Raw genomic sequence first — 72089 nt, 5'->3', positions numbered from 1 at the left:
GGAAGGGATTTGATAAGAGTGAAGAGAAAGTGGCTGCTGAAAGGGTGACATCAAAATGAGAGGACTGTAAGTGTCTCGATCAGAAAACTTAATGCCATTTAGTTGATGTTTCTGGCAAGAAAGGTTGGTGTTAATTCAAGAACCACAGGGAGGTATCTGGAATAGCAGTGAACCTCAGGAAAGGTCAGTATCATCTACCTATAATTTTCCAAACTTTATCCCCGACATCCACACAAGTGTACCCTAGTAGATTGTGCAAAATTGTTGCTTCTGATGATAGGAAGAAACAAGGTAATTCGAGAAAAGGGGAAAACAAAAAGAAAGTTTTGCACTATTACCTGGCTGGGTATGACATGATGAGTTTTAAATGGTCGCACAACAAGATCATTCCGCATTTCATAAGTTTCCCCTGATCATAAACTTAGAAATCATGGTATGGACTAAGAGCTATCAAGCACAGAACGAAAGAAACTATATCAGAAGGGAATGCATACCTATATCCAGAGCAACCAAATCAAGGTTGAGTTCTACATTACTCATGGCCCTGTGAATATCAAATAACTTCTCGACATCTTCTTTAATACAAGGTGGAACAAAAATAGTTGGAGGTTTCAAGCTGTAAAGACCGCGAGTAGCCACATACATTGGAAGTCCACCCTAATTCAGTAAAATTGCAAAAAGTCCTCTTAACATCAACCAAGTAAAAAGAGATAAGATATAATAAGAATATCAACATATAGAAGGTGAATATCAAATAACTTCTCCTCATCTTATTTAATACAATGTGGAAAAAAAACCATTGGAAGTTTCATAATGTAAAGACCACGAGCAGTCACATACATTGGAAGCCCACTCTAAATCAGTAGAAACTGCCAAAACTCTTAATTTAAATCAAAGTATAAACAGATAAAATTCAGTGTCTGTCAACAAACACTATTATCAAATATTACAAACCATCAACTGCTGTGCAGCACAATCCAAATCTACTAGTCCTCCTCCAACATGTCATTATTATACAAACTAAAATATTTGCTCAAGCATATTCAGCTAGAAGTAAAATAAAAATATATTCCCCTCCTCACTACCAGTTGGACTCCAAATTATTAAACATATTTAGTATTCAAAGTATTATCAAGTAGATATGAACATTATCACCCGAAGTTGTCAGTATACTCTGTCGCAAAATCAACGGAAACGCCCATTAAGATAAATATGCACCTGATTGCTAAATAGCAATCCAAGCACGTCATTTTCACAAAAATAAATAAATAAAAAAAGAAACAAGATAAAAATTTTCAAAAAGAAAATCCCAATCATAACTGAAATGAGATTTCAATCAAGCAAGGATCATTGCAGCAACTCAATTGAAACAAACCAAAAATGAAGAAGAAGAACAAGAAGAAGCAAAGAGCTTACAATGTGATCAAGATGGGCATGAGTGATAAACAAGAAGTTCTGATGAACAGCTCTAGAAGGGCACCTCCCAATGTCGAAAGCGGCCTTGAGTTGAGGAACAACAACACAAGTTTCATGACCACCAATTGAAATCCCTTCGACTGAATACCCTTCCAAATCCACACTCTTCTTGTGAACCTCAGCCCTGGCTTTTCTGTACTCTTCTTCTTCCTCAATTGCTCTCCCGATTGCAGACAAAATCCCAGAAGAAGAACCTCCTTTTACAGCAGCAGGTAACAAGGAAGAACACGAGTTCTTACAGCCATTCAACTTATTCTGTGTTGGTTTTTGGTGAGACTGAAGAAGGTTTATTTGGAGAGATGCTGGCGAAGATCGGGAGGGAGAAAGGATAGAGGGATTTAACGTTAAAGGTGGTTTTTGCAGGTAGCTTTGGCTGCTCATTTTGGAGTTTTAGCGGAAGGAAAAGAAAGGGTAAATGATGGGAAACATAAGGATGAATTTTACGGACATCAATCCGAAAGGGTCGGTTCAACAACGAGTTTATCGGTTGAACCGGGTTCAGAGGCATGTACGGATGGTAATTTCGTGCGATTATCTTATTGTTATACTTTCCATATTATATGGTGGACGCTTACATAACTTTATTGTATTTGTAAATTTTATTCGTGCATACCGTATCAATGCACAAAATACATCTGCCCCTATAAGCGTACATCCACATTTTATATGTAATATATTAATCGCACCTAATCGAATCTAAATGGGAAATTTGCCAAATTGATCCCTAACATTTTCACAAAAAACTTTTTTAGTCCCAAACATTTAAAATCAGCCAGAATAGTTCCTAACATATAAATTATGAGCCAGTTTGGTCCTAATACTCGTATTCGCTCATTTCTCCAACTAAAAATAGCACACCTCTCTCACATGGATATAATTTTAAGGGCAAAATCGGAAGACATTCGTTAATCCATGGTTTTAGACTCTGAAAGAAAGATAATATTCTCTTCAAAGTTCAAATTCTCAATGGCTGCTCTTCCATAACTCTACCCACTCCTCCTAGAGTCAATCTTGAGTCATTTTCCCTGCACCTACTCCATCAGATGCATTCCACCATCACAACTAACCCAAAGCTTGATGATCTCAAGAGAACTAGAAAACTTGAAGTTTGAAGAAGGTGAAATTTTGCATTTTGTAATCCTTCACGAAATCCCAAATTGTTGAATCCTTCAGAAGCTGCGATTGTCCATCCTAGCATTCTCCATACCGTTCTTTCCATCGTTGATGACATCCCATCCTACCGCAAGATTTTTATCAAAAGTCTATGGTTTTTTTACTTTCAAGAATGTTGAGTCTTTCTTACTTGCCCTAAAAAACCCCAGCAATAAAATTGATGGTTTGTCAGCAATAAAATTAGTGGAGAATGTGCCAACCAACTGAGATGAGTTCTGAGACTTTGTTGAATTATTTTGAGAGGTATGGTGAAATTGAAAAAGGGCTTGGGGGTTTGATATGGGGATAGGGAAATCAAGGAAAGTGCAAAAGCTGTTTTGACTGAGAAGGTGAAATTTGTTGATGGTTTCTGGCTAGTTTGCAAAATGGTGTCGAGGGAAAGGGAGAAAAGTAATAGGAATCCAAAGGGGGTTTTGCCTGTAAAATCATGGATTAACGAATGTTTTCCAATTTTGCTCTTGAAATTATACCCATGTGAGAGAGGTGTGCTGTTTTTAGTCGAAGAAATGAGCAAATACGAACATTAGGACCAAACTGGCTCATAATTTATATGTTAGGAACTATTCTGGCTGATTTTAAATATTAAGGACTAAAAAAGTTTTTTGTGAAAATGTTAGGGATCAATTTGGCAAATTTTCCAATCTAAATCAATCATACCTATCACGATTCCTTAAACCTGTGATATAATAAAATAATAGATTGAAAATAAATAAATATTATTATTATTATTAATATTAATCACCCTCTACTCTTTTATAATGGCACTCTCGTCATCTTTTTATATCATAGTCTAATAAATAAAAACTATACGATACAAATGATAATGATAGTTCATTTAAAAAAAAGTGAGTTGCGGTCAACATTTGTCATATTAATTAATAATTATATTGGTGGTTGAACCGGCCAATTTTCTGAATCACAATTGAATTGACAGATCATTGACAAGTTAATAGTTCATTAGTTTTTCAGTTAACTATTAATCCAATCTAGCTAGGGCCTAGGTGGCCGGTTTATCAGGTTAACCAATTGAATTTTCGTAATCTGTTTAGTACTTCAAGTGCCTTCTCTTTTGATCTATGAACTATCAATTCAAATGTAACCATAGGAATCCAAATTGTTACTTCTATCTCTACTCAACAACCACATTTCGTAATGTGCTATGCTTATTTTCACTTGTTCTTTGACCAAAAACTACGATGCAAAATGGTGACACTAACAAAAATGGACTGCTAAGCATTACAGAGTTTCTTGATTTGAACAAGGGCCTTGGAATTGGTGACCCCGAAACTTCTGTCAGGCGATTTTTGCAGCTTTGGATTTTCAGGGAGCAGAATTTGTGACCGTGAAAGAATTGTTTGAAGTTGTGGAAAATATGGGACAAGATTTGTCTCTTGAAGATTGCCTACTTATTATTGCCTCTGTTGATGGGGATGGGGATGGGGATAGAGTTACAAGTTTTGAGGACTTCAAACTTATTGTCAATTCCCCTCCTCTAGAATTCTGGTTTTCCATGTCTAGTGATGTTGGGAAAGGGATGGTTCAGGCACACAATATTAGAGTTAACTCGAGACAAATTACTCTTTCCCCAAATACTAGTTAAAATAAGAATAAATTAAAGGAAAAATTGTTCAAAACGTCCCTCACATTTTGTAAAATGACTTTTTTCGTCCCTCACTTTTAAAAGTATATTTTTATGTCCCTTACAAATTCACATTGGTCAAATTTGATCCTTACGTAGGTTTTCGACTATTTTTTTATCAGAATTCATCACATGCCTTGTAGGTGATCATTTTTTGGGGCAAAATTATCAAATTAAAATTTACATAATCCAATCTATAGTCCCTTACATTTCACAAAATAAATTGTTTCGTCCCTCACATTTCACAAAATAAATTTTTTAATCCCTCACATTTTACAAAATGAATTTATTTATACCTCATTGACCATGTGTATAAATAGTTTTTTTAAATACATGTATATATCTATTTAATTTTACCAGAACAGTACAACTAGCATATAATATATCTCTATTTGATTTTATCTAAATAGACTAATTGTAATTGTATACATGCTATTCAATAGATAGATACATGGGTTTAAATCTAACAATTTTGTTTTAAACCCATATATATATATATATATATATTTAATTTTACCATGTAAATCTATTCAATATTTGTAACATTTCTCTTTTGGTAATAATTTATTTATTGAGTTATGTAATAAAACCATCTAATTAATCGGTTCTAATTCAAATTCTATAGTCATACTAACAAATTGCAGTTTAAATCTAAAATTTTTACTCACCACCTTTAAGACCAACAATTAAATTTCTTGCCTTGTGATTGTCTTAAAATTTGAAAGTGTCAATCACTTACTTTTTTTGTTATACTTTTCCTTTTTTATTTTTTCTATCCAAATTTAATTCGATATAAATACTTGATAATGTTTAGAATTAAATATCTTCTTTATTTTCAATTTTTGAGTAAAAGAAAATGAACATGAGTGAAAAATTAATAATTTTTTTAAACCCTTGTATATATCTATTTAATTTCATCTAAACAGTACGTTTAGGTGAAATCAAATAGAGATGTATTACATGTTATTCGTATTATTTATGTGAAATTAAATAGATATATATATAAATTTAAAAACAAAAATTATTCATATGCATAATCAATGAGGGATGAAAAAATTTATTTTGTAAAATATAAAAGATGAAAAAATTCATTTTATGAAATGTAAAGGACGAAATAATTCATTTTGTGAAAAGTGAGGGACAAAAAAATTCATTTATGAAATGTGAGAGACTATGGATTGGATTATGTAAATTTTGATTTAACAATTTTGCCCTTCAAAAATAATTACGTGTAAGGCATGTGGTGGATTCCAACAAAAAATTAGTCGAAAATTTAGATAGGGACCAAATTTGACCAATGTGAATTTGTAAGGGATGTAAAAATACACTTTTAAAAGTGAAGGACAAAAAAAGTCATTTTGTCAAATGTGAGGGCCATTTTGAACGATTTTCCCTAAATTAAATTACCAAACAACGATGCCAACAGCAATAATAAAATGCAGAAAAATAAAAAATATAGGACACCAAGATTTTTAATGTGGAAAACCCGAATTGAAAAAAATTATGGGATCTAGTCCAGTCCAAAAATCTTCACTATTACAATAATGGAAATACACAGGTCTACTAAAAATATTTGGATGACAATAATATCATCAATATCAACCAAGTGAAATTGTTACAAAATCACTTCCAAAAATTACAACTTGGCAGGGCCCATTTTTTAAAATTAATGAATGTTAAAAAAAATGAGTTTTTGATTTTAGAAAGCAAATAAAGAAAAAGGGCCTAAAATGGGACTTAAAATATGTGATGGTTTAGGCCGAAATTAATAGTCTAAAAAAGGTTTTTAAGAAAAAATAGGAGTCGCCACTTAATATTGAATTTAGGTGTATCAAATCACCTAAAAATATTTTTTAAAATGAAAAATAAATAAAACCCCTTTTAAACGACTCCAGATCTTTGAAAATAAGAAAAAAGAGTTCGGGAGTTATGGTTGAAGAAAGAGAAGGAAAAGATTTGATCTAAGATACCCTTTCAACCTAACCAAATCTAGTTGCGAGATTTAGTCGAAAATTTTCCTAATCTAACCTATAAAATTTATCATATTAGGATGCTTTTATATGGATACGAATCTAGACCTAAGATGTCGTGAGGGTTGGAATGTCTTTTCAAAATTTAATTGGGACCAATTACATTAATTGTGAATTTTTTGAGGAGGTCACAAATATGTAAAAAGATGGGACTCGAAAAAGAAATTATAATATATATAAATAAATATACGTGACCCAGAAGAGAGGAATGCAACATACGGGTACGAGATGCTAAAATTCGCGACTCAAATTTTCCTTTTTATAGAGGAGAAAAGAGCGTGCTAAAGTTAAGAAATCATACTCGTTCATTTCCCATATTTGAAGGGTGACTCTCTTAACTCAATCAAGCAAATGAACTAACATATTTCTAATTTTCTAAATGGAATGCAAGTCTAAATGTCATGTTTTGTGTACATAGGGATAAGAAATACAATATATAGAGAAAAGATCATGCGAGATGAGAAAAAGATCCTAAAAACAAAAAATAAAAATATGTGTGAAATGCAATAAATATCATGCAAACATGTGATTCTAGCGCATAGGCGGTCTTAAGGGTCTAGTATTGGACTATCCCATGTTTATAAATTCTCACTAACATTAGACTAGTGAGAAAAAGACAAAAGGGTCACAGTTAGCGTTGGACTAGTATGGTAACATCATGCATTTATTATAAATAAATAAAGTATGCAAAACATGATTAAAGCAAGTAAACACATAAAGCACATAGAGTACATAACACATAAGTATGGTATCTAGATGTAAAATCCTAAAGAAAGCGAATTAACATATAAGCACGCAAATACACCAGTAAATAAATGCACATAAAGGAAGTAAACATAAATAACCATGAAACTCCTAAATTTTTACTTATTAAATGTATTTAAATGAGACATGATTAATAATTAAGGAGGATGGACAAATTATACTTAAGAAATCAAAACTCTCAGGGACCTAATTACAAAAATTAAGAAAGTTTTTGAGATCAAATTATAATTTTTAAAAAATTTAAGAGTCAAAATCAAAGAAAGATAAAGTTCAGAGACCAAATTGCAATTGAAATAGGGACTTACTTGAAAGAAATCAAAATTTTTTAGGGTCACAGTAAAAATACTCGAAAGCCCAGGAACTACAATAGAATTTTTGTTATCAAATTTCTTCAGCTAAAAGGCCACTTGGGCCATTTCTATTATTTTCTTGGGCCAAAGGCCATCTTGGTTCAACGAAAAGCCTTAAGGAAAATGACGGGTTAGCCTGCCCTTGTAGGCCAAGCAAAACCCAACCAAAAAGCTGGGATTTAACCAACCCAATGCCAAAACCTAGAAAAATAAAATAAAAACCCATCTAAAATAAATCTTAACCCAAAAATCTAACCCAACAAGACATTAAATCAACTAAAAAGAAATATTAAGCTTTATTCATGCCCTAAAATCCAGAAATCAAATGCTTAAAAATATACTTAAAACATTCAAAAAAGGAATAATGCTTAAAAGGGGGAAAATTGATTCGTTTTTCCACATTTTGAGCCACAGTACAATTAGGTGGAAACTTAGGGTCAAAATGCAAATTTTTGAAATTTCCATGCATCTGGTTCGAAGCATTGCTGCAACTTTTGGGTTCGTCATTCATCAAGACATCGTACCAAATGATTTTTCAGCATATCATGCTTCATTAACACCAAATCTAAACATTTGAACACGACATTATGAGACAAAATCTAGACTAACAACATGTAAAAGAAAGGGAAAACCATAGAAGGAAGAAGAAAAAAAAACCAACAACAAGTACAGCAACAAGGTTTTAACATTTTTTATGTAAAAAAAACCAACAACAAGTACAACAACAAGGTTTTAACATTTTTTATGTAAATCTAATGATATACGAACGGAACAAGATGAAAAAGATTACCTTTGGCACTCCAAAAGGAAGAACAACACGTTACACCGTAAAAGAAGCGAATCCGACATGTGAAAGTTGCAGATGGAAGCTCGGTTTTTTGCGACAAGATTTCTTCGAAGGGCTGGTGACTCAGCGACTTTGGGCCTACATTCGGTTAGAGTTGTTTTTCGTAAATGGTTTCTGAATAAAAGTTGCTCGAATACGTCCCAGGAAAGTGCAGAAACCAAGAAGTTGTTCTAAGGGCTCGAAATATGATCGGAAAATGATCAGGAAGCAGGCTGCTGGTTCAGCCTGATCGCCGTTTTCTTTCTTTCAGTTTCTTTCTCTGTTTTCTCTCCTTTCCCACTTTTTCTTTCACTGCCGCTTCTCTTATTTTTTTCACCCTAATTCTTACATTTTTTGTTCCATTTATATAAGACAAGGGTTGCTAAAACCCTCATCTCAATGATTCATATGAAAGTTGGATTTTTTTTTTTTGCAACTTTGAACCATTAGATGACTTTGATTCTAGAAGATTCTTAATAATTCCTGATGGATGAGGTGTCCCCTTGAACTGAGGAGCTTGAAAGGAAAGAAAAGGCAAGAAAAATGAGTGGAAATAAGATGAAATTTGCAGCTGCAATATTCCTGTACTATGGCTTCATCTTTTGTACGCACGCCCGCGTGAAGCAACCCTCTTTTTTTAATCTGATTTTGAATTTTCTTTTTCTGCCTTTCCTTTTATTTTCTTTCTAATGGCTTTCTGATTTTTTTGGAAAATAAATAAAAATTAAATAAGATAAAAATGAATTTTCTTTGAAAAACATAAAAATAAAGATAGGGATAAGTAAAAATAAAAATTTCAGTGTCTACACAACTGTCAAAGAAGTGGGTATGAAAAGGTGCTACCAAACGAAGAGAAAATCTAAAATTTGAACCAGTAAATGAATAGAGCTTGACAAGAGAATCGCGTGGGTAAAATTTAGTCTCAATCAGGTTTCGAATCACCCTCCAATCAAGACCTTAAAATTGTTTCTCTCTCTTATTTCTCTCCTAAAATTTCTCTCTCTTCATTTCTCACCAAAACAAAGAAAAACAACAGCTACTCTTTTTTTCCCTCGATTGATGAATTCCTCAAGTCACAAGACTTGGTTTCCCTACTTGATTTGGTCAAAAATTGACCAAACTCATTAACATGTGGACTTGTTATGATTGGTTCACCAAATGGGCTAGACCTATAAGCCCAACAATCTCTCCCTCCATCTCATTTGGGAGGCTCCACCAAATATATTTCTTTTCTGCAAAACGAGAATTTCTTCTTAGGCAACACCTTGGTTAGCATATCTGTACCACTGTTATTAGTGTGAATTTTTTCAAGTGTCAATAACTTGAAATCCAACACATCTTGAATCCAATAATACCTCACATCAATGTACTTGGATAGAGAGTGAAATGTAGAATTCTTACATAAATGGATGACACTCTGACTGTCAGAGTGAAGATTGTACTTCTTTTGCTTCATATCCAACTCCTGAAGGAATTTTCGCAGCCAAAAAGTTTCCTTACATGTTTTAGTGGTTGCGATATACTCTACCTCCATACTGGAAAGGACGATATACTTCTATAACTTACTTTGTCATGATATTGCTTCCCCTGTAAAAATCATCAAGTATTCAGATGTAAACTTCTTGTTATTGAGATCACCTGTCATATTGCATCGGTGTACTCATCTAACATAGTTTTACCATTACTGAAATACAAACACAATTTGAAAGTTTCCTTAAAATACCTGAGGATCCATTTGACAGCATTTCAATGCTCCTTATCATGATTAGAGAGATATCGACTGACTACCTCAACTGCATGAGCTATATTTGGCCTGGTACAAACCATAGTATACATCAAACTACCAACCGCTAATGCATAAGAAATTTTTCTCTTGTATTCTTTATCTTTCTCACTTGTAGAACACTGCTCAATGCTTAGATTGAAATGACTCGTAAGTGGAGCAGAGATTTCCTTAGTTTTACTCATGTTAAATCTGTCATACGCCTTCTCAATGTACTTTTTATGAAAAAACCAAAGTTTTCCATTTTACTTGTCCCAATAGATTTTCATCCTAAGAATCTGTCTAACCAGATTCAAAATTTTCATTGCAAAAGATTTGCTTAACGCATTTTTCAACATGTCAATTTTTATGGCATCACGGCCAACAATCAACATACAGTAAGAGAATAATAAAATCACAATTAGAAAAATTCTTTACACAGACATAATGATCAGATATAGTCCTATGGTACTCGTGGTCCGTCATGAAAGAGTCAAACTTCTTATAGTACTGTCTTGGCGCTTATTTCAATCCATACAAACTCTTTCTTAGATAGCATACAAGATTCTCTTTGCCATTTTCTTTGAATCCCTCCGATTGTCCATGCAAATTTTTTCTTCCAAGTCACCGTGTAGGAAGATTGTCTTTACATCAAGTTACTCAATCTCTAAATTTAAGTTGGTTGCAATACCAAGAATGATCCGAATTGATGACATTTTTACCATAAGAGAGAAAATTTCATCAAAGTTTACACCTTTCTTCTAATTAAATTCCTTCACAACCAATCTTGCCTCGTACTTTGACCATGAACTGTACTCTTGAGTTTTCAACCTATAAATTCATTTATTTTCGAGTGCTCTCTTGCCCTTAGACAGTTTTACTAAGTCATAGGTATGATTCTCATATAAAAACATCATCTCTTTTTACATAATTTGCAATCAATTTTCTTTCCTCTCATGCTGTAGAACCTCACTATAGGACTCCGATTCCCTTCCATCTGTCAGTAACACATATTCATTAGGATTATATCCACTAAAAAATTTTATTTCTTTGATAGATCTTTTAGACTCATCTTGTAGTAGTGGTGGTGGTGGAGTTGGCTGTGTCTCTTACATAAGTTCACTAGTAGCAGTGTCATTACCATTAATATCCTCTTTGTGCTATGTGTCAGCTCCTCCATGATCAAAATCAACTGGTACTGAAACTGGATCTGGATTTGGATTTGAACTAACAGGAATATCATCTGAGAATTTTGGGTTGTCACCTTAATTAATGTCCTCAATGGTTTGATCTTTAAGAAAGACAATATCTTTGCTCCTGATCACTTTTTTTTTTTCAATAGAATCATATAACCTATGACCAAAATCTTTATATCCATAGTCCAAGAAAATATACTTTTTTGATTTTACATCAAGTTTTGACCTCTCATCATTGAGAATATGAAAACTGCCTGATAACCAAAAACTCTCAAGTGTTTAAAAGAAACATTTTTTTCAGTCCATACTCTCTTTAGGATATCATTATCTAAAGGAATTGATGGAGAAAGATTAATTAAATCAACTGTAGTCCTTATTGTCTCACTCCAAAAGAATTTTGACAGTTTAGCATTGAAGAGCATACATCTGACCTACTTCGTGATGGATCTATTCATCCTCTATGCTATTCCATTTTCTTGAGGAGTTTTTGATACTGTCTTTTCTAGTCTGATCCCATAAGACTTGTAGTAGTTTTCAAATGGTCCCATGTATTCACCACCATTATCAACATGAACATACTTTAATTGCTTGTAGTCTCCCTCGCAACTTTGCTATGAAAATATTTAAATATGTCCAAAACCTGATCTTTGAATTTTAAAACAAAACATCAAACTTTTCTACTAAAGTCATTACTAAAAGTTATAAAATAAATAGTACTACAAAGAGACTTATCTTTCATATAGCAAATATCAGTGTGCACCAACTGTAACAAATTCAATTTCTTAGATAGAGAAAATTTTTTTAAAATACAGCTCTGTTTTGTTTCCCATAAATACAGTCAACACAAGGTTTAAGTATATTATCTTTGATTTCAAGTAGGAATTGCTTGCGAATAAGTGTTTGAATTCTTTTTTTACTTGTGTGCTCAAATCGCCTATGCCAAAGGTCAATAGAGAAATCACGAGTTGTTGCTTTCACTTCTCTCTTCCCCAACTTAATTTGCATCAAGTTGAGGATACTCTGCTTCTTTTCTCTGACAATAACGAGATTTTCTTTGCTAAATTTTCATTTGCCTCCACCTTGTGAGTTATGGCAATCCTCATCATCAAGTTTTTCTGTAGAAACAAGATTAAGGTGAATGTCAGGAACATGTCAAGCATTTCTTAAGATCAGTTGGCAACTGGTATCTGTGTCCAATATATGTCTTCTATACCAACAACTTTGCACGAAACCTCATTTCTCATTCTAACATAGTCAAAGTCTCCTTCAGTATAGGTTGAGAAGAAATGGTTGTGAGGAATAACATGATAGGATGCATCCGAATCAACTACCCAATCACTGTCATAACAGATAATATTCATATGACCATCATCACAGAATACAAACATATCATCATGAACTGTCCCAACCGTTGTAGTCTCTTCATCAACTTTTTCTTTCGCCTTGCGTTTGCTCTTTTGCTCAATTTGTTCCCGTTTTAAAATTTTGTACTCCTTCATATAATGTCCCTTCTTTTTACAATAAAAGCATACATTATTTTTTTACGACTCATACCGGCCTCTGGATTTATCATTTCTTTTGTAGGATCCTCTACTTTTACTTCTCCCCCTTTCTTCTTTCTTTTCTGTCACCAAAGCTTGGAATTCATTCACAATTCCTTGTTCTTTCCTCCTGAGTTCTTCATTCGATATAATTTTTTTTGCTATATCCATGGTCAACACATCATTTAAAGTTGAATTACTAATAGAAATCACCATTGTCTTACAGCTATCTAGCACTAAACTGAACAATAGTAAAGCCTGCACCTTATCATTCAATTTTAAGTTCAATGTAGCCGCTTGATTTATCAAGCCCTAAAAATTACTGAGATGTTCAGTCATATCTGCTCCATATTTGTATCTCATTTGAGTAATTTATTTCAGACAAGAGACTTTATTTAAATTGGTCTTTTTTTCGTATATATTTTCTAACTTTTTTCACAGTACATCAGCTCTAATTTCATTAGCAAAGTATTGAAAATAACTCTAACTAATCCACTTTCTAATATTACCAACAATTTTTCTATACATAATAGCCCATTTTTCATCACTCATATTACTTGGTCTACCTTTACCCTCTAGAACAGATTCAAACAAATCTCTACAATATAGGTAGTCTTTCATTCTAAACTTTCAAATCAAATAAGTTGCATTCAATTTTATCATACAACTGCTATCCGAATCATTCATTTTAACCAGTATAAATGAACAGCCCAACCTGACTGCTTTGATACCACTTTATTAGAAAAGAAATACCAGTGTAGGTACACAATATCAGAGTTAACTCAAGATAAATTACTTTTTTTTTTCAAATACTAGGTAAACTAAGAATAAATAACAACGATACCAACAGTAATAATAAAATGCAGAAAAATAAAAAGTGCAGGATACCAAAATTTTTAACAAGAAAAGCCCAAATTGAAAAAAATCACGGAACTTAGTCCAGTCCAAAAATCTTCACTATCATAATAATGAAAATACATAGGTCTACCCGAAATATTCGTATGACAACAATATCACCAATATTAACCAAGCAAAATTGTTACAAAATTACCCCCAAAAACTACAACTGTCAAAGAAGTGAGTACGCAAGAGTGTTACCAAACGGAAAGAAAATCCAAAATCTGAACTAATAGATGAGTAGAGTTTGATGAGAGAATCGTGTGAATAAAATTTCGTCTCAATCGGGGTTCAAATTACCCTCCAATTAAGTTCTTAAAGTTGTTTCTCTCTAGCTTCTCTCCCCAAATTTCTCTCTTTGTTTCTCACCAAAACAAAGAAAAATGATGGGTGCTCTTTTTTTTCCTCGGTTGATGAATTCCTCAAGTCACAAAACTTGGTTTTCCCACTTGATTTGATTAAAAATTGACCAAACTCAATAACATGTAGACTTGTTATGATTAGTCCACCAACTGGCCTGGACCCACATGCTCCACAAGTGAACAAATAAATAGCCATAAAGTAGCAGTACTAGTTTGTAACCATATCATATGCATAATTAAGGGTAAGTATTTGTTAAAATAATTTTACTTCAAACTTTTTTTTCTTTTGAAATATGCTTGGATGTGGTTTTTTTTTTTTAATTTAGGTCAACATTTGTAAGTAATAGAAAATGAAAACTTAGGTCAATTATACATGATCATTTCCCAACATCAATCTACCTAACTTCGAATCCTTCTAGCATATCTTTATTTTTGTAAATGTGCTTCCAAACTTCTAATCGTTCTCACAAATTCAAAAGTGCTTGCTCATTGCATGGATTAAAAGTTGCGAATCATAGTTAACATTTTTGGGTGGCATTTGTTTTTGTCATAGCTTGGACTCCTAGCAAAACTAATCATTCTTCGTCATTTTAGTCCAAAGGTATTGTCCACGATTAACAATAAAAGTAGTTTTGTAAAAAGTAAGGGCAAATGGCCAATGTAGTCCCTAAGCTTTTTTTCCCGTCAATTTCATACCTTACTATTATTTTTATCCAATTTGATCCCTAAACTTATATTGTGGTTCCAATCAAGGATCTCAATGGCAGCACCACCACATAAATTCGATTGGGCTCATAATCAAGCCACCAAGAAGGGTATTTTGGGAACCTCGGCATTTGGGCTTTAACAAAAATTAACCAATAGATAAAACTTTTAAGCAGTACCCAAAACGAAAACAAAAACTTTTCTTGGACAAAAACTAGAGCTTTAGTTGATGAGGTGCTAAACAAAATCGAAACAGATCATGATGAATAAGAAATCGGAGGGCACAAGAACTTGAAGGATAGAGGTTGTAGGTGATGAAATGCACAAAAGAAGCAATTATGAGGAAGGGGAGTCAAGCAAATCGAGTAGGTTGAAGCACTTAAATCTTGTTTCTTTTATTATGTTAATAGCTTAATCATGGTCAATAGGGGTTTGTCCTATTTCAAACAGTAGGTATTTTCCTAGAACAGTAAAATTGAGTCAAATGATGATGGAAAATTTTTTTTTTTCGTTTTTTGTGTAAAGGGGTTTATGTGGTCCCTAACTCTTAAATTTAATTTGTGATGTTGCTTTCATGTTGTGAAAAAGGTAGACAATGATATGCAGAACATGTGTTTATAAATTAACAAATTGTAGGTGTAAATTATTTTAATTTATTTGAAAATTAAATAGGTGATGACCCAGATGTGTTTAATCTATATATCTACTATGGTGGGGCATACTTTGAAGAACCAAGACAAAAATATTTTGGTGGTAGCATAGAGCTTTTTGGAGGGGTTTCGGCCACAAAAATAAACATAGCTACTGTGAGAGATTTTGGCCATTTACTTGGGTGTCATGTAGATGCCCAATACATGTATAGAATCCTTACTGAAGATGGAAGTTTGAGACTTAGACAAATAGATATTGAAGAGGATGTCATAGACATGGCTAGTATAGGCAAACAAATTGGGAAAGTTGAACTTTATGTTGTCCATGACTTTCATATTAGATCCATGGATCCTAGTTCAAACTACTCAACTGTTGAAAGTGAAGTTGAGAATGAAAATGAAAATTTGTTGAATGTGGACATCACATTTGATGACTTCCTTTGGGAATGAAGAACTTCCAGTTCATATGACTAAAGAAGAAATGAAAAGGGGTAAATTGAGAGGCCTTGAAATTGAAGAAGATGATGGTCTTGAGGCTGAAAATAAGGCAAAATGAGAGTCAACTGATAATGGTGAAAGCTTTCATGATAGTGGCTAAAATGATAGTAATGATGAGGATAACATCTCTAAAATGATAGTAATGATGAGGATAACATAATATTCAAGAATTGTACTACTACTATTGATAGGACAATTGATGGTGAGATTAGCATAGATGATTCTGGTTTTGAAGGGAAAACTGTTATACCAAATGTTGAAGAGAAGAAGGGAAATGTACAGGCACATAGGCAACAACAAACAAAAGTACAAGAAAGTTTTGCTGCTAACTTTGACTTTAATATTTATGATGGGGACCAAATTCCATGAACACAAAGGAGTTAAATAGTTGCCATGATTCATGAAGACACTTCAAGAAGTAAGACAAAATATATGAGGTTCAGGCCAAAAGTGGACATGAAGGAACCTAAATTTTTGTTGGTTTACTGTTTGACACAAGGATGTTGTTTCAGAGTATAGTTGAATTTTATTTTGTGAAGTGGGGCAAGGAGCATAGTTGGAAGAAGAATGACAAAGGAAGGATCATAGCAAAATGCAAGAATCAGAAATGCAAGTGGTTTGCTTATGCTGCAAAAGAACTAGATTATGATGCATTTGAGATTAGAACTACGGGACCAGAATATCAATGTGACAGAACTTTCTATCACAAACATGCAAACTCAGGATTCTTGGCCATACATTACATGGAGTTCTTGCACATGAATAGGAAAGTTACAGTTGGTGCATTTACAGACAAGGTGCACAAGGAGCTGAGTGTTAATATCACAAAAAATTAGGGGTACAAGACATTTGCAAAAGCCAAAATTTTGATTCAAGGAAACTATAAGTACAATACACAAGAATTTAGGACTATTGCGAGGAATTGTTGAATTCAAATCCAGGCTCTGCAGTGCATGTTGAGACAAAGGTTGATGAGAATAATGGAAAGGAAAAATTCCACTGGCTGTACATTTGTTTTGCAGCCTTGAAAAGAGGTTTTAATTAAGGCAATGACATTCACACGTAGAAAGTGGGAGCTAACTAGTTTACCATACTCATATGTTGTAGGCTGCATTGCACTGACTAGAGTTGAGCTAGAAAGTCTAATGCATCCATGTTATTTTAGAGATGCTTATCTAAAAGCTTATGAGCCAGTTATTGGTCCAATTAATGAACCTAATAATTGGAAAAGATCTAACAAGGTTCCTATGTGTGCACCCAAGAAGCTGAAGCTTCCTGGTAGGTCTAAAAATGCAAGGAACAGAAAGCCAGATGAGTCAAGGCCTAATTTCAAAAGGTGTATAGAACTGTCTAAGAAGGGTATCACGCAGATGACTTGCTCCAAGTGTCAACAAAAAGGTCACATGATAGGTTGCAATTTTATCATTTATTTTATTATCAATTTTCCCTATTACCTGACTCGATGTAGATTAATTGCTGGATTCTACTCACTTTTAGTATTTGGCATATATTTCAGGGACTATAACGAAAATACGATAACAATTGCCAATTTGACAGTTATCAGGAAAGAGTTCAAGTAGCAGGCATCCAGGGTTATTTTTGGAATATCAAGCCGCTACCCTTCTTGGTAATTTGGCCGATGACAGCATTAAAAAGAAAAGGGTTGGAGTCTTCTTCGGCTGGTGGGCGGACGCCGCACAATAGCAGTAGGAACTAGATATTAGATTAGCTTTTCTTTGGACTTTTCTTCTTCGTCCTTTAGTGGAGACTCTTGGTAGCTTTGCTTTTCAGCGGATGTTAGGAACAAATGGAAGAATGGAATGATTCCCTGTAGTTCTCCTCTTTTGACTTTTGCTTTTCATCCTTAGTAGTTTTCTTCTCGTATGTCTAGACAATTAGAAAGAGTTGGATTAATTGCTGTAGCTCGCTTTTCTCATCGATTGAAGCGACTTGAATTCTCCCAATTTCCGAGACAATGGCCGCTACCCTCTCTATAACTTTGTGTGGGTCTTTCTTATCCGGGATGAACTAAATCCCCTTTCTCTAGTCAAGGGACAACGGAGGCTTTGGTTCGCCTAACAATTGTGAGATCGATTTAATTTTATCTTTTCCTATTATTTATTGGTATTCACATATTTCGTGATTGCCGTACTTATGATTATTTAATTAATTGATTGTCTTGGATCCGGATAATTAGTTAACTTGATAATCTATTGTCAATTAGGGCATTAAATCCGTAATTGTTTAATCGCTTTGAAATAGTGACAACTGACATGATTAGATTCATGTCAGGGGAATACGCGGGCTAACCTAAAATAACCCTGGTAGTGTATTATTTGGTTAGAATAGGACTCCTCTAGTACGTAAGGCAATTGAGGAATTAAATCTTATGGGCGTACCTAGGATTATTTCTCAATTAGAGTAGTGGTTAACAGGCGTACCTTAATCACCGATACAGTAAGGAGGGGTTGACTGTCATCGCTTGTTTGGCAGTTATAACTTATTTATTAGTAAATAATTGAAATTGGCTTTGTATCGATGATCAATTAAGTGAACCATTGTTGAAGTTATCCCTTGGCTAGAACCTTAGTTACCATTCATTAGATTTTAGTGAATTGTTATTTAGTTTTTATTAGTTTCTTGAATTTTATTTGAATTCTTTTGATTGTCACCTTCTACACAAAAATACCCCCTGGTTACTGTGAATTTGAAAAGAAATAGTTACTCCCAATCCCTGTGGATTCGACCCTACTTACCACTATTTACAAAAATTAGTTTTAGTTGAACAGGATTTTATAATTGCACAGGCTGACAACCTGTCAATTTTTGGCGCCATTGTCGGGGACTGGCGTTATTATTTGTTTCTTTTTGAGTTCATTTTTGCTCTAATTTTCTAGTATTTTTTTAATGCATGCCTCGTTCTTCTCGTATAGGTAAATTAATTTTTGACCCTGAGGTAGAGAAGACTGCGCGTAGGACAAAAAGGAAACCAGACAGCTCAAAGAGGAGCAGTCCAGTGTTGCATCTTAAGGATTTGATCCAGAGGTTGAGTCAACGAATTTGCGTGTGGATAACTCAAGTGATTCAGATCAAGAGGAAGTCACCATGGCGAATGTACAGACACTAAGGGAGTTGGCTGCTTTCAATTTAAATCAGCAACCTCTATGCATTACTTTCCCAAGTTTAAATGATAATACTTCATTTAAATTAAAATCTGGTCTAATTCATCTTTTGCCATCATTCCCTGGTTTACCAGGTGAGGAGCCGTATAAACACCTGCAAGAGTTTGATGTAGTTTGCAACAGCATGAAACCCCCAAGTATTACAGAAGAACAGATAAAAATGAGAGCATTCCCCTTCTCCTTGAAAGACTCTGCAAAAGACTGGCTGTGCTATCTGCCACCGGTAGTATCACCACGTGGGACCAGTTGAAGAAAAATTTTTTGGACAAATATTTTCTAGCGTCTCGAGCTGCAAGTCTAAGGAAGGAGATCTGCGGTATCAAGCAACATCCAGGCGAGTCCCTCTATGAGTATTGAGAGAGATTCAAGAAACTGTGCATCAAGTGCCCCCAGCACCAAATAAATGAGTAACTGCTCATTCAATACTTCTATGAGGGCCTACTCTTTAGGGACATGAGTATAATCGATGCTGCAAGTGGAGGGGCGTTAGTGAACAAGACTCCTCGGGCAGCATGGGAGTTAATTGAAGGAATGGCTGAGAATTCACAACAGTTTGGTACGAGAGAGGATGTCCCAACACGTAGGGTGAATGAGGTAGAAACATCCTCCATCCAGCAGCAAATTTCTGAATTGACATCCTTCGTGCAACAATTAGCTGTAGGAAGTACCTCACAAGCCAAAGTGTGTGGGGTATGTGCTGCAGTGAGTCATTCTGCGGAGGTGTGTCCACTGGTTCAGGAAGAAACTGTAGAGCAGGTGAACATGGCTGGTCACGCGCCCGCGCCAAGAAAGGCCTATGACCCGTATTCGAACACATACAACCCGGGCTGGAGAGATCACCCTAACTTCAGCTATGGAGGAAATAGGCAACCCAATTTTGCACCAAATAGGCAGCAAGGGCATCAACAGCAGTATCAGCCGCGCCCCCACCACCACCCTCTTCAAACTTAAGTCCATTTTTGGAAGAAATGATGAAACAATTACTTGCTAATCAGCAAAAGACGGACTCTGACGTGCAGAGCATGAGGAATCAAATGGGACAAATACAAGCCCTACAGAGTCAGGTGAGTCAAATGGTGATAGCAATTAACCGTTTGGAGTCCCAAGTTCAAGGGAAGTTGCATCTCAATCTGAGTTGAATCCGAAAAATGTGAGTGCAATGACTTTGAGGAGTGGCAAGGAAATCCAAGGACCCGAGCCGGTGATTCCTAAGGACAATGATGAGGAAAAGATCGAAAATGAACTTGAGAAAGAGGACAGGAATGGCACAGATCCAAAGGTACTCCCGGACCCAGTCATTACAGTTAAGACTAACCTGCCGCCTTTTCCTAGCACGTTGGAAAAATCGAAGAAGCAGGATAAGGAGAAGGAGATCTTGGAGGTGTTTCGCAAGGTAGAGATTAATATCCCCCTCTTAGACGCAATCAAACAAGTGCCGAAATATGCCAAGTTTCTGAGAGACCTGTGTGTCAATCGAAGGCGGCTGATGGGAGATGAAAGAGTCGTTGTTGGGAAAAATGTGTCGCCGGTCCTACAGGGGAAACTTTCACCAAAGTGAGGAGATCCAGTTATGTTCACTATCCCTTGTAAGATAGGAAATACTTTGATTAGGAAGGCCATGTTGGATTTAGGGGTATCAATTAATGTCATGCCTAAGTCTATCTATGCTTCTCTGAACCTAGGTCCATTAAAAGAAACTGGAATAATCATTCAATTAGCTGACCGAACTAATGCATATCCTGATGGGTTGGTTGAAGATGTGTTGGTAAAAATTAATGATTTGATGTTTTCAGCTAACTTTTATGTACTTGATATGGATGATGATCACTCCCCCGATCCCTCTCCTTTGTTATTAGGTAGATCATTTTTTAGCACAGCACAAACAAAAATTAATGTTAATAAGGGTACCTTGTCCATAGAGTTTGATGGAAAAATTATGCATTTTAATATTTTTGATACTATGAAATACCCCTCAAACTTCAATTTTAGCTCTATTTTCTCTATGAGTGCTATTGACCCTATGGTGTAGAAAGTGTTTGAAACTGTTGGCAGAGATGAGTCGGAGGTTGCTTTAACCAAGCACCTTGAGTTGGAGACAATTCCTGAGGTGGAGTGGAGTGAAGATTTGAAATGCACAATAGGGGCACTACACTCGTTGCCAACTACAACGAAAAGGTATGAAGTTTCACCTATTTTCATTCTCAAATCTCACCAAAGGGTATTACCATCTGTGATGCAGGCACCTGTATTGGAGTTGAAACCCCTGCCGAAACACTTAAAATATGCGTATTTGGGCAACAACGAAACACTCCTTGTAATTATCTCAGCTGCACTATCATACACCCAAGAGGAGAAGTTAATCTGGATTCTAAGAGAGCATAAAGAGGTAATAGGTTCGACTATCGCAGACATTAAGGGGATAAACCCGTCCATTTGTATGTACCGGATTAGGCTGGAAGAGGATGCCAAACCTGTACGGCAGGCTCAAAGGAGGCTTAACCCCCTTATGATGGAAGTGGTAAAAAAAGAAATTTTGAAGTTGCTAGATGTGGGGATCATCTTTGCAATATCAGATAGCCCTTGGGTGAGCTCGGTCCAGGTAGTCCCAAAGAAGGCAGGAGTGACAGTGGATGCCAACCAAACGGGTGAGCTCGTGCCAATGCGTAAACCCACTGGATGGAGGCAGTGTATTGACTACCGTAGGCTGAACGCCGTCACAAAAAAGGACCATTTTTCTCTCCCTTTCATTGAACAAATGGTTAAACGGTTAGCTTGTCGGGCTTACTATTGCTTTTTGAATGGATTTTCAAGATATTTTCTGATAGCAATTGCACCAGAGGATCAAGAAAAGACGACCTTCACGTCCCCGTTTGAGACCTTTGCTTATAGACGAATGCCCTTCGGGTTGTGCAATGCACCTGCAACATTCCAGAGGTGTATGGTAAGCATTTCTTCTGAATATGTGAAAAAAATTATTGAAGTTTTCATGGACGATTTCAGTGTGTATGATGATAGTTTTGATACATGTCTAGATAACCTGAGATTGATCTTATTAAGATATATAGAGACTAATCTCGTGCTTAATTGAAAAAAATGTTATTTTATGGTTGAGCACGGGTTAGTTCTGGGTCATATTGTATCTTCTAAGGGCATCGAGATTGACAGGGCGAAAATAGATATTATATCTGCTTTACCTTACCCCGCGAGTGTGCGAGAGGTGCGCTTTTTTCTTGGACATGCAAGTTTTTATCGAAAGTTCATCAAGAATTTTTTGAAAATTGGAAACCCGTTATTCCAGCTTTTACAAAAAGATGTAACCTTCGAGTTCGATGACAAGTGTGAGAAAGCTTTTGACAAATTGAAAGAGCTATTGACCTCACCCCCGATCATCCAACTCCCAGACTGGAGTTTGTCATTCGAGATCATGTGCGATGCCAGTGATCATGCTGTAGGGGCTGTATTGGGGCAAAAAGTAGCGTTAAGGTACCTAATGACCAAGAAAGATGCAAAACCAAGGCTCATCAGATGGATATTGCTCTTACAAGAATTCGACCTGGAGATAAGGGATAAGAGAGGTTCAGAGAATCTAGTAGCCGACCATTTGAGTCGTATACCCATTGGAGAGGAGAATGAGCCATTGAAGGACGCATTCTCTGAAGAACATTTATTTTCTCTAGATTCTCAATTGCCTTGGTATACTGATTTAGTCAATTATCTAGTAACAGGTAATTTCCCTGCAGATTGGCCAAAATCGAAGAGGGATAAATTAAAGAACGATGTCAAGTATTTCATCTGGGATGACCCGTACTTGTGGAAGAAGTGCGCTGATCAGGTGATGAAGCGATGTGTAAGTGAGGCTGAATTCCAATCGATTTTAACTTTTTGTCATACTTTTGCCTGTGGAGGTCATTTTGGACCGAAAAGAACTGCTCATAAGGTATTGAAAAGTGGGTTTTATTGGCCTTCTTTGTTTAAAGATGCGTATATGTTTTGTAAGTCTTGTGATCGTTGTCAAAGGATAGGTAATATAGCCCGTAGAGATCATATTCCCCAAGTCCCGTTAATTTTTGTTAAAGTTTTTGATGTGTGGGGTATCGATTTCATGGGGCCTTTTGCTACCTCATTTGGTTTTGTGTATATTTTGTTGGCAGTCGATTACGTGTCTAAATGAGTGGAAGTTAAGGCCACCCGGACTAATGATTCGAAGGTGGTTGCATATTTTATCAGATCTAATATTTTTGTACGTTTTGGGATGCCAAGAGCCATTGTTGGTGACAGGAGAATGCATTTTTGCAATAAGACCGTAGCTGTGTTATTTCGCAAGTACGCTGTACTCCACAGGGTCTCAACGTCGTACCACCCTCAAACCAATGGTCAAGCGAAGGTATCGAATCGGGAAATTAAGTCCATTTTAGAGAAAATGGTGCGACCCGATAGGAAGGACTGGAGTCAAAGGTTGGAAGATGCTCTCTGGGTCTATCGGACGGCGTACAAGACTCCTATCGGCATGTCACCTTACAGGTTGGTATTTGGGAAGCCGTGTCACTTTCCAGTGGAGTTCGAGCACAAGGCTTTTTTGGCAATAAAACAGTGTAACATGAATCTAGAAGATGCCGGTGTTCAACGGAAGTTGAATTTACAAGAATTGGAGGAGATTCGGAACGAAGCGTACGAGAATGAATTAATTTACAAGGAAAGAAGCCGGACATTTTGTGAGAACCCTGAAAATATATATACAAATATCATTGCATATTTTATTTGCATTTCTTATTCTTTAACAAATTTTAGCACTATTTTTATTTATTTATTTATCTATTTGCTCTCAAATAAGTGCGTAACAATAATTTTAAGTGAAAAATAATACAATTTCGCTAAACTAATAAATCATTTGGTCTTGTTATGATAAAATTAATATTTTGAAGGTAAATTATTTCATTGATTTAACAATTAATTTCTCTGAATTCTGATAGCTAAACTTTAACCGTTAATGAGGATAAAGGTTATTTGGAACCCTAGTATTAAAATGCAATCGATAAAGTTTAGACAAAATCGATACAAGTATATTAAATACACCTAAGATATAAAAATTTCGATAACCAAACATTAGCGAAATTAGTGCATTATTAGGCATTTAAATTTCATTTGGGATAAAACGTTGGAGTTAGAATAGAATTTAGAACGTACGTGGATATTAGGTGTAATGTGAAAAGACTAAAACACCCTCCACTATCCCACAAAATTTCCATGAAACCATTCAACCTCTCTCGGACAACCTTATAGCACCACCACTCCATTCAGCCAATGCACTCTTTTCCATTTCAACACACAACCTCTCAAACACTCAACCTTCTCCCAACCGAGAGCCATTCCTCTCATCTCTCTTCACCTCCACCTCGCACCACCACACCCTTACCTCGTGATCATCAACGAGAGAGAGAGGGAGTGAGCTGCACCATATAACCGAGAGCAAGGAAAGAAACCGCGAGCTGCAATTCTTTTCCTGCTCTGTCCGTGAGCTAGGGAGAAGGAAGGAGAGCAGCACTGCGTGAGCTTCATTCCCTGTCGCACCTTCAACCAGCTCCAATCCACCTCCAACTGCACCATCCACCTCAACATTCCGCAGCTGCAGTAGTGACCAGAACCAAACCTGTGCGCGAAGCCGAAAGGGGGAAAAATTTCAGTTCCCTTGACGTGCGAGGGAGCCTTCGGTGAGGTAATTTTCTGGACTGAAAATGGTTGATCAGAGGTAGAATAAGCAAGCTATGGACTTGCATGTGAGGTTTATATGCTCGGATGATGAAATGAGGAAGAAAAGGAAAATCTGTTTGGAAGAAAAATGTTCGGCCGAGAGCTAAAAGGGATAATGCAGCTCTGAATTCGATTATTAGGGATAACCTGAGCATGCAATTGTGATTAACTAAGTATAAACAAGAAGATTAAGACTTGCATGTCGAGTTTATATGATCAATCGATGATATTAAAAGCCAAGAAAAAAATCTGTGTTGGCGGAAATGGAATTTGCTGTGGGATGATTCAGAAATGCAGCTTTAATCTTGTTTAATTGGAGTAATCTGAGCTTATAGCTGTGAATAGTTAGTTAATAACTATGTGTTTAAGCATTGCTTGCAGCTAATCACCTCGGCTAAAGTAGAAAAAAAAAGTAAAAACAGAATCTGCTACATGCATGCTCAACCGAGGCTAGCTGGAAATTTCTGGAAATTTTAGACGATTTTGTGTTGCTGATCGAGGTTAATTCCTGAACTAGATATGTTAATTAACTAGTTAAATGATTGCATGTTGGATTTGAGTACATAACACACTAATTTAACCAAGGAAGTTCGGATTTAGGACCACTTTAGTTGCTGGAAACAATTGTGAAAGCCGTGAGGCTTGAACTGGGAAATTTTAATTGGTTTCTGGAATTTTTCCTTGGAATGTAATGGTTTAGAAATGCATGAGAGATGTGTATTTTAAGCGGTGTAAGTTGTTTAGCGATGAAATATTCGATATATTGAAAGATTGAACCAAAAATGTTGGAATGTAATTGCTGGAAAATCTTGTAAATTGCCGAGGGAAATGAAACTGAAATTTGTGGTTGTTTCTGGATTTTTCTTGTTCTTGGAATATAATGGTTGGTTATGCTTGAAAAATGTTGTTTTAAGTCTTGTAAGATACTTAGTACTGAAACACTTGAGTTGTTGGCGATATTTCAATAAGAAATGATTGTTGGATGTTAAGGGTTAATGATTGATAAAACCCTTGGCTATTTGAGTAAATTCTACGAGCATTACGGTTTTGATAAAATTATTTGCTGGGATCCTTCTTGACTATCGAAACAAGAAAAGAAAATTTGAACTCTTAGAGTCATTTGGGACTCAAGCTGGATATAGTATTCCTCTTGTCTTGAATGGAGTTGTGATTGAAATTGAGTATTTGTTGTCAAGAGCTAATGATTGATGAAACTCTTGGCCATTTGAGTAATTTTTTGCAAAAGCGTAAATTTTGGTGAATTTGTTCAAGTGGTTGGCTGAAGTAGACCTGAAGGGTCCACGGACTATGTCTTGGGTTTGTGATTTAGAACTTGTTTTGATACCTTGGACTTCCTTTGTTGAATTTTGATTGAACTGGAATCTGGCGAGACCTAGGGCTAATGATTGATGAAGCCCTAGTGACATTTATATTTGAATTGTGTTTTGGTTATAATGGCAACTTAGGACACAATGTGCAAATGAATTGGGATCATGAAGTCTGTTTTAGTCTTTTGAATTCAAGTACCTTTAAAACCAGCCTTGTGGGTATATTTTGTTTTAATATCAAATTATATATATTGAATTTAGTACGCCAACGATAAAATTAGATATCGGGACTTTTAAAATCTTGCCGACTAGTCAATCCCTTTTCTTGGCTTAAACCGGTTTTATTACCTTTAGGGAATAATTGCATTAACTTTTAAACTCTAAACTTTTCATAAAAATTATCTTGACTAGTTGTCTAAGAGGAAATTTGTTAAAACCACTAGATTTAATAATTTCAAATAAAAGATATAGAAAACGTGTTCGGCAAGAAAACTTGTACAAATTGATTTGGCTCTAGTTTGCCCTATAGAAGAAAAGTATTATAAAGAAAGGCATATGAAACTTTCACTACTTTTACTAAGTTTTACCCTAAGTGGATTGTCGAATTATTTCGAGATAATAAACTAGTAATATACCAGATAACCTTTTATATTCAAATACCTAGAATTTGAACAGAAAACTTATAGTTTTAAAATTTGGTATTTTAGGGTTTAGCGAGGATGCGGATTTTGATTCCCAACTTGACCTTTGAGCTTCACTCCTAGGTGAGTGTCCTTGCTTGTTCTATGCCTATCTGGTTAAAGTGCTTTCTTGACTCGATATGTGGTAATTGCCAAAAATGATTTCTGATCCATCGAAGTGAGCAGTGTGTATTTTATCAAACTAGCCGTTCGAGTGGTGACTTGTGTGAAGTGTTTTCGTGAAATATCTTAAGTGTTGTGACGTCGTTGGGTGAATCTCTCGACTAATTATCCAAAGGGTATATTCGAATATTACTGCTTTCCTATTTCGTGATATCGTTGGGTGAATCCCTCGACTAATTATCCAAAGGGTACATTCGAATATTACTGCTTTCTTATTTCGTGACGTCGTTGGGTGAATCTCTCGACTAGTTTATCCAGGGGGTATACTCGAGTACTACCGCTCTCATTTATTTTGTCGTGCGGGCCCGGAACTGGGGTATGATCGGTGGCCGGAGTTAAGTAATTAAAGAGTTCTACATGGACCGTAAGTAGTGAGACTTGACGGAGGGTCAACTACGGTAAATTTTGATCAAGCGCGGAAAATGGCTCCTGAGAGCCCCCGTATCCTACTTTGTACTGTTATGCGCTTTCCTAGTTGTTTACTTCAGTTGAAATCAATACGTGTTAGTTGTTTTATTTAATTGCATGTTTTGGGGCACCACTGAGTTTTAGCTCACCCCACGTTTATTTGTTTTCCTTGACAGGTCTTGAAGTTTGAGAAATCTGAGCTACTTAGATTTTCTTATGAATGTATTTGAACCTTAATACTTCGTTTTGCAGTTTACAATGTATTTGAGTAAAACGATATAGTGCTGTTTTGGGGTTGCCACTTGAAGCTGGAAAAGTGTAAATCCTGATTATGATATTTGGCTTGTATGTGTATATATTCGTGTTGTATGAAATTATATGTTTTGGAAACTGTAAGGCTTTACCTCTTGAATGTAACGCATGAGGTGTTTAGGAGCCGTCGATTGGCTATCTTCAGATGCTGTTATCTTTGAAATTAATGTGGTATTAGCAATTGATTTATTTTGGAAGAATCGCTGTTGTAATAGTTAAGTTATTTTGGAATGGATTTAGGCTAAATTGCGTGCTTGAGTCCTGGCGAGAGTTGGGTAGACGGCCCGCCAACCCTCTGGTTCGCCTTAGGGGGAAGTGGGGTCGCCACACATTTCATGATCAACAAAATTTCTAGAAAAACCTTTGAAGTGGGTCAAAAGGTTCTCCTATACCAGTCCAGGCTCAAATTATTTTCCGGTAAACTACGTTCCCGTTGGATTGACCCTTTCATTGTGACTCACGTTTTTTCCTATGATGCAGTAGAAATTCAGAGTACTAAGACAGATAAGCAGCTTGTGGTGAATGGACATCGCCTCAAACACTATTATGAGGATCTTGTAGATGGAGAGGTGGAAGCGATACGTTTGGATGAGCCACAGTGTTCCAAATAGCACTTCTTAGCCATGTCTAGCCAAAGACATTAAAGAAAGGCGCTCATTGGGAGGCAACCCAATTGTTTCTTTTAATTGTTTGTTTGATTTTGTGTGATAGTTTAAATATGTTTTCCTTGAATTTGATTGATTTCGGGTTTCAATTTTTGTTTTGATGATTTGTAGGTGTCCTTCTGTCATGACGCGTCCGCGTCATGACGTATGGAGAGCTCATGGTCAGATTCGTCCGAAGGGGTTCTTGCCCTTATGACGTGCCCGCGTCAAATCCCATGAAGAACTCATGGTCAGATTCGTCAGAAGGGGTTCTTGCCCTCATGACGTGCCCACTTCACGTCGTATGGAGAGTTCATGGTCAGAAGGGTTCCTGCCTTTTTGACGTGCCCGCGTCACATTCACGGGAAAGGTAAGTATTCAAATCTCGAGAAAATTTTTTGATTATCTGTTAAACTCTAATTTTTAATTTCGAAAATAAGTTTTGTTAATAATAATATAGTAAAAATTAAAAATTAAAATAAAAATAAAAATAAAAAGAAATTTTTTTTTCTTTCCTTTGACCGTTGCTTGGATTTTCAAATTTCAAATTTTTAATTTAAAAAAAAAACTATTTCTTTTTTCTTTTTCTTCTTTTTTCTTTTTTTTCTTTCTTTCCTTTCTTCCCTTCTTCCTTTTGTCTTTCTTTTTTCTTCCCCGATCCTTTCTTCCCTTTGTCCACCGCCGCATCTGCTCACTCACCACTCGCGCGCCGAAGTTCTCCCACAGCCGATGCCGCCAGCTTCTCCTCTCCTTTTCAGACCACTACTTTGACCCGACTTCAGGGAAGTTTTGTTGCCCTTTCTCTTACTTTTGATGTTTATTTGCTACATTAAGGGCAATGTATCGTTTAGGTGTGGGGGGGATCAGTTGTGGTTCTAGTTTTTAGTAGTTTTTAGTTTTTAGATGTTTTTCCTTTATTTCTAGTTTGTTACTTGTCTACCTTTCATTCATTTTCTTTCTTTCTTTTTAGTGATTAGCTCGTATGTGCATGCCAAGGTTTGATATTGGATTGTTGCCTCTATTTCTACTTTTGCCAAATTTTAGTAATGAAAGTGTATCAAGTGGACGTGGTCGAGTCTAAGAATATCTCTTGGGTGAATATCGAAAACTGCATGACTTTTATAATTCTGGGTTAACTTTCCTAAGCATAGGGAATGATTATTGGTATTTTCATGTGAATTGGTCCGGTTATTAACCTTAGTTCTCCATATTTGAAAATGAGACTAGCTGATGCAAATTTTCTTTTTTTTTTGTGTTATATTGAGTTTTTGTGTTATTTAACTGCGAATAAGAGTTGACTGTACTCCGCTAGTCTTTACTACCGACTAATCGGGGATCTTTACCAAAAGTATAGATTCTCACGTCAAAAAGTAGTAATTGCTATGAGTGCGTGGTCACGTGGCGATGGGAGCTGAGTAACCGGACTCTTTCATCTGACAAATGTCGGAGTTCGCGTCAAAAGGCTTCAATGGTTAGAGACTAAGTCATGTGTTACTATTGAAAAAAAAAAAGAAAAATAGAAAAATATGAAAAAAAGAGTGAAGGTTGTGTTAGTGTGTGATATAAGTCAGCTTGCCGAATTATGTATTTAATGTTGAGATTTTGGTTAATAGTTAGACAATTTGCTGATAAATGTTAAGCGATCATTCCTTCTTCTTAGATTAGTTAACTTGGAATTGAAAGAGTTTGTAGTTTAGAAGCTAATCGGGGTGATGTTTCTTGAATTTTGATCACTGATGCTTGATATATATTTTTCTTGATATCTTGGCAATATGGTAGATAGAGCAATAGCCATTGTCAAATATTGGTGTTTGTTTATTGTTCTTATGCTTGAGGACAAGCATGGTTTAGGTGTGGGGGGAATTGATAGGTTGCAATTTTATCATTTATTTTATTATTAATTTTCCCTATTACCTGACCCGATGTGGATTAATTGCTGGATTCTACTTACTTTTAGTATTTGGCATATATTTCAGGGAGTAGAATAAAAATACGATAACAAGTGCCAATTTGACAGTTATCAGGAAAGAGTTCAAGTAGCAGACATCCATGGCCATTTTTGGAATATCAAGCCGCGACCCTTCTTGGTAATTTGGCCAAAGACAGCATTAAAAAGAAAAGGGCTGGAGTCTTCTTCGGCGGGCGGGCAGACGCCGCACAATAGCAGTAGGAACTAGATATTAGATTAGCTTTTCTTTGGACTTTTCTTCTTCGTCCTTTAGTGGATACTCTTGGTAGCTTTGCTTTTCAGCGGATGTTAGGAACGAATGGAAGAATGGAATGATTCCCTGTAGTTCTCCTTATTTGACTTTTGCTTTTCATCCTTCGTAGTTTTCTTCTCGTATGTCTGGACAATTAGAAAGAGTTGGATTAATTGCTGTAGCTCGCTTTTCTCATCGATTGAAGCGACTTGAATTCTCCCAATTTCCGAGACAATTGCCGCTACCCTCTCTACAACTTTGTGTGGGTCTTTCTTATCCAGGATGAATTAAATCCCCTTTCTCTAGTCAAGGGACAACGGAGGCTTTGGTTCGCCTAACAATTGTGAAATCGATTTAATTTTATCTTTTCCTATTATTTATTGGTATTCGCATATTCCGTGATTGCCGTACTTATGGTTATTTTATTAATTGATTGTCTTGGATCCGGATAATTAGTTAACTTGATAATCTATTGTCAATTAGGGTATTAAATCCGTGATTGTTTAATCGCCTTGAAATAGTGACAATTGGCATGATTAGATTCGTGTCAGGGGAATACGCGGGCTAACCTAAAATAACCCTGGTAGTGTGTTATTTGATTAGAATAGGGCTCCTCTAATACGTAAGGTAATTGGGGAATTAAATCTTATGGGCGTACCTAGGATTATTTCTCAATTAGAGTAGTGGTTAACAGGCGTACCTTAATCACCGACACAGTAAGGAGGGGTTGACTGTCATCGTTTGTTTGGCAGTTATAACCTATTTATTAGTAAATAATTGGAATTGGCTTTGTATCGATGATCAATTAGGTGAACCATTGCTGAAGTTATCCCTTGGCTAGAACCTTAGTTACCATTCATTAGATTTTAATGAATTGTTATTTAGTTTTTATTAGTTTCTTGGATTTTATTTGAATTCTTTTGATTGTCACCTTCTACACAAAAATACCCCCTGGTTATTGTGAATTTAAAAAGAAACAGTTACTCCCAATCCCTGTGGATTCGACCCTGCTTACCACTATTTACAAAAATTAGTTTTAGTTGAACAGATTTTTATTATTGCACAGGCTGACAACCTGTCATCACACTAAAAGAAGATGTCAACTGAACAATCAAGGAGATGATAGCGGTGAAAGAAGACCACTTACAAGTGTGAAAAATGTAAGGTGCTTGGTCACAATGCCAGAACCTGTCCAATGGTTGCTAGAGAAAGTGAAAATGCTCAGGGAGTTTCTGGTATGCTTTTAACTCATTTCTTTAGGATTGCACATTACTTGTTACCTCATCTACTACTAACCTTGGATGTTTTTGCAGATCCTACTGTGATTGGAAACACTAGCATACCACAAGAAAATGAGATAGTGCAAGAATCTGTCAAATGTATGTTTAGATTGCTTATTTTGTAATCTTAGTGCAATAATATATTTCTTTCTTTTCTCATATTATTACTAATGTTCTTGTTGTTTATTTGGTTATTGAATGAAATGCAAGTTGCTGAGGTGTCTGAACCTCTCAAACCTAAGGCTAAAAGCAAGTCTTAATGAGCCCGAAAGGGTATGTTCAACATTGGTTTAAAAATCAAAAGGAATGTCTGAACTTGACTTGTGTTAGAAAATTTTTTGAAAGAAACTAATCGAGTTTGGTTTGAAATTTCAGATGTATGTTAATGAAAAGTTTGCCTTGGCTTGTTAAAGTATCAAGTTCAAGCACAAATAATCAAAGCTTGGCTTAGCTTGAAATTTTAATTTGATATAGAGATTTTCACCCTAATTTGTTACTTTTTCCCTTAATTGTTACTCTCTAATATTCAAGAAATCTATTATGATGAATTAGGAATGTGATTAAAATTAATTATATTTATTCAAGAGACAAGAATATTATATGTTTGATATTTTAGAAGATAAGCAATATAGTGGAAGGAAACGAATGGAGTTAAAGAAGAAAACTATAGGTATATTTTTATAAAATTTACTCGCCTGTTCCTAAACATGTCAAGTTGGACAACATAAAAATCATGATTGGGTCATTATTATTTTCGAATTTGAAATCATGTTCGGATTTAGATTGATACCTAAACAATCAAAGCTTGAACGCACCTGATTCGAGACGAATGCAAGCTGAATACCAAGCTGCTTGGTTCGATTTACAACCCTACTCAAACCTGAATTCTTCCAATTCAGCCAACAATGACAAAATACATCGAAATTGTCACCAAAAACTTGCTTAACTAAGCTTCAAACTCATAACTATTACAAATACTAAACAATCCAAATCCAAAACTTATCATTACATAGATGAAAGGTCAGGAATTACTTCATTTTAAAAGTATGGCATTACAACTTCCAGAACATATGAACCATAAAGTTTTATACAGTGTCCAAAACTAGTGCAACATCTTCAATTCTGGCAAACCTTGCTTGTGGCTTTGCTTGCCTCCAAGTATAACAAGAACTAAAATGCAGCAACAGACACAAGCTAAAAACAATATTTTCACTTTTGCCTTCAACTTGTTGATTTCAATCTTCAATTCTGCATTTTCTCTCTCAACACTTCTCTCGTCCCCCAAAATTGCGTCCATTATATTCTTCATTTTTTAGGGTATGGGTAGATCATACCACAAAAAACATTTATGGGCACCATGTTTCTGCATTCACTACCATTTCATAGTCACAATTCAACCAATATTTCAACAAATCCTTAACTTAGCGCACACAAAAAATTACCCCATAATTTCTGCATCCATGAAACCTTCTTGATGGGTTTGCCTCCATACATGCAATCACAATTCCACATTGTTCAAAACAGTGGCATCACACAATTTTGTCTCCATTGTAGTATTCCTCATTTCCTTCATAAATCAGGCTTCCTCTTTTTGAACCATTTGAGACGACGACGATGTTTGAAATTCAATCGCTAGTTGAGCTTGAGCTTGCTTTGTCCCAACTCCTCAAATGCATTTAATTGCAGTCATTTTTGTACAGAGGTTTGAAAAAATTGGGCAGATCTCCCTTTTTTGGGTCGAATTAGATTTTTTCATCGATTTACTTCTTTTTGTTACCGCCCCAACACTGAAGTCCCCAAAATACCCTTCTTGGTTGCTCGATTAAGAGCCCTATCAAATTTATGCAACGGTGCCATCACTGAGATCCTTGATTGTAACCACAATATAAGTTTGGGGATTAAATTGGCTAAACATAATAGTAGGGACAAAATCAATGGAATAAAAAAGTTAAGAGACTAAATTGGCCATTTTCCCAAAAAGTAATTGTGGTATAAAAACGCCTGCTGAGCATTATACAAGCAAACAAGTTAGTATTTTTCTCTGTCAACAAAATAGAAAATTGAAATAAGGACTTAAATAAACTAGATCCATACAGCATTAGGAAAAAATCAAGACGGCAGGAGTTTTAGTGACGTGAGTGAGGCATCACTTTAGAATATGTGGACAAATTCCTGCTATCACTAACAAATTCCATGCATGCCTATGTTCCATCAATCATTTCTAAACAACAGAAATATAATATAATTCGTACAGATTTGCTGTTCTCATTGGTTAATTTCCCTTATCGGTACAAGTTACAGATCAACAGTTCAAGATCAAAGATATTGCACAGCAAAATTGGACATAAAACATAAATGAAGTCCAAGAAGTAACAATTGGAGCATGGAAGTTCGTTTCCCAATGAAGACATCAAAAACTTGGCAAGCAAAATTACTTGAGAATAACATCAATGTCGATAAAAACCTTGATTCCTTTTATCCTTTTTAACTTTAAGATCTTATACTCAACTAACATACAAGCATTTAAATGACAGTTATTAAGGGGATCAGAAGTAAAAAAATGGGGTACTGTATAATGCTAACTTTGGTCACTTTGAGAAATCGTTGAACTTTTATCCTGACTGCAGGGCCTGTAACCCAATGTGGACCATTAGTATCACCATTTGCTTTCAGATATATCACGTCCTTTTCTTCAGCAGATAGTTTGTACACAACCAACCTTGTCTCATACAGCATAAGACAATCGCATCCCCAGCTCCACAACAGATTAACCCTGCCTTTCATTTGCTGTTTTCAAATTCTATAAAACCTGCATCTCATATACCAGAAAACAGTTAATAAAAAATGAGCACCCATATTCCATAGGCAGTAAAATTAACGTGTCGAGCAGTAAAATGAGGGAAAAAAATCCCATGTCTCGATTCATAAGACTCAAAGAGCATTCTCTTGCAGATTAATATGATGGCATGTGAAAATAATCCAGCTTAGTAGTAACTACAAGCAACTAATAAACCATAGCTTTAGTTCCTAACCATACTTTGTTCATAAGCCCGTGTCATAGACATACCTTCCTCTGAAAACATGATCTAATCACCCAAGACTATGTGTAAGAACAAGTGACAAAAAATGCAATATAAATCACACTGACAGCAAAAAATTTTTTAAAAAAATTCAAACTAGTGAACACCACATAAAAAAAAGGCTTCTTCTAAATTTAATCAGGAAAATGCAGCAAAGTGAGAAAATAAATAACATCCAAAACAGCTTTGCAAAATATAAAAACCTGCAAAGACAACAAGAACCAGACATGAAGGATCAGCAATAAGGTTTTATCATTGCAGGAAAATCAATAGCAGCTCAACAGAATGTAAGCATCAAGGTAAAAGCACAAAATGTAGGGCAAAGTCTACATCATTTTCAATTCTAGAATGCAACCCACGCCTTTTAGTACACCAATATTACTTCAAGCAATGGCTTAATATTGCTTTCAAAGAGGTTGCAAATGTTACATTGCAACAACTTGTACAAAACAGGGGCTCTCTTCTCTCTTCTCTCCCCCCAACGTTTACCATCACTGCTGTCAGTTCATCCTGCTCATGCCTTTTACTTGTGTCATTGCTTCCCACATCATTACAGAGGAGTACTGTATATTAAAGAAAAAGGAGATATAAAGTCAAACCGAAGAGGATCTAATGCAATTTGTTCATTTATCATGGAAAAAACTTAATTGTGTATATATTGCATTCAAAGTTCTGCATCCTTGTTCTTACCAAAAGCTCATGCTCTTTGGTCTAAATAGCTCATGCTTTTCCAGAGGGGTTTTGGCTCCCCTCCAGTGGAGAATAGCGAGCTCTACTTCACCCGTCTTATATGTAGAGGCCACTTAATTGTCTACTCCACCTTGTCCTGTTAGCTTGAGTGAAACAACACTTGACAGGCTCTGTTTCGTGTACTCCGTAGTTGTATGACTCCACTAGTTTTGGTTCTAGTGTTCAGAAATTACTTACAAATCAAAAGCTAAAGGAAAAAAAAATTGTAGTGCAATAAAATGCAGATATGATATGGTATACACAGAAGAATAGCAACCTTAAGTATTAATTACTCACCCTCTTTTTACTCCCTCCAAGCTAAAGATTGACTGAAAACTGATTGCCCAAACATAAGTAATTATAACAAGCATTCATATGTAACCACAACTATCCATGGGACCTCAAAGTTCAAATCGAAAGCAAGACAATGGTCTAAAAAGTTTTTACACTTGTAAATTGGCTGCTTGGTTCCATTTAGAAATTGAAATGAAAGTAATAATTTTATCCTACTTACAAGAAAACCCTCCAAATTATAAAAGTCTGAAACTTTTCTGTAATTTCAAAATCACAAACTATATTTTCAGATGTAGTTTCATTTCATGTTTCCAATAAATTCAAACATTAAATGCAAGCCAAAGTACCAAAACCCATCGAAAAGAAGAAAAAGGCCTGCACAAGTTACCTCTAAAGTGACATGCCACATAGAGGTTCTCCATGAAAGGATAAATAAGAAGCCTCTCAGAAGAAGTGTTATCAATCCAATTAACAGCAGCAGATTTCTGTAAACTGCAACACTTGTCATTTGAACTTTCCGAGGGACTGTGGCTTCTTCACCAGGACTTAAGATTTTTCAGGAATTCCACAAAATACGACCAACATAACTCCTCCAAGGCCCAGTTCAAAAGTGAACTCAAATAATGTTAGTTCTAGCAAATTAAAGGCCAAACACTAGCAGGATCAACAAGTTGCAACTAATGTGAAGGTCTTCTATCTCCCGCATCCCTGAACTTCAAGCTGTCTGGATCAATCTTCAGAATTGACATAAGTAGAGAAGGATTGTTCTGTTTTCCAGCAGATGAATCAAGTAAAATGGAAAAAGTAGTTGAATCCATCAAGAAACCTCTTTGAACCATTTCTTCATGATAGACTATTACGTCATCATAATGGCCTCCTTTAAGGAGTTCCTGCAGAATTACATTGTACATAACACTATCTGCCTGGCAACCACTCTCTTCCATTTTCTCAAAGAGCTCCTTAGCTTCAGTGATGAAACCTTCTGAAAGCAGGCCAGCAACCATTATGGTGTATGTTATGACATCAGGGTCCAATCCTTTGTGGGAGAGCTTAATGAAAAGATCTCGAGCACTATCGAGCCTCCTGCTTTTGTACAACCCATCAAGGATGATATTGTACACTCTTATACAAAGATCTATTCCGTCTGCTTCCATTGTGTGGAATAATTGCAATGCTTCGTCAACATGTCTAGTCTTGCATAATCCATCCAACACCACACAGTAACTGTAAAAATCAGGCTTCATGCCAGTAGCTTGCATCTCAGCAAAAAAATTTCGTGCACTAAGGCACCTTCCTGCACTAAATAACCCCTGCAGAACAGTGTTATAAACAACAATATCAGGAGTTAAACCTTTATGTCGAATCTCTTGGAAGAGATTCATAGCTGCTTCCACATTCTTGTTCTTGAAATAGGCATTTAGTAGAATAGCGTAGCTACGGAGAGTAGGAGTAAGGCTGCCAGCAACCATTGTATCAAAAACTCTCTTTGCTTCATCTATTCGGCTCTGTAAACAGTACCCATCCATTAAGGAATTGTAGATGACGGGGTCGGGATTCTGACCTTGCTGAATCATGACACCTACTACCTGTTCAGCATCTTCTATATGTCCTTCCTTGCACAGTGCATTTACCACTATACCAAAAGTATAGACATCTGGAACAATTTTATAATCCTTCATCTCAGAGAAGAGCTCTTTAACCTCCTTCCATTTGCTTAAATTGCACAAACCCTGAATCAAAGAATTGTAAGTAACAACATTTGGGGGTATGCTCTTTTCAATCATCTCCTGAAAGAGGGCAAGAGCTTCATTGACCATTTTATCCTTGCACAAGCTGTCAATGATAGTGCTGTACACAACTGTATTAGGTTTAGAAAATCTTCGTCCTTTTTCCATTGCTCTGAGAAAGTCAATGGCAGTTTGAGTGTTTCCCACCTTACACAGGCCATCTATTACAACCCCGAACATAACTTCATTGGGCTCGCAAACTTTGTCATATATTATTTTTTTGAACAATTCTTGTGCCTGAGGAACCTTCTGTTCTCGAAAAAGTCCCTTAAGTAAAGTGCTAAAGATGACTACATCGGGCAGAAGACCACGCTTGAAGAAGTCACCCAATATGGAAAACCCCAAATCCACTCGGCCCACGAGACAGTAACAATTAGTCACAACATTGAGGGTGTAGTCATCAACTGGAATGCCCTCGACGCACATGTCTCTAAACACGTAAATAACGGAACAATAATGCTTAGTCGTCTTAACAATACGGTTCAGCAGTTGATTGAAATCAATAACAGAAGGCAGAGGCCTCATTCGGACCATCTGCTGGTATAAGCGCAGAGCATCATCAATGCTGTTGATATTACTAATATAATTCCTCAACCCTGATTGAAATTTCAGAACTTTTCCAGAAGACGATCTAAATTCACTGCTACTGGCAGAATAAAAGGCTAATTGGGGTTTAGGGTTTGGGAATGCAAAGGGAAATGAAGCAAGAGGAGTACAACTAACTGTAGCAGCAGTACCTAACGAAGCAGTTGCTGCCTGAGACTGAGCAATGGAAACAATCATCGCAGAAGAAGCTCTTCTCTTGATCATCATCATCATCGTCTTCTGGTCTGAAATGAATTAATTACTGGGAATTTTCATGCAAAATCTGAAGCTGGGTCGTTGAATTGTATTTTCAGAAGTAACTTCAGGCAAATGCATTTTTTTCGCTTTCTCAATTTCGAAGTCGTCACTTGAAGCCCAATCAAATACCCGGCGAAAGCCTAACAATTTTTTTTTAAATATTTTTCTTTAAGGGATGATTTCAGAAACCTCCCTGAGGGTTTTCCTTAATGTCACTTAATACCCTAATGGTTTAAAAAAAAAAATCCCTCTTACCTCCCCTTGATTGACATGTTTTGCAGCATTGTCACCCCCTGTACTTTAAAAAATTCTGAGCAGAGGAGAGGTAACAATTTACTTTCATTTGTAACATTGTCACCCCTTGTGTGAATTTTAGTTATTCATTTAGGGATTTTCAGTAAGATAATATCGATAATTTATCACACATTTTGTCTTATCAATCTAATATGATAAGGAAAGTAAGAGAGATTTTTAAAATTATAGAAGTACTAAGGGATATTAAATCAAACCTTAGAGAAGGTTTGTGAAATTATCCCTTATTTAATTACTATCTTGTAATGGGAAGAGGGGTACGTGTAGTTATCGAACTCGATATTACTGAATTATAGTTGGTTATGATGATATTGTTGTTATTAATATAAGAAATGCCACCCTATGTTCTTACTGATTTGGAAAAATTACTATGATTTACCATTTGATACTACAGTGCAAATAGCAATGAGAGTTTGTATAGTTTAGACGAAAATATTAAATTACGATGATGAATTTTGTATTAATTATTGCGCTATAACTTCTCTACTTTTATTAGCTTTTTTATTTCAAATGTAATTTTGAGTTGCGTTGTAACGTTAATGATAATGATTTAAGATGAATGGTGAGGGTTAATTAGAAGCAGCAAAACTTTCTTTTTTCCTATTACTCTAGAGTAGATTTGGGTCAAAAGGCCTCGAAGCCAACGGTGCCACAATTATCAGCTGCATTTTTCAAGATTCACGCGTCAACTATATGGGGCAAATTTCTAAGAATATTGATAAATTCAAAAACTATCTCAATTGTGGTGTTGTATGGGAATTAATTTTCCCCTTAAGATTGCTGCATTTCGGAAATGCGGGAAATGCGGATACCGCCAAAAAAAATTTTCATTTCCATATTTTTTAGGGCAAAAAACTTGAGCGGTCATTAAACTAATGTCAGGATCATGTTTTGGCTATCCAACCATTTTTCGTCAATAATTGATCACTAAATAACTTAATCAGTAAACCTGTGCCCATTTCGTCGGTAATGGCTCTTAATTTCTGAAATTAGCATTACACGTGGCAAATCACATGGGTAATTTTGTCCAACAATTTACTGACCGTTTACTTACATTAAACCCATCAACTGAAAGAGAAAAAAAAAGTTGTAAACGTCTGCTTTTTCTCAAAAAAGCTGTCCAACATTTTCTCAAAATGCCCCATCCCGGCCACCACTCTTTTTCCTTCCCTTCATGCTTCCGTACCGTCGCGCGCCACCAAGACGGTCCTTTCTGCCAATCCTGATCTCACCACCTCCCTCTATCAAACTCAACAAGGCCTCTTTGGCCTCACCTGGTCCAAAGGCCCATTCGGCACTCGTTCCCTCCACATCTACCTCCTCCTCGACAACCACCACCTTTCTTTTCCACCGTCCCCTTCCTTCCACCTTCAATTCAATCCGCGCTTTACCTTCTGGAAGAAACGAGGATCCAAAACACTTGTTGGTCTTCCAAATACTAGCTCTACTACTGCTTGGGTGTTCTGGGATCTTTCCCGGGCCAAATTCGGATCAAGACCCGACCTCGCGTCTGGTTATTATGTAGCAATTTTCATCGGGGGAGAAATGACGCTCCTTGTTGGGGAGGAGCTGCTACCGCTATGCCAATTCCCAAGGAGCATCGCCACTCGCCAGCAGCGGAGGAGGAGTTGCCAGTTCTAGGCCAACTCCTAAGGAGACGGCGGCTGCCGAGATCAGAAACCAGGTAATGGTTTTTAGAAGAGAGCATGTTTATGGCAACAAGAAAAGATTATATTACACAACCAAAGCCAATATTGGAGGCGGCCAACAAAAAGTGGATGTATCGATTGATTACAGGGCTATCGGGGGTAAAGGTGGCCCCACGTTGTGCTTTTTTTTTCTTTTCAGTTGATGGGTTTAATGTAAGTAAACAATCAGTAAATTGTTGGTTAAAATTGCCCCTATGATTTGCCACGTGTAATGCTAATTTCAGAAATTAAGAAGCATTACCGACGAAATGGGCATGGGTTTACTGATTAAGTTGTTTAGTGGTCAATTATTGACGAAAAATAGTTTGATGCCCAAAACATGATCCTGACAATAGTTTAATGGCCACTCAGGTTTTTTGCCCTATTTTTTTATGTCAAACGGACTAAATTTTTTTTTGTTTTTGCAACGATACAAATGAGATAGCAGCAGTTTCCTTGTACAAATGAAGAGAATTGTATTGAAATGATAGAATAATGGTCTATCTGTCTCTTCTCATCCTGATTTCATCATTCTCATTGTTACTTCTTTTCTTGTAAAGATTGTTTCCAGTGAAGGAGATTCTTTTCTTGAAATTATGCATAACAAAGATTAGTATCTACCATTAATCTTAGCAGCTCCCCTTTCTCGGTCCGAGAAATGCATTGTTGGAACTGGGTTGGAACAACAAGCAGCTCTAGATTCAGGGGCTCTTTCTATAGCCGAACGAGAGGAAAAAGTCCTTTATACCAATACGGACAAAATCTTTTTATCAGGTAATGGGGGTACTCTAAGCATTCCTTTAGTTATGTATCAACGTTCCAACAAAAATACTTGTATACACCAAAAACCACGGGTTCAGCAGGGTAAATGCATTAAAAAGGGACAAATTTTAGCCGATGTTGCTGCTACGGTTGGTGGCGAACTTTCTTTGGGAAAAAACGTATTAGTAGCTTATATGCCATGGGAAGGTAACAATTTTGAAGATGCAGTACTCATTAGCGAGCGTTTAGTATATGAAGATATTTATACTTCTTTTCACATACGGAAATATGAAATTCAGACTCATGTGACAAGCCAAGGTCCTGAAAGAGTCACTAATGAAATGCCCCACTTAGAAGCCCATTTACTCTGCAATTTAGACAAAAGCGGAATTGTGATGTTGGGATCTTGGGTAGAAATGGGTGATATTTTAGTAGGTAAATTAATGCCTCAGATGGTGAAAGAATCTTCCTATGCCTTGGAAGATAGATTATTACGAGCCATACTTGGCATTCAGGTATCTACTTCAAAAGAAACTTGTCTAAAATTACCTATAGGCGGTAGGGGTCAGGTTATTGATGTGAGATGGATCCAGAAAAAGGGGGGCTCTAGTTATAATCCAGAAATGATTCATGTATATATTTCACAGAAACGTGAAATCAAAGTAGGCGATAAAGTAGCTAGAAGACACGGAAATAAGGGTATTATTTCAAAATTTTTGACTAGACAAGATATGCCTTATTTGCAAGATGGAAAACCTATTGATATGGTCTTCAACCCATTAGGAGTACCTTCATGAATGAATGTTGGACAGATATTTGAATGTTTATTGGGGTTAGCGCGAAGTCTGCTAGACAGACATTATCGAATAATGCCCTTTGATGAGAGGTATGAACAAGAAGCTTCGAGAAAACTGGTGTTTTCTGAATTATATCAAGCTAGTAAGCAAACAGCGAATCCATGGGTATTTGAAGCTGAGTATCCAGGAAAAAGCAAAATATTTGATGGAAGAACGGGGAATCCTTTTGAACAACCCGTTCTAATAGGAAAGCCTTATATCTTAAAATTATTCATCAAGTTGATGATAAAATCCACGGATGTTCAAGTGGACATTATGCACTTGTTACACAGCAACCCCTTAGGGGAAGGGCAAAGCAGGAGGCACAACGGGTAGGAGAAATGGAGGTTTAGGCTCTAGAAGGGTTTGGTGTTGCTCATATTTTACAAGAAATGCTTACTTATAAATCTGATCATATTAGAGCTCGCCAGGAAGTACTTGGTACTACGATCGTTGGAGGAACAATACCGAATCCTGAGGATGCTCCAGAATCTTTTCGATTACTCGTTCAAGAACTACGATCCTTAGCTCTGGAACTGAAACATTTCCTTATATCTAAGAAAAACTTCCGGATTCATAGGAACGAAGCTTAATCAGAATGAATCATAATTTTTATTCTATAATCGATAGGTATAAACATCAGCAGCTCTAAATTGGATTAGTTTCTCCTCAACAAATAAGTGCTTGGGATACTAAAATCCTGCCTAATGGAGAGATAGTTGGAGAGGTAACAAAACCCTATACTTTTCATTACAAAACCAATAAACCGAAAAAGGATGGATTATTTTGTGAAAGAATTTTTGGACGTATTAAAAGTGGAATTTGTGCTTGTGGAAATTATCGAGTAATCGGAGATGAAAAAGAAGACCCGAAATTTTGTGAACAGTGCAGAGTCCAATTTGTTGATTCTCAGATATGAAGGTATCAAATGGGATACATCAAACTCGCATGCCCGGTAACCCATGTGTGGTATTTAAAACGTCTTTCTAGTTATATTGCGAATCTTTTAGATAAATCCCTTAAAGAATTAGAAGGCCTAGTGTACTGCGATGTGTGATTTGATCGAAATTCTGATTTTACAGATTCGGAATGAGAAACTATCATCCCAGGCAATCTAATTGGGATGCCCCCGGCCTGACATGTCACTTGGAAGAAGGAACATGAAGCTCAGAATTAAGGGGGTAGTCAATACTCCCAAATCAAGGGGAAATTGATCTATGGTCGGTTTCGTAAAAAATAAATAGAAATAGTAATTTCTATGTGTACCTCGTAAAAACAGACTTTTTGTTTTGTGTAATTAACTATTTCCTCTCTTTTGGGAAGAAATTTTGTTCAAGGAAGCAAATATGTCATGGTTACAGGAGTCTATTCATCGCGTATAGACTTTAGGGGCATCGTGGCATAACCGTCGAGGTGAAGTCGGGGCCTAAAAGATCAAATGGAACAGTACATAGACAAATCAATCTCTTATGAATTACAAGGTATTCCCTTAATTATTAAGAATTAAGGTATTCAACATTCAAAGGGAAGTAGACTACTCAAGAATTTTACACCTCTTCATTTATTGAATCAGATATTGACTAAAGAATGAAGAAAATCGAAATAAACGAAAAATGTAATCCATGAAGAAATCTTGCTTGGTCTTTACTAGGAACTTGAGTAAGGTGTAGATCTTTTTATTGGGGGGTTTTTCTAGAACGAATCCCTTTCTTTATTTTCTTTATTTGGTGTACCTACTTGAGCCGGATAAAAGGAAATTTTCACGTCCGATTTTGAGGGGGGGGGAGATCCTATGGGATCCTATCTCAAATTTTCTTTTGCTAGGCCCATAACTAAACAACTCACTTTCTTACGATTACGAGGTTCATTCGAATATGAGATCCAATCTTGGAAATATAGCATCCCACTTTTTTTTACTACCCAAGGCTTTGATACATTTCGCAATCGAGAAATATCTACTGGGGCGGTTGCTATTCGAGAACAATTAGCAGATCTAGATTTGTGAATTATTCTAGAAAATTCATTAGTAGAATGGAAAGAATTGGGGGAAGAGGGGCCCACAGGTAATGAATGGGAGGATCGAAAAGTTGGAAGAAGAAAGGATTTTTTGGTTAGACGTATGGAATTGACTAAGCATTTTATTCGAACAAATATAGAATGGATGGTTTTGCTTCTATTACCAGTTCTTCCTCCTGAGTTGAGACCTATCATTCGGATAGATGAGGGTAAACTAATGAGCTCGGATATTAATGAACTTTATAGAAGAGTTATCTATCGGAACAACACTCTTACCGATCTATTAACAACAAGTAGATCTACCCCAAGAGAATTAGTAATGTGTCAGGAGAAATTAGTACAAGAAGCGGTGGATACACTTCTGGATAATGGAATTCGCGGCCAACCAATGAAGGATGGTCATAATAAAGTTTACAAGTCATTTTCAGATGTAATTGAAGGCAAAGAAGGAAGATTTCACGAGACTCTGCTTGGCAAACGAGTCAATTATTCAGGGCGTTCCGTTATTGTTGTGGGTCCTTCACTTTCATTACATCGATGTGGATTGCCGCGAGAAATAGCAATAGAACTTTTCCAGACATTTGTAATTCGTGGTCTAATTAGACAACATCTTACTTCGAACATAGGAGTTGCTAAGAATAAAATTCGGGAAAAAGAACCCATTGTATGGGAAATACTTCATGAAGTTATGCAGGGGCATCCCGTATTGCTGAATAGAGCACCCACTCTGCATAGATTAGGCATACATGCATTCCAGCCCATTTTAGTAGAAGAGCGTGCTATTTGTTTACATCCATTAGTTTGTAAGGGATTCAATGCAGATTTTGATGGGGATCAAATGGCTGTTCATGTACTTTTATCTTTGGAAATCCAACTAGAGGCTCGTTTACTTATGTTTTCTCATATGAATCTTTTGTCTTGTAATCCTTTTATTAGTTCTGGATTAAATAAAGTGGTTTTGTGTTGAAAAAAAAATATGAATCTTTTGTCTCCAGCTATTGGGGATCCTATTTCAGTACCAACTCAAGATATGCTTATAGGGCTCTATGTATTAACGAGCGGGAATCGTCAAGGTATTTGTGTAAATAGATATAATCCATATAAGAGTTACAGATTAAAAAATGTTTTTACAAAAATTGATTAAAGGAATATAAAAATATACGAATTATTCCATTCTAAATTTGACAATCAAAATTTTACAAATACTTTTAGTATCTTAAAAGTGTCATATTTTGGATTAATATGATCACGTGCAAAGTAGGTGATGTAATTTTTAACTTAGTTCTTGTTATGCCCAAAGTACCCTTTTGTCTAATAATCAAAGTTGTTTCATTTCTGTTATAGTACTAATTATATAAATGAAATGTTACCAACCAAATAAAAAAAGTTAGTAATTAAAATGAAAACTGAAACATTACCAACTAATTCAATAATGTTAGGAATCAAGATGAAATTTTTTCATTTAAAATTATTTACCATCCTTTACACTCTATCTAGGGATGGCAATGGGGACGGGTGACCGCGGGCACCCGCCCCGCGGGGGGCTAATGAGGAAGGGGTTGGGGCGGGGGCGGGGGAGTGTACCCCCGTCCGCTACCCGCTTTAAAAAAATAAATATATAAAATATATATGTATATAATTATATATATAATATATAATTTAATTAGTTACAAACTTATGATAATGATATTATTAGTTATATGTATTATATAATGTCTATTAGTATATATAATATAATTGATATTAGTAATTATACTAATAATTATATGTGTACTAATACAAATTATTAATTGATTATACTAAATTTACTAATACATTTATACTAAATCCCTAATTACACTTACTACAATAACATTTTTTTTCTTAAAAAAAGCACAAGCACAGTAATGAATTAGTGATTGTATTTGTGCCAAAAGTGAAAACTTGACTACTTTAGTTATATTTATTTCATCATGTTGGATTGTATTCAAATAATTTTTATTTAATTGTTTTTATAAGTTTCAATTGTAAAATTATAATGAATAATAATTTGATGATGTGTTGATATTTTAGTACTTGATTATTTGCTAAAATTTAACCATAACAAAATTAGATAACAAATTTTTATTAGTCGCGGGGCGGGGGGAGCGGGGGCGGGGGGAGTTTGTAGGCAGCGGGGCAGGGGATGGGGGAGGTGTCCCCTGCCCCAACCCCGCCCCGTTCCCCCACGGGGGAAGCGGGACGGGGCGGGGGGAGCGGGGGACGGGGGATGGGGCGGGGGCGGGGGGAGTTTGTAGGCAGTGGGGCGGGAGATGGGGGAGGGGTCCCCCGCCCCAACCCCACCCCGTTGCCATCCCTAACTCTATCTCCTATTATTTCTTGTGCTTAAAACCTCTTGCTTAAAGGAATGGTAAAATATTAAATAGTCACAATTTTAGGATAGTCGAATATCAATGTCAAAATACACATGCTCTTAGGACAACTGAAAACATGCTGTTAGAGTAGGATGAATCAAAGCTGAGGTAATTCATATTTTGTACATTAAATAGTTAATCTAAACTTCCGAAATAACTACTTGAACGAAAAATAGACTTGAAAATTCTTTGCTTGCACAAAACAGAGACCAAGATTATTTTAAAAATGCTTTTATCAAGAAATTGATCCATGCTTGCAAATAAAGTGCTTGTCTGGTCAAGATTCCTAGACCAAAAGAGTAAAACAAAGAACTTGATGAATATCACTAGACAGAAAAAGGTCGCTGCATTTGTGATTAATGCGGTAACCTATAAATAAAAAAAAAAAAGGTACACGCATTAGTGATTAATGCAGCGACAATTTCATGACAATAAAAAAACTTATTTCACAGTTGTCACATGTGGTAACCACCAGCCCAAAGGCTGGTGGCCACCATCAAGCCTTTAAGGCTTAACCCTTGCCTCCCACCAATTACCACATTAAAAATATGGATTTGCTTCAAAAAATTCAGGCAGGTGCGTAGTGCACCCGTTTGGTCCGATGGTGATTCAGTCCCCTCCGAGTTACTCCTGGATCTCCTTAAGTCCACCGTCCACCCCCTCCCCCTAGTGTATGATAGATTAGGATACACTACAGTTGTCATCTCCGAAAAAAAAAAAAAAACAGTCGTCACATATGGCGACCATGAAATTCTCTGAAAATTTTTTTTTTTGCCTATCCTTTTAGAATAAGAAAAAGAAATGAAAAGTATATTTTGTGGTCGCAGTATTTTCGAAATGCAGCGACTTTAAGTGGAGAAAACAACTCTGCACAACACCAAAATTGAGATTTTTTTTAATTTAACAATATTTCTAAAAATTGGCCACTATATGGTTTCATAATTGAGATGGTAATTTCAACGGATGCCTTTAGAGTTCTTTGCAAATGAGTTACAATAATTACCCATCATTAACATTCGAAAGTATTTGTTAGCAATGCACTTTTAGGGTTTTAAAAAGAAAACACATACGTGTTTAGGGTGTAAAGAGGAAAAGATGGGGCAAAAGAGGATTCTTTATTTTGCCCAAACAAGAAGAATATGCAACGAACACGGCAGCTCACAATTGTAGCCAACAAGGTGGATTAATCTTATAAAGCATGATTAGATTTATGGTAACATATTGGCATTCTTTTCGAGGAATTCCCGATAATTTTGAAACATTCAATACTTGAATTATGTAAAATATGATTGATTTCAGACTAACTTACAAATGTTTTTTCTTTGGCATATTATTCAATACTGAAATCAACATTATATATATATATATATATATATATATATATATATATATATATAGAACAGCATACATTGAAAACCGCCCTCTACTCAATGACCGAATAGTATACTTATGCACTAGACGATTACAAATTTATTATCAGGCTTAAGAAACAACTTCAAATTGAAAATTTTATTAACTTTTATATGCCACCTTCTTGTATGCCATCAGCTAATTTTGTAGAAAAATTTTCTGACAACTACCATGCAAACAGAGCCTAAAATATAGGGATAATTTTAGAAACCTCTCTTGAGGTTTCTGACTAGTTCACTTGTCTCCTTCCAAGATTCAAAAATTACACTAACCTCTCTTGAGATTAATTATCTTGCAACATTTAAACCCAATCAATAACTAAAAATAATGTAATTTCATCATTGCCTCTCATCTATTATATTATTTAATTAATTTAATACCAGCCCACACATTAAAGAAAACTACTAAAATTTGTTGTTTATAATTAGGAATCGAATCGCATATAACATCAAAAAATAGTATATTATTTTATATTTTTCATTTAATACAAGATCCAAATTACTCTTTTTAGTTACATACCCATTGTCAGATATAATCAACAACAAATAATCAAAAAATTTGTAACCAAAATATTATAGAGAACAAACTTTAACATCTTAAATATTCTTGTCAACACATTAAAGTTAGTTGCTGAGATTTTTATGATATTAAAGTTCGTTCTTTGTAATATTTTGATTATAGATTTTTTTAATTATTTATTATTGATCATGTTTGACAATGGATTTGTAACTGAAAAGAGCAATTTGAATCTTACATTAAATGAAACATATAGAATGATATACTATTTTTGATGCCATATGTGATTTAATTTCTGATGATAAACAACAAATTTTAGTATTTTCTTTAATGTATGGGTTAGTATTAGATTAATTAAACAATTTAATAGATGAGGGGCAATGGCATAATAATATTATTTTCTCTCTCCTAATATCACTTTTTAATTATTAGTTAGATTTAGATGTTAACATATAATAAATCTCAAGAAAGGTTAGTATAATTTTTAAAACTTGGAGAAAGGTTATTAAAATAGTCAGAAACCTCAGGGGAGGTTTCTGACATTATCCCAAAATGTATTTAGCAATTTGACTGATAATCCTATGAATAAAATAGGAGTACATTACACGGCATACACTTTTGTGTCACTTTAAGTTGCAACTATTATAGCTTTTTCAAAGTTATTCTCAAAATTAACTATATTAAGCTTTCTTCTTTTTTCAGGGCTAAAGTTTTTAAAAAACTTGGTAGTATAATTTTATAATTACTTTTTACAAAATTACATTTATAGGTATGTGAGCTATGGAACAAAAATTGAACTTGAAACTTGGATTAAGTTTGATTAAATTTGGTAGAGCTCGATTTAATCGAGTTCTAGAATGAGGTAGAATAAATTTGAGGTTAACTTTTAAAAACTCAACAAGCTCAAACTCAAAGTATTTTCATTCAAATAGATCTTAAACAGTGCACAACTTGAATTCGACTCAAAACTTGATAACATTTCTTCTTAGTGCTATTGCAATTTTTATTATTCTTATTGTTATAAGAATTACATCATTTTATTTCAATTAACATCATATAATCATGAATCTATGGTTATTTTTGTTATTTATCATATTCATCTTTGAAATGCAAAGCTCAATGTGGTGCTTTCAAAAGAAATTTCGATGAACTTTTCCATGAAAAACCTTTTGATACTAAATGTATTAATATTTAAATAACTCATTTCTTTTTGTTCTTGGCAACAATAATTTTAAGATTAATGGTATAGCTTAAAACCCAAGGTTTTCCTTTGTGTGTAATTAGAATAAGATACTTGGTGCAGCTGAGCTCTGGAACAATTTGTATTAATTATTTTGAAAATTACAACTATCAATTGTTTGGGAAGTGTGCTATCTTCTAAAAAAATTTGAACTTTACGTGCAATTGATGTTTGCTTGATTTAACTGACAAGTATATTAATTTGAATATCAAGATGTTTGTCAAATAAATGAAGCTATATAAAATTGTAAATTTGAGACATATAGGCTCAATTGTTTATTCTTATCAAACATGAATACTAACTTCATTTTAAGATTCATAATCAACTGTACACATTTTAGTACTCAAATTTCATGGAGTTAAAGTGGATTATTAATCTAGAGTGCAATATTCAGATCTCAAAATCTAGACATTAGTTATTATAAGAAATGCCACCCTAGGTTCTTATTGATTTGGGAAAATTTATATGATTTTCACTTGGCAATTTGTAGTTCGTTTGTTTGTTACACTTGTCTACGATGCAAATAATAATGAGAGTTTTTATGGTTAATACAAAATATGAAATTACTTTGATGAATTTTGTATCAAATATTGAGTTATAACTTTTTTTGCTTTTATGAATTTTTTATGTCAATAATGATTTTTGAGTTGCATTGTAATTTCAATGATAATATGTTAATGAGTCTTTTGGTAAAATAAATCTTTATTTATAAGTAATAACACTCCATTTATGGATTTGTGAAGGCAGCCTTTACAATAATACATGCTTCACCCTTATCTCATATGCTCTTTTCTATTTTGAAATTGACCATATATTGACAATATGAATAATTTGATGCCAAACAATAAACCTAGTGTCATTCATAGTCATAATCTATAAAACGAGACCTTTAGACAGTCAGATTAGCATAGATGATTCTGGTTTTGGATGGAAAACTACTACACCAAATGTTGAAGAGAAGGAGGTAAAGGTACAAGCACATAGGCAACAAGCAAAAGTAAAAGAAAGTTTTGCTGCTGACTTTCACTTTAATATTTATGATGGGGACTAGATTTCTGTCCAATAGGAATTAGATTCCATGAACACAGAGGAGTTGAATAGTCGCCATGATTTCTCGGATGTAGACACTTCAAGAAGCTAGCCAAAATATGTGAGGTTCAAGCTGGAAGTGGACATGAAGGAACCTAAATTTTTTGTTGGTTTACTGTTTGACACAAAGATGCTATTTAAGAGAGCAGTTGAATTTTATTTTGTGAAGTGGAGCAAAGAACATAATTGGGAGAAGAATGACAAGGGAAAGATTAGGGCAAAATGTAAGAATCAGAAATGCAAATGGTTTACGATGCATTTGTGATCAGAACGATGGGACTAGAACATCAGTGTGGTAGAACTTTCAATCACTAACATGCAAACTCAGGATTCTTGGCCATACATTAGACGGAGTTTCTTGCACATGAATAGGGAAGTTACAATTGGTGCATTTAAAGACAAGGTACACGAGGAGCTGGATGTAAATATTACAAAAGATGAGGTGTACAAGACATTCACAAAAGCCAAAATTTTGATTCAAGAAAAGTATAAGCAAAAATACAGAAGACTTCGGGACTATTGCAAGGAATTGTTGAACTCAAATCCAAGCTCAGGTGTACTTGTTGAGACAGAGGTTGATGAGAATAATGGAAGGGAAAGATTCCACTGGCTGTACATTTGTTTTGCAGCCTTGAAAAAAAGGCTTTAATAAGACAATGACATGTACACGTAGAAAGTGGGAGCTGACTGATTTACCGTGCTCACATGTTGTGGGCTACATTGCATTGACTGGATCTGAGCTAGAAAGTCTAATGTATCCATGTTATTTTAGAGATGTTTATCTAAAAGTTTATGAGCCAGCTGTTGGTCAAATTAATGGACCTAATAATCGGAAAGGACCTAACAAGGTTCCTATTGTTAGGTTTTTGGGACAGAAAGGTAGTGGAAATTAAAAATTTTTTCCCAAAAACCCACTCAAGGATTACCTTAGATTTTGCGTATGGTTCAAGAAGAGAGGGAAAAATGGATTACCTTAATCCGTGTGACATTCCTCTGCCGAATTGAAGAAGACGAACAACTACTTGAGCAGTCTAGATGTCCTGCCTCTACCGAAATCCACACGAAAGGGATATCTGGATCATCTTTATGATATATGTGTGAAAGTGATGAAAGTTGTCATCCTTTCTTTTCACTTTTCCTTGTCTATATTTTTCTCTCTATGTATGTCTTACACACCTTTTTTCCTCCACTCTCTATGTATGCCAAAACCCTATTTTTCCCTTGAGAGAGTCATAGGTTTTTCATTGTTCTAATAGAGATAGGATTCGTAGAAAGAAAAAAGAAGAGATAGGTTTTTTATTCCATAACAAATTCTATCCTTCAGCTATCTGATAGATAGGAGATAACTATTCTCCTATCTGTTCAAATAGGTCTGGAATTTATTTTCTTTGTAATTAAATTCCAAAAGTATCTTATACTTTATTTTCAAGTCTTCACTTGGACACATAATTTTAATCCAGAATCAAAACTCTAATACGTGTGATCCAATAGGCTCCAAATACATTGGCAATAATTATGACTTATAATTCCCAAAAGGAATTAGATAAAATAAATAATTTTATTTTATCATTAATTATAATAATTAATTAATTCATAATTATAAATCATGAGCGGTGTCTAGCAACACATCATGATCACCCAAGTACTCGGAATTAGTCAAGGGAATTTTGACCTAACCTTTCCATGAGAAGTTACCATGTAATTATTATCCTTTCACCACCGATATCCAATTAGTCAAGGAATAAGGAATAAGTGCCAATTCCTTAATGGTTAATTAAATTTACTAATTTCCAGAATTAACCCTAGATTAGGTTAACTTGAAAATATTCTTCAATTAACCTAATGTAGTCGACCTTTTAGGGTTAATTTCCTACTAGTGGCCATCCGGATATCAACTCCTACTATCGAAGTGGTGAATCCTATCTTGATTACTCATTATCTTTCCGTGCTTCACACTACACCCAATCTCTGTTCTATAAGTCACTCTCAATGAGTAACAAGCAATAGAGTAAAAATGTAGTGATTTACACTCAAGATACTATGGTGATCTCAAGTCGTAGGATCATTTACATAACTTACCATAAGAAATACAACCATTGGCACTAGATAGATATCCTAATGGGATCTCTAAGCGGATCATTCCAATGTATTTGTACTTTACAAATCATTTACACATTAACCTAGATATCTATATACCATGGTTGATGAGAACAACCACTACTTACATTAAGTAGAGACTAATTGTGTACTAATCTTTCCGTACTAATGATGTCCTATCTCATTAGTACTATGACGAGGAAAATTTAAGAATATTACTATAAATGTGATTGATATCTCATAGTCATCAATACTTGTGACCACCATCGCATTAGTAAGTATTCTAAGGACTTTATCAGTTATATCTAGCATTTAACAGATAAAAAAGAAATTATTAAAATACAAAACATAATAAGGAATGTATTAAACAAAAATCATTGTTTTAGGGCATACATTCTAACACCTATGTGTGCACCAAAGAAACTGAAGCTTCCTGGTGAGCCTAAAAGGGTAAGGAGCAAAGAATTGGATGAGCCAAGGCCTAATTCCAAAGGGTGTACAGAACTGTGTAAGAAGGGTATCACATGGATGACTTACTCCAAGCATCACACTAAAAGAAGATGTCAGCTGAACAATCAAGGAGATGACAACAGTGAAAGAAAACCACTTTTGAGCACTAAAAGGTGTGACAATGCAAGTGCTTGGTCATAATGCCAGAACCTGCCCAATGGTTGCCAGAGAAAAAGAAAATGCTCAGGGAGTTTCTAGTATGGTTTTAACTCACTTCTTTAGGATTGCACATTATTAGTTACCTTATCTAGTGCTAATCTTGGATGTTTTTGCAAATCCTAGTGTGATTGGGAACACTAACATACCACAAGAAAATGGGATAGTGCAAGAATCTGTCAAATGTATGTTGAGATTGCTTATTTTGTAATCTTAGTGTAATAAAGCCTATTTCTTTCCTTTCTCAGATTAGTACTACTATTCTTGTTGTTTATTTAGTTATTGCAAGCTGCTGAAGTGTCTGAACTTCTCAAACCTATTTCTCCTACTTTCGTCCAATTTTTGTTTTGGTCATTAGTTATGGAATTCTTCCAATTCAGCCAACAATGACGAAATAACATTGAATTGGTCACCAAAAACTCACTTAACTAAAGCTTGAAACTCAAAACTATTACAAATACTAAACAATCCAAATCCAAAACTTATCATTCTAGATGAAAAGTTAGGAATTACTTTGTGACACTCCCACTTCTCCCTAAGGCGAACCAAAGGGTATCGGCGGGACGCCTACCCAACTCTCGCTAGGATTCAGTACAATTCCAGTTCAAACTTAAAGGATAACGACTAATAACCAAAGTCGAAATAAGGACAAGAAGTCATTTCCATACATGAATATTCAATCTTACATCACAAGTTTTAAAGTACATTCACTTTCCCAAAATATACAATTTTCAAAAGATGTCTAATCCAAAACATTTAAAACCCTAATCAAAAGTGTCTCAAGTCGGTTTCTCCATAACTCTTTTTGTCTCGACCCCTACTAAGGAAAACAAATCTAATGGGATGAGCTAACGCTCAATGAGGCCAAAAAAATATGCAAACACATAGTTCATGTAGCAATAACATTTAAACAAGAAATAAAGCTGTAACCTTCAAACAATTCACAATTTTCAATTAAACACATTCAATGAGAATACAGGAGCTCTCAGAAACTAGGTTCCACTTGCTTCGCCAAGACTCAATCGAATACCTTCCTGCGATGACACTCTGTCAATCGGGTCGGCATTTAAGTCCGTAGAACTCCACTTATTTCACAGTTTCGTCCACCATTACACCGCACCGGGCCCGAACTTCTATAAAAGACACTACTATGCGAGTAGGCCAAGCAAAATCTCTCAATAGATCAAGCTTACAGTTATCTCATGGTTCACCAAGCTTCTCGACCAAACCCTTGCTGGCTCGAGTCGCAAGGTCGACCAATTGAGATTTGGGCGTCCTCACAGTTCAGTTATAAGTCGAGAAGATTCACTCCAACGACGTGCAGACAGTTCAGTTATAAATCGAGAAGATTCACTCCTACGACCTCTAGTCAAACAAATACAGTTCAGTTATGAGCAGTTCAGTTGTACAATCAGTTAAAAGAGAACGAGTGCAATAACGTACACACTCGACTCAACAGTTGTAAACCATTCAGTCCATAAGAAGCAATTCCACATAATTGCAACAAATCATGCACTTGACACTCACCAATCAAAATAAGGGAGTAAGTGCTCAAACAAGCTTTTAGGCGTCCACTTCAAGATCCTCTTGAAGGTCTCCTTGAGTGGCTGAGCAAATAATAATTGACTATCATACACTATTACTTACAAACCCCTTGCTAACAAGGAAGATTGTACATTTGTACAATACTAAGAAAATGTCATGAAAGAGAGCCTTAATTACTCAAAAATCGAGTCTCAAAAGTGGGGTTTAATAACACAAGAAAAACTGATTTCCTCCATGAAATCAAGTTTAAAACGGTCAATCAATATCAAAGGATAAGGAAGAGTTTTCAAAAACTCACTTCCCAACAAGTCGGTAAAATTCAGTTTTAAGTGACAATCTTTGAAATTTCAGATCTTTCACTTAATAGGTCCAAAATTGGAAAATTTTGTACCGTTAGAAACTAGGTTCAAAATACTAGGAACTTTTCTAAGATTCTAAACGGAAGACATTCAATTTTCAGCTCAAAGTGGCTGATCTGAACAACCAAGGCAGTTTTAGTCATGTTTTTCGGCAAACTTTGGAAATTCAGTAAAATTCATAGAAAGTGAACTAGCCTTTGAAATTCGTAACACAATAAAAGTTCCATACAAAGTTTCAAACACAACCAGCAGAACTAAATTCGGAGTTTTGAGCGTCAAGATATAGTAGTTCAAAGTCGGTAAATTTTCACTACTAAACAGTGAATTTCCAGATTTTAAAAGTAAACTTTAGGACATCATTTGGGTATCAAAATGATCTTAAAATAACACCAAATTTGGCACAATTCAACTTCCATATGAGCACTACTCCTCTATCAAATTTCACTTAAAACACTCATACGGGAAGGTAGTTAACAAAACTACCAAAGTTTAGGAAATTCTTAAAGCAAATCTGTCTTCTTGCTTTCTTTTCCTTTTTCAAACATTTTGCCCAATGAAATCAACTCCAATTCTATCCATTTTTGAAACCAAGGTTCTAGGAACACTTAATAAGCATTTGAAAAGCAATGGACATCAAGATTTTCGAAACAAAATGTCTCAAATCAAACCTAACCAGTCTGCTAGCAAGAAGAAAGGGTTTTCCAGATTTCCAGCTTTGGCACAGTTTGTAAATTGAACCATATCTCACTCAATACAACTTGAAATTGAAAATGGTTGGTGGTGTTGGAAACTAGATTCAAAATTCTACATTTCATTAGAACAAGTCGTTTTCAAAATCAGTTCATAAGTGAGAGAAAATAGAGCCACAAAATGCAGCTTCTACCTTTCTCTCGGATAGACCATCAGAACAGGACAACAACTTTGCCAAATCACTACGGCTCACTCAGTTCGAACTAGAAAGTGAATTTTATACTGTTGGAAAGCTAAAAATGTCTAGTTTCAAATGCCATAAACGGCACTCGATTTCGACTTTTGTACAAAGAGATATGTTCGATCAAAATGTTACTATTCAGACTGCCTAAACACATTTTCCAGTTTTCTTCAAATTTCGAAATTTCAATTTTTGCTCAACCAATTCAAATGATTTTTGGTAGAAACCTTTTACACACCATATACAACATATATCAATCAATTTTACAGCAAAACAACCCACAAAAATTCGAAAGGCAGGTACGAAAAGCACTGGATAGTTTCGGCCATCACACTTGCACCACTTTCCTTTAATTCTTTCTTCACTTTCTAACGATATACACCTCATATAACACATAAACAACATCAATCAAGCATTTAATCCTCAAGGCAGCTACCTAGAGGTCACCACAAGACCACTAACCTAATATTTAAAACAAGAAATTAAACACCTCAAGTCCGCTAGCCTAATCCATGCTTAGGTTTCAATCCCTTGCAAATCCAACCGTAAATCTTGTATTAAATGGAGAGATTAGATGAGTTGATGGTTACCTCCTTAGATCTTGAAGAAACCAGAAATTACCACCAAAAACTCCAAGAATCACCGCAAGATGAAGCCTTTCTCCAAGCTCAAGCTAATCTTCAAGTGGTTTTGAAGTTGGTTGCAATTTGAGAGGTGAAATGGAAGCAAGATGAAGGAGATGAAGAAGCTTTCTTTCCTTTCTTTTTGTTTTTGATGGTTCGGCCGGCCAAGAGAGGTTAGGAGAGAGAGAGTGTTTTGGTGTTGTGAAGCTTCTCTTGGAAGCTTAAGGAATTTGTGGCCAAAAGGTATTCAAAAGTCAACTAGGAATAGTGTCGCACGCGGGTATCACCGTTTTCTCTCTTGTTTGTTACACTTGTGCACTAAACCTCCAATATAATTCCTTTAACACTATAATTATTCACTGTTAGTAGTCTAGTGTAAGTTTCTTAAATCTCCACTTAAACATTCTGGCTCGTTTTACGCGAACTTCCGATTCGTGCGCGATAAAGCGAAGTTTAAAAGAAATTCATGTAACAATAATATAATTAACTAATACTAGGATAAATAATTATAAAATAACTATTTTAGAAATAAAAACATGAGTCCTCACACGAGTCTAGTATTTTATTCCTCAAATCTCCAATTAGTTTGTATCGGCGCGTCTTTCGGGAAACTATCGATGTAAAGCAAAAATTTGAACTCACTCACCTCTAATCCCTTAATTAATTTTTCTTAGTCTACTACTGATCATTCTTAATTCTCTAAAATTATTGCACTCTCGAATCGAATTTTGTCTCGAAAAACGTGTATTCGCTATTTCTTACTAGACGAGTCACAGAAAAATTAAATTTGCTAACGGAACGTTTTTAAAATATAAGTAAGGCATTGTTCCATGTAAATGGATGTAAAATGGTTGAAATAAATTATTCGGAGAAAACAGGTGAATAATAATTAAATAAGCCAGTAACACAAGATAAAAATAAGAAAATTTTTGGGTCCTCACATACTTCATCTTAAAAGTATAGCATTACAACTTCTAGAACATATGAACCATAAACTTTCATGCAATGTCCAAAACTGGCGCACCATCTTCATTTCCAGAAAACATTGCTTCTGCCTTTGCTTGCCTCCGAGTACAACAAGAACTAAAATGCAGCAACAGACACAAGCCAAGAACAATATTTTCACTTTTGCCTTCAACTTGTTGATTTCAATCTTCAGTTCTACATTTTCTCTCTCAGCTTCTCAGGTCCCTCAAAATTGCGTCCATTGTATTCTTCATTTTTTGGGGTATGGGTGGATTATACCACAAAAAAAAATTATAGGCACCTCGTTTCTGCATTCACTACCATTTCATAGTCAAAATTCAAGCAATATTTCAACAAATCCAAAACTTTAACACATACAAAAAATTACCCCATAATTTCTACATCCATGAAACCTTCTTGAAGGGTTTGCCTCCGTACATGCAATCACAATTCAACATTGTTCGACACAATGGCATCGCACAATTTTGTCTCCATTGTAATATTCCTTGTTTCCTTCATAAACCAAGCTTCCTATTTTTGAACCATTTGAGCCGACGACAATGTTTGAAACTCGATTACTAGTTGAGTTTGAGCATGCTTTTTCCCAACTCCTCCAATGCATTTAATTGCAATCATTTTGGTACACGGGTTTGGGAAAATTGGGCAGCTCTTCCTTTTTTCGGTGAGCCCTAGGTTTAGAATTGGGTTTTTTCATTGATTTTGTTACAGGCTGAGTATTAAAGCCCCAAAATACCCCTTTTGGTTGCTCGATTAGGAGCCCTATCAAATTTATGCAATAACACCGCCGCTAAGATCCTTGATTGGAACCACAATATAAGTTTAGGGATCAAGTTGGCTAAAAATACTAACAAGGGATGAAATTGATCGAATAAAAAAATTGTAGGGACTAAATTGACCATTTTCCCAAAAAGTAATTGTGGTATAAAAAGGCCTGCTGAGCATTGTGGTATAAAAGGCCAGCCGAGCATTATACAAGCAAACAAGTTAGTATTTTTCTTTGTCCTCCTCCTTGGCAAAATAGAAAATTGAAATAAGGACTTAAATAAACTAGATCCATACAGCAGCAGGAAAATATCAAGACGGCATGAGTTTTAGCGACGCGAGTGAGGGATCACTTTAGAATATGTGGACAAATTCATGCGATCACTAACAAATTCCATGCATACCTATGTTCCATCAATCATTTCTAAACAACAGAAATATAATATAATTCGTACAGATTTGCTGTTCTCATGAACATTGGTTAATTTCCCGTATCGGTACAAGTTACTGATCAACAGTTCAAGATCAAAGATATTGCACAGCAAAATTGGTCATAAAACATAAAAGAAGTCCAAGAAGTAACAATTGGAGCATGGAAGTTCGTTTCCTAATGAAGACATCAAAAACTTGGCAAGCAAAATTACTTGAGAATAACGTGTCGATAAAATCATTGATTCCTTTTATCCCTTTTAACTTTAAGATCTTATACTCAACTAACATACTATAGTTTAAATGAAGGCTTAAATGAAGGCTATTAAGAGGATCAGAGCCAAAAAAGCGGGATACTGTATAATGCTAATTTCGGTCACTTTGCGGGATCGTTGAACCTTTATCCTGACTGCAAGGCCTGTAACCCAATGTGGATGACCATTAGTATATCACCATTTGCTCTCAGAAATATCACGTCCTTTTCTTCAGAAGATAGTTTGTACACAACCAACATTGTATCATACAGCATAAGACAGTCGCATCCCCTGCTCCACAACAGATTAGCCCTGCCTTTCATTTGCTTTGTTCAAATGCTATGAAACCTGCATCTCATATACCAGAAAACAGTTAATAAAAATGAGCACCCGTATTCCGTAGGCAGTAAAATTAACGTGTCGAGCAGTAAAGTGAGGGAAAAAATTCACACTAAATCTCTCGATTCATAAGACTAAAAGAGCATTCTCTTGTAGATTAATATGATGGCATGCGAAAATAATCCAGCTCAGTAGTAACTACAAGCAACTAATAAACCATAGCTTTAGTTCCTAACCATACTTTGTTCATAAGCCCATATCATAGACATACCTTCCTCTCAAAACATGATCTAATCACCCAAGACTTATGTGTAAGAACAAGTGACAAAAAATGCAATATAAATCACACTGACAGCAAAAAATAAAAATAAAAATAAAAATTCAAACTAGTACACACCACACACAAAAAAAGGCTTCTTCTAAATTTAATCAGCAAAATGCAGCAAAGTGAGAAAATAAATAATGATGAGAACAAGAAGATCCAGAGTCATATTCAAGTCCACGAGAATTTCGTTTAGTTAAGGTTGATCACGCTTTGAGTGTTGGCCTAATGCAAGTTAGTTGGGGGTTCTGCTTTATTAGTCATTTACTTAGTCTTTTGAATAAATGGCTAGCTCATGTTGAGCATAGTTAGTTGCCATAGTTAGAAGTAATTATGTTGCTTAAATTGGTTTCCTAATTGTTAGTAGGACTAGATAGTAAAATTCGGCCAGCTTAGGGATTGTTCAAAGCCGAATTAGTTTCCTTGTTCTTTAGAGGTTTGAAGCCGTGACTTAGTTTCCTATTTAGATTAGGTTTTATGTCTTGTAATCCTTATAAAAAAGGGCTCATTCGTTCATCAATAAAAAAGAAGACAAGTATTCACATGTGTGTGAGAGAGTTCTCTCTTGGCTTTTCGTAGCTACCTTTGAACATCTTAGAAGAGTTCTAAGCGTTCGCTTTGGCTTATCAATTCAAGACCACGTTAAATTGTGCCGCTATTCTACCAACAACTCTTGGTTCGCTAATCTGTTAAGTTGTGGGTTGAGAAACTTTCTTAGTTCATAGCTTCGTGATTTAGAAGGGTCTGCAAATCATCTTGATTCTTCGTCTAGGTCTAAGGTTTGGTGGGAAACGAGTTCATACCTTCGAGCGGGTTCGTATCAAATAACTTCCAAAACAGCTTTGCAAAATATAAAAGCCTGCAAAGACAAGAAGAACCAGATATGAAGGATCAGCAATAAGGTTTGATCGTTGCAGGAAAATCAATAGCAGCTCAACAGAATGTAAGCATCAAGGTAAAAGCACATAATGTAGGGCAAAGTCTAGGTTATTTTCAATTCTAGAATGCAAGCCACAACTTTTAGTACACCAATATTACTTCAAGCAATGGCTTAATATTTGCTTTCAAAGAGGTTGCGAATGTTACATTGCAACAACTTGTACAAAACAGGGGCCTTCTTCCCTCTTCTCTCCCCCCAACTTTTAGCGTCACTACCGTCAATTCATCCTGCTCATACCTTTTACTTATGTCATTGCTTCCCACATCATTACGCAGGAGTACTGTATATTAAAGAAAAAGGAGATAAAAAGACAAAACTGAAGAGGATCTAATGCAATTTGTTTATTTATCATGGAAAAAACTTAATTGTGCATATATATTGCTTTCAAAGTTCTGCATCCTTGTTCTTACCAAAAGCTCATGCTCTTTGGTCTAAATAGCTCATGCTTTTCCAGAGGGGTATTGGCGCCCCTCCAGCAGAGAATAGCGAGCTCTGCTTCACCCGTCATATATGCAGAGGCCACTTAATTGTCTACTCCACCTTGGCCTCTTAGCTTCAGTGAAACAACACTGGACAGGCTCTGTTACATGTACTCTGTAGTTGTATGACTCATCACTCCACTAGTGTTGGTTCCAGTGTTCAGAAATTACTTACAAATCATAAGCTAAAGGCAAAAAAAAATCTTAGTGCAATAAAATGCAGATATGATATGGTATACACAGAAGAATAGCAACCTTGAGTATTAATTACTCACCCTCTTTTTACTCCCTCCAAGCTAAAGATTGACTGAAAACTGATTAAACAAATATAAGTAGTTATAACAAGCATTCATATGTAACCACAACTATCCATGGGGCTTCAAAGTTCAAATCGAACGTGAGACAATGGTCTAAAAAGTTTTTACACTTGTAAATTGGCTGCTTGGTTCCATTTAGAAATTGAAATGAAAGTAACAATTTTATCCTATTTAAAAGAAAATCCTCCAAATTATAAAAGTCTGAAACTTTTCTGTAATTTCAAAATCACAAACTATATTTTCAGATGTAGTTTCATTTCATGTTTCCAATAAATTCAAACATTACATTCAAGCCAAAGTACCAAAACCCATTGAAAAAGAAGAAAATGGCCTGCACAAGTTACCTCTAAAGTGATATGCCACATAGAGGTTCTCCATGAAAGGATAAACAAGAAGTCTCTCAGAAGAAGTGTTAGCAATCCAATTAACAGCAGCAGATTTCTGTAAACTGCAACACTTATCAATTGGACTTTCCGAGGGACTTTGGCTTCTTCACCAGGACTCAAGATCTTTGAGAGATTCCACAAAATATGACCAACATAGCTCCTCCAAAGCCCAGTTCAAAAGTGAACTCAAATAATGTTAGTTCCAGCAAATTAAAGTTTAGGGGCCAAACATTAGCAGGATCAAAAAGTTGCAACTAATGTGAAGGTCCTCTATATCCCGCATCCCTGAACTTCATGCTGTCTGGATCAATCTTCAGCATCGACATAAGTAGAGAAGGATTGTTCTGTTTTCCAGCAGATGAATCAAGCAAAATGGAAAAAGTAGTTGAATCCATCAAGAAACCTTTACGAACCATTTCTTCATGATAGACTATTGCGTCATCATAATGGCCCCCTTTAAGGAGTTCCTGCAGAATTACATTGTACATAACACTATCTGCCTGGCAACCACTCTCTTCCATTTTCTCAAAAAGCTCTTTAGCTTCAGAGATGAAACCTTCTGAAAGCAGGCCAGCAATCATTATGGTGTATGTTTTGACATCAGGGTCCAATCCTTTGAGGGAGAGCTTATTGAAAAGACCTCGAGCACTAACGAGCCTACTGCTTTTGCACAACCCATCAAGGATAATATTGTACATTTTTATACAAATATCTATTCCGTCAGCTTCCATTGCGTGGAATAATTGTAATGCTTCATCGACATGTCCAGTCTTGCACAATCCATCCAACACCACACAGTAAGTGTAAAAATCAGGCTTCATGCCAGCAGCTTGCATCTCATCGAAAATTTTTTGTGCAATAAGATACCTTCCTGCACTAAATAACCCTTGCAGGACAGTGCTATAAACAACAATATTAGGAGTTAAACCTTTATGTCGAATCTCATGGAAGAGATTCATGGCTGCTTCCACTTTCTTGTTCTTGAAATAGGCATTTATTAGAATAGTATAGCTATGGAGATTCGGAGTAAGGCTGCCAACAACCATCATATCAAAAACTCTCCTTGCTTCATCTATTCGGTGCTGTAAACAGTACCCATCCATTAAGGAATTGTATGTGACGAGGTCGGGATTCTGACCCTGCTGAATCATGATATGCACCACCTCTTCAGCATCTTCTGCATATCCTTCCTTGCACAGAGCATCCACCACTATACTAAAAGTAAAAACATCTGGAACAATTTTATAATCCTTCATCTCAGAGAAAAGCTCTTTAACCTCCTTCCATTTGCTTAAATTGCACAAACCCTGAATCAAAGAACTGTAAGTGACAACATCTGGGGGTATGCTCTTTCAATCATCTCCTGGAAGAGGGCAAGAGCTTCATCGACCATTTTATCCTTGCACAAGGTGTCAATGATAGCGTTGTACATAACTGTATTAGGTTTACAAAATCTTCCTTGTTTTTCCAATGCTCTGAGCAAGTCAATGGCTGTTCGAGTGTTTCCCTCTTCACAAAGTCCATGTATCACAATCCCAAATGTAACTTCATCGGGCTCACAAAGCTTTTCATATATTATCTTTTTGAACAATTCTTATGCCTGGGGAACCCTATGTTCTTGAAAGAGTCCTTTGAGTAGAGTATTGAATGTGAATACATTGGGCATAATGCCACGCTTAAAGAAGCCAGCCAACACAGTAAACCCCAAATCCACTCGGCCCATGAGGCAGTAACAATTAATCACTATAGTAAGGGTGTAATCATTAACAGGAATGCCCTTGACACACATATCTCTAAAAAGGAAAATAACTGAAGAATAATGATTCTTCATCTTAACAATACGGTCCAGCAATTGAGTGAAATCAATAACGGAAGGCAGAGGACTCATCCGAGCCATCTGCTTGTATAAGCTCAGAGCATCATCAAGACTGTTTATATTAATAATATCATTCCTCAATTCCGATTGTAATTTCAGAGCTTTTCCAGAAGACGACCTAATTTTACTACTACTAGCAGAGTAAAAAGCTAATTGAGGTTTAGGGCTTGGGAATGCAGAGAGAAATAAAGCAAGAGCAGTACAACTAACTGTAGCAGCAGTACCTAACGAAGCAGCTGCTTCCTCAGACTGAGCAATGGAAGCAATCACCGCAGAAGAAGCTCTTCTCTTCATCATCATCATCATCGTCTTCTGGTCTGAAATGAATTAATCACGGGTTTTTCGTGCAAAATCTGAAGCTGGGTTGTTGAATTGTATTTTCAGAGCTAACTTCAGGCAAATGCACGTTTATCGCTTTTTCTCAGTTTCGACGTCGTCACAGTATCGGACGTTAACCAATTTTTTTTTTAAATTTTTTTAAGGGATAATTTCAGAAACGTCCCTGAGGGTTTGCCTTAATATCACTTAATACCCTAGTGGTTTTAAAAAAAAAATCCCTCTAACCTCCCCTTGATTGTCACCCCTCGTGCGTTAAAAAATTCAAAGCAGTGGAGAGATAACAATTTACTTCCATTTGTAACATCGTCACACCTTGTGTAAATTTTAGTTATTCATTTTGGGGTTTTTAGTATGGTAATATCGATAATTTATCACACATTTTGTTTTATCAATCTAATATGATAGAAGAAATAAGAGAGATTTTTGAAATTATAGAAGTACTAAGGGATATTAAATCAAACCTTAGGAATGGTTTGTGAAATTATCTCTTATTTAATTGCTATCTTGTAAAGGCGAGAGGGATGCATGTAGTTATCGAACTCGATATTACTGAATTATAATTGTTGTTATTAATACAAGAAATGCCACCCTATGTTCTTACTGATTTGGAAAAATTACTATGATTTACCATTTGATATTACAGTGCATATGGCAATGAGAGTTTGTATAGTTAAGACGAAAATATGAAATTACGGTGATGAATTTTGTATTTAATTATTGCGCTGTAACTTTTCTACTTTTATTAGTTTTGTTTTTAATTTCAACTGTAATTTTGAGTTATATTGTAACGTTAATGATAATGATTTAAGATGAATGGTGAGGATTAATTAGAAGCAGCAAAACTTTCTTTTTACCTATTACTCTAGAATAGATTTGGGTCAAAAGGCCTCGAATCCAACGTAACCACAATTATCAGCTGCATTTTTCAAGATTCACCCGTCAACTATATGGGGCAATTTTCTAAGAATATTTGTTAAATTCAAAAACTATCTCAATTTTGGTGTTGTATGGGAGTTAATTCTCTCTTTTCGATTGCTGCATTTCGAATATGTGGCTACCACGAAAAAATATTTTCATTTCCATTTTTTTCATGTCAGACGGACTAAAAAAATTTTTTGTTTTTGCAACGAAATTGAGCTGTCCTCACATCCACATTTTTATAACGAAATTGGATGCTGTGACATGGCAATGGGTGCCCGCGGGGGGCTCGGGGCGGGGGTTGGGGCGGGGGCGGGGGGGAATTTTTCCCCCCGCTTAGAAACGGGGCGGGGGGCGGGGGAGTATACCCCCGCCCCGCCACCCGCAAAACAAAAAAAAAAAAAAAAAATATATATATATATATATATATATATATAATTATATATAAGCCAAGCAAAGCAGTAGTTGAGCAGAAAAGAATTGATTACCCACAACCTTATCAATCTGCTTGGTATATGATACATAGCTACTTGTGCCTAATACACTATGATCTTTTGTTACAGGATTGTACGATCATTACCGCATTGTAAATGTTCTAGGTGGGTTCTAGGTTCTTTTACTACAGTCCAGTAATCTTAAATTGCATCATCCTTTCAAAATTAGTGAGTTAAAGCAGGACCAAAACCACATACTTGCAAAGCATATTCATCAATTGATTCGCCTCTGATTGGCTTCTCACTCGAGGGCCAGCCTCATATTTCCAGGAACTTTGGAGTTTGCTATGAGCTCTTAAAGCAGCTTCAAAACTAGGAATTCGCACTGGATACTATCATGAAAATATTTGATCAAAGTCACAAATTTGATTCTTGGACAAAATGTTGTTAGCTTCAACACGAACTCTGGGATGCAAAATCCTATGAGCAGAACTACCATTTCCGATTGGAAAAGCTCCTTGACCCAAAATTCTCAATTTATTCATGTGTTTGGGGTAATGATCATGAAGATTTGGGAATCTACGTTATTCTCAATATAAAATTTTATTAACCCCGCGGGGGCACCCGCGGGGGAAGCGGGGCAAGGCGGCGGGGCGGGGCGGGGGGAGCGGGAGGCGGGGACGGGGACGGGGGGAACTAATAGGCAACGGGGCGGGGGCGGGGGAGGGGTCCCCCGCCCCAACCCCGCCCCGTTGCCATCCCTAGTGACAGACGTGTCAACGATACAAATGAGATAGCAGCAGTTGCCTCGTACAAATGAAGAGAATTGTATTGAAATGATAGAATCTGTTTCTTCGCATCGTGTGGTGATTTCATCATTCTCATTGTAACTTCTTTTCTTGAAATTATGCATAACAAAGATTAATGTCTACCATTAATCTTAGCTGAGGCTAATTAATAGTAGAGAGCAACACGTTTAATTTAGCATCTAAGAAATATCCGCAAAATTATTCTTAGTAAATTAAGAAAACTTTAAGAAGTCGTTTAAATGAATAATTGTTAGATTAGTATACGGATGTACATTTCTTGCAGAGAATGAATATTTGTGTATCAGATTTTAGTCATGATTTACCTAAAAAGGTCAAAAAATGATAATAAAAAAAAGCCCCATATAAGAGTTCCAGATTAGAAAATATTTTTACAAAATTGATTAAAGGAATATAAAAATTTATGAATTATTCCATTCTAAATCTAACAATCAAAATTTTACAAATACTTTTAGTATCTCAAAAGTGTCATATTTTGGATTAATATGATCATGTGCAGGTGATGCAAATTTTGACTTATTTCTTGTTATGCCCAAAGTACCCTTTTGTCTAATAATCAAAGTTGTTTCATTTCTGTTATAATACTAATAATATAAATGAAATGTTACCAACCGATTCAAAAATGTTAGTAATTAAAATGAAAACTGAAACCTTACCAACTAATTCAATAATGTTAGGAATCAAGATGAAATTTTTCCACTTAAAATTATGTCCGGTTATTTCTTGTACTTAAAACCTCTTGCTCAAAGCAATGGTAAAATATTAAATAGTCACAATTTTAAGGTTGTTGAATATCAATGTCAAAATATACATGCTCTTATGACAACTAAAAACATGCTATTAGAGTAGGATTAATCAACGCTGAGTTAATTCGTATTTTGTACATTAAATAGTTAATCTAAACTTCCGAAATAATAACTTGAATGAAAAATAAAGACTTGAAAAATCTTGGCTTGCACAAAATAGAGACTAGGATTAATTTAGAAATGCTTTTATTAAGAAATTGATCCATGCTTGCAAATAAAGTACTTGTCTGAGATCGTGGTCTAGTCAAAATTCCTAGAGCAAAAGAGTAAAAAAAAGAACTCGGTGAATATCACTAATAAAAAGGGTCTCCGCATTCATGATTAATGAGGCAACCTATAGGGAAAAAAAAAAAAAAAAAGGTCGCCGTATTACTGATCAATGCGGCAACAATTACCTGACAATTAAAAAAAAAAACATATTTCACAGTCGTCACATGTGGCGACCATGAAATTTTCTGAAAAATATCCTTTTAGAACAAGAAAAAGAAATGAAAAGTATACTTTGTGGTCGCAGTATTTTCGAAATGCAGCGACTCTAACCAAAGAAAACAGCTCTGCACAATACCAAAATTGAGATCTTTTTTTGAATTTAACAATATTTCTAAAAAGTCGCGACTATATGGTTTCATAATTGAGATGGTAATTTCAATGGATACCTTTAGAGTTCTTTGCAAATGAGTTACAATAATTACCTGTCATTAACATTGTAAAGTATTTGTTGGCAATGCACTTTTAGGGTTTTAAAAAGGAAACACACATGTGTTTAGGGTGTAAAGAGGAAAAGATGGGGCAATGAACACATCAGCTCACAATTGTAGCCAACGAGGTGGATTAATCTTATAAAGTATGATTATATTTATAGAAACATATTGGCATTCTTTTCCAGGAATTCCCGATAATTTTGAAACATTCAATACTTGAATAATGTAAAATATGATTGATTTCAGACTAACTTACAAATGTTCTTTCTTTGGCATATTCATTCAGTTTAAAGTACTCAATACCGAAATCAACATTATGTATATAGAACAGTATACATTGAAAACCACCCTACTCAGTGACCGAATAATATACTTATGCACTAGACGATTACAAATTTATTGTCAGGCTTAAGAAACAACTTGATTTGAAACTTTTATTAACTTTTGTATGCCACCTTCTTGTATGCCATCAGCTAATTTTGTAGAAAATTTTTTTGACAACTACCATGCAAACAGAGCCTAAAATATAGGGATAATTTTAGAAACCTCTATTTCACTAGTCTCCCTCCAAGTTTCGAAAATTACACTAACCTCTCTTGAGGTTAATTATCTTGTAACATTTAAACCCAATCAATACTAAAAATAATGTAATTTCATCATTGCCTCTTATCTACTACATTATTTAATTAATTTAATAGCATCCCACACATTAAAGAAAAATATTAAAATTTGTTGTTTATCATTAGGAATCAAGTTGCATATAACATCAAAAAATAGTATATTATTTTATATTTTTCATTTAATACAAGATCCAAATTACTCTTTTTAGTTATATACCCATTGTCAACTATGATCAACAACAAATAATCAAAAAATTTGTAACCAAAATATTATAGAGAACAAATTTAATATCATAAATATTCTTGTCAACACATTAAAGTTAGCTGCTATGATTTTTATGATATTAAAGTTCGTTCTTTGTAATATTTTGATTACAGATTTTTTCATGTTTGTCAATGGATTTATAACTGAAAAAAGCAATTTGAATCTTACATTAAATAAAACATATATAATGATATATTATTTTTGATGTCATATGTGATTTAATCTTTGATAATAAACAACATTTTTTAGTATTTTCTTTAATGTATGGGTTAGTATTAGATTAATTAAACAATTTAATAGATGAGGGGCAATGGCATAATAATATTATTTTCTCTCTTCTAATATCATTTTTTAATTATTAGTTAGATCTAGATGTTACAAGATAATAAATCTCAAGAAAGGTTAATATAATTTTTAAAACTTGGAGGAAGCCTACTGAAATAGTCAGAAACCTTAGGGGAGGTTTCTGAAATTATCCCGAAATGTATATAGCAATTTGACTGATGATACTATGAATAAAATAGGAGTATATTACACGGCATACACTTTCTGTGTCACTTTAAGTTGCAACTATTATAGCTTTTTCAAAGTTATTCTCAAAATTAACTATATTAAGCTTTCTTCTTTTTTTAGGGCTTTTTTTTTTAATTCAAATTAAAAGAACTTTTAACAGCATAGCTAGTTTCTTATTCATAAAGCAAACACATAGAATGTGCAAAAATCATTGATAAGAATAATTGTCATGCGAAACTATTATCTTCAGAAGATTATGTTGACTGAAACGACTTTTAGTTTGAAAGTAGCAAACAAATGCATGATATTTCCAAAACCAAACGTAAGATTTCTCGACAATTTTAAAAAATGTTCAAAAAGCATGTTTGATGAAGTAACCTAAAATATTATAAAATCATGTCGGTATCCATTTGTTAGCATGGTACTAACACTTTGCTCTGGTGGTGGAGTCAAAAAAAATTTTCAGTGGGGGCAAAAACAATATTACAATTTTTTACCTACTATTTTTTTTAGTTTTTTAAGCAAAAAAAAAATTCACTAATAGGTACAAATGATGCATATATTCCATGAAAAACATAAAAAGACAAACTCAATAATTTTATTTCAAAAAGCAAACTAAACCATTTACAATTACTCACGATGAGTTTTCATATTTTGATAATGGTTTACAACTTTCTCTTTTTGAACTTCACGAAATATATTTTTCTCAATGAAAGTAACTAAATAATCACTCATCCAAGTATCTCCCATTCTATTTCATAACCGATTAAAATATTAATCAAATTTTAAAAGAAATTAAAATCAATATGTAAGACACTAATCAAATTAAAATATTAAATAGACAATAAAATCTATCCAAGAACTATTTCACAAGTTAAAGTTTTTTATAAAATGACTTATTTATTCATTACTGGATCAAATCATTAATCCCAACATATGAACCTAATCAAGTTAATTAAACAAAAGGATCCATACAAGAATAATTTGAAAGTTAAAATATGTCAAATGGCCCTCTATTCATCATTACATTAACTCCAACATAAGAAACTAATCAATGCAAATAAAAAATAAATTATAAATCCATAAAAGCACCATTTCACAAGTTAAAATATTTATCAAATAATCCATTTACTAGTTATTACATTAACTAATTAGCTTTCAAATTTCTTTAGAATAGTAATAGCCTCATGCTCTAGAAATATATTTGCAAATAAATTCAAAATAATAATAATAAGTAATTGTTTAGAACTTGATTTTGATGATCTCCTAAAGTTGGTGAAAAGTTTAGAAAAGAGTTGCAACGATCCATGGCGGACCCAGATGATTAACTAATTTTGGTGCAATCTCTGAATCAAATGAAGTGATCAAGAGGAAGAGCAGCTAGCTTGGTTGTGGAACGAAGAGTGGCTCTCAGTTGAGGTTGGGGGGGAAGGGGGAGGAAATGGGGGACAGGAGGAGGAAAAGAAAACTAGGGAGTTGGAACCAAAGAAAGTGAATGATATGATTGGTACTTGATAGTTGAGATAAAAAGTTTTTTTTTTTTTTAGCTAACTTCAAATGAAAGTTTGTGCCACACATATCCTTTTAGAATTGGAATAATTTTATAAACCTCCCCTGAAATTTTTAACAATTATAAAAAGCTCCCCTTAAATTTTAAAAATTACATATACCTCCCATACTTTTACTGTTAACAATATAGGTCCAATAAGAAAGATTTTCTCACAAAAACCCTAAATTACCCTTTTGTACAAAAGTAAAAAAGAAAAATATAGTATACTCAATCATTTTCTTCCACACTTAATCCCTAACAACTATCCAAGCATAAGTTCTGGAAGATGCTACTTCTCCACACAAACTTATTAGCTTCTTGAATAATTCTTGGAGGAGAATTAATAGGTTTCTTCAAGTTGTATCAGAGTTTCACCATCCCTGGCCTTCGAGTCATTACAACCTCCAGACTGCAATATATTTGAGCTTTAATTCTAAAAAATGCAAAATATGTCGAAATTTCAGCTTCTTTCAAAAAATGCAGTATCTTCGCCAAAATTCAGGGAAAGACAAAACCGGCGGAGTGCAGGGAAACCATGCAACTATCCCTTTCATCTGAATCTAATCTTCCCAATTCACGAGGAAATTTGTTGACTGCTATTTTTTTTAAAAAAAAAAAAAAAAAGAACCAGAGAAATGAATCCAAACACCATGATATAATATAGCACTCTCCCTGTAAAAATAAAAAGAATAAACTCCCAAACTATTTTTAATAATGAGAAGACAGCTTTCAAAATCACACAAAACATAGATTCTCACCAAGACAAGGATTACAAAGACAGAACTGAGAAAGATGGAGGAAAGAAATGCAAATGCAATGGTCTATAATCTATTATTTTTGTATAAACTGGTTTCACTACTGAAAAGTGAAAGCAAAACCATATGTGTTAGAAGAGTAGAAATGCAATCCCCGCCTTTTAACACACTAATATTACTTCAAGCAATGGCTTAATATTGCTTTCAAAGAGGTTGCGA

General features: G+C 35.2%; 3 protein-coding genes across 5 annotated transcripts in view; all 3 read right to left on the bottom strand.

Moving 5' to 3' along the window:
- Positions 1–1866, bottom strand: part of LOC113778813 (tRNase Z TRZ2, chloroplastic) — a 5337-nt gene extending 3471 nt beyond the window's left edge. Inside the window, exons 1-3 of the mRNA XM_027324310.1 lie at positions 1417–1866; positions 495–657; positions 339–409 (exon numbers count right to left, since the gene is read on the bottom strand). Of these exons, the coding sequence (XP_027180111.1) occupies positions 339–409; positions 495–657; positions 1417–1857 (675 nt within the window). The 5' untranslated portion in view covers positions 1858–1866. The remainder of the gene's footprint in view (positions 1–338; positions 410–494; positions 658–1416) is intronic.
- Positions 1867–34309: 32443 nt separating this feature from the next.
- On the bottom strand, positions 34310–63926 carry LOC113778737 (pentatricopeptide repeat-containing protein At3g22470, mitochondrial-like). Of its 3 annotated transcripts, none has more exons than XM_027324225.1 (3): positions 61496–63926; positions 60949–61004; positions 59262–59832 (listed from the first exon to the last, which is right to left on the bottom strand). In XM_027324225.1, the coding sequence occupies exon 1, from the start codon at positions 63521–63523 to the stop codon at positions 62522–62524; it is 1002 nt and encodes a 333-aa protein (XP_027180026.1). In that variant the 5' UTR covers positions 63524–63926; the 3' UTR covers positions 59262–59832; positions 60949–61004; positions 61496–62521. The 3 variants fall into 3 exon arrangements, with proteins under 3 accessions (XP_027180029.1, XP_027180026.1, XP_027180028.1); XM_027324227.1 differs by having other exon boundaries at positions 62226–63926; XM_027324228.1 differs by lacking the exons at positions 59262–59832; positions 60949–61004 and adding an exon at positions 34310–34645 and having other exon boundaries at positions 62226–63926.
- LOC113777026 (putative pentatricopeptide repeat-containing protein At1g12700, mitochondrial) lies at positions 35064–38545 on the bottom strand. Its single transcript, XM_027322076.1, has 3 exons — positions 36328–38545; positions 35607–35821; positions 35064–35479 (listed from the first exon to the last, which is right to left on the bottom strand). Exon 1 carries the CDS (start codon positions 38543–38545, stop codon positions 36617–36619), a length of 1929 nt encoding a protein of 642 aa, XP_027177877.1. The 3' UTR covers positions 35064–35479; positions 35607–35821; positions 36328–36616.
- Positions 63927–72089: the final 8163 nt, after the last annotated feature.

Source organism: Coffea eugenioides, chromosome 7 (assembly GCF_003713205.1).
Source record: "Coffea eugenioides isolate CCC68of chromosome 7, Ceug_1.0, whole genome shotgun sequence".
NCBI lineage: Eukaryota > Viridiplantae > Streptophyta > Magnoliopsida > Gentianales > Rubiaceae > Coffea > Coffea eugenioides.
The sequence above is the reverse complement of the archived record's forward strand: the minus strand, read 5'-3'. Positions and strand labels throughout refer to the sequence as shown.

Bases quoted from the DNA above. Each gene is read 5' to 3' on its own strand.
- LOC113777026 (XM_027322076.1), bottom strand. From the start codon at position 38,545: ATGATGATGATGATCAAGAGAAGAGCTTCTTCTGCGATGATTGTTTCC.
- LOC113778737 (XM_027324228.1), bottom strand. From the start codon at position 63,523: ATGAAGGATTATAAAATTGTTCCAGATGTTTTTACTTTTAGTATAGTG.